Here is a 72,089-nt window from a genome sequence, read left to right on the forward strand (position 1 = left end):
TAGTACAATTAATTACAATCAGTAGATGGTCTTGTATAATTTCAGTCTGTCCTTGAGGAATTTGATTTAAAAATAGTGCTTAAAGGTCTTTAAATTATATTTCAGGTCTAGCCAACATCTATTTTAGGCCAGTGCTAGCATTTTTCAAGAGAACAGATTTAATAAATGTTCTATTTAAATAGTGAAAATTATAACCATGCCTGACATATAAGAAATGCATAGATTGGTGCATTTGTTAATTGTATAAATGGCTCTTTTAAATTTTTAAAAATATTTTCTGTTTTTTTGCAGCTTGGTTTCTACAACATGACATTTAATGAAACTCAGATAAACAGTAAAATGCTATTACAGAATGAACAGTTTGAGTATGACCATAGATATCTGTTCATTTCTACAATTGCTAAGCTGTTTCCAGCAACCCCAATTTAAATCTATAGTGCCTCCAACAAATGTTAAGTAAAGGTGAATTGTTAAGTAAAGATGAATTCCTAGCCCACAGAAGTCAATAAAATTTTTGCAATTGATTTTTAATGGGGCAAGAATTCAGTCTAAGAATTTACTGCAGCTAAATGAAACCTGCATTTGACCTAGAAGAATTATGTAAGTATGCCAAGTGGTGTGGAAAATCCTAGGGAAAGGAATCATCACAGTAGCATTAAAAGGAGGTTGAACTCAGAAAAAAGAGTTCTTTTCACCATCCTTCTTTCAGGATTATGGAACAGCAATAGAGAATCAGGAAAAGATCTCATTTTAAAACAAATTGAGATTGATTTGTGCTTTTAAAATATCCTCCTAAACCTGTGATTTCATCTCCTAATCAGACATATTTTTAGGAATATAAAGATGCAGTGAAGTTTCTGAAATCTAGATGAGCTAGAGTTTATTAGGAGTAGGTCACTGAATCTACAGCTATGCTGAGTGATAACAATTAACTCCATCACATTATTTGTAATATTTCTGCATTCTACATCAATGCCAGCAGTCAAAGCCTATCTATGATGAAGACTAAATATCTATTCAATATGCGTCCTTTCTTCCTTGGCTGTTTTTCCTTGTATATCTACATGATTATTCAAAAATACATGAGTTTACTAATTTTGCTACATAATCCACTGAAAAGAAACATAAACATCCTTGGGAAATGAGAGTGTAAAATTTCTCCTCTTTCCTGGATTTAATAAATCTGGTGGAGTATTACTGACAGGTGCCAAGGAGCTGGTGGTGGTAGCTCTGTTGGAACTCTCACTCTATCATCAGTCTGCCTTTGCAGAAAAATAATAGATAAAAAACAACTGCATGTCTAGTTGCTCCACAGATATAGGACCTCAGCAGGTCCATGGCAGTTAGATCTGTAATTTATGGGACCCTACTATATAAAGCTACTCTTCAAAACTCTCTCTAGCACATAGTGTGGATGCCAGATTCCTATGAATTTTTCTCTAAAAATCATTCCTGTTGGGTTTTATTACTTGTTATTGTGGCTTAACACAAATGTTTTTATCCTTTCTGAGAAAAAAAAAAAAAAAAGAACTTGAAAGCAACTTTGTCTTCTTGCTTATTTACGGGGATGGATTAGTTGTGGAAGTAGAGCCTGTGCTATGTGTCTGCTTCTGGCTTTTACAAGAGGTTAGAATCATAGAGTCATAGAATGGTCTGGGTAGGAAGGGACCTCAAGACTCATCTAATTCCAGCCCCCTACCATGGGCAGGGACACCTTCCACTAGACCAGGCTGCTCAAAGCCCCATCCAGCCTGGCCTTGAATACTGCCAGGGGTGGGCATCCACAACTTGTCAGTGCAGCATGTTCTGATGTCTCACCACCCTCACAGTAAAGAATTTCTTAATATCTAATGTAAATTTACCCTCTTTCAGTTTAAAACCAATACCGCTCATCATACCACTACGTTCCCTGTTAAAAAGTCCCTCCTCATCTTTCCTGTACCCTCCTTCAAGTACTCCCTGTAAGTCTCTTCTCCAGGCTAAACAGTTTCAGCTTGTCTTTGTAGGAGAGGTGCTCCAGTCCTCTGATAATCCTTGTGGCCCTCTGCTGTATGTGCTCTAGCAGGCCCACATCCTTCTAATGTTGGGGCCCCAGAACTGCAGGTGAGATCTCATGAGGGTGGATTAGAGGGGTACAATCACCTCCCACAGCCTGCTGGTCACTCTCCTTTGGATGCAGCCCAGGATACAGTTGGCTTTCTGCAAGCACACACTGCTAGCTCATGTTCAGGTTTTCCTCCACCAATATGCCCAAATCCTTCTCATCAGGGCTGCTTTCAATCCACTCATCTTCCAGCCTGTATTTGTGCTTGGGATTGCTGTGACCCAGGGGCAGGAACTTGCAGTTGTTAAACTTCACAAGGTTCACAGTGGTCCACCTCTAAAACCTGTCAAGGTCTCTGGATAGCATCCTTTCCCTATACAGCAGTGCTCACCTTGATGTCACTCAGAAACTTACTGAAGATACACTCAGTCCTACTGTCATGTCGCCAACAAAGATGTTACATAATACTGGTCCCAACATGGGCTCCTGAGGGACCCTGCTTATCACTGGTCTCCGCCTGGACATCAAGCTGTTGACTGCAGCTTTTTGAGTGCAACCATGCACCTAAATCCTTATCCACCAAGTCATCCAAATTTGTGTCTCCAGTTTAGACACAAGGATGCCATGTACAACAGTGTCAAATGCCTTGCATAAACCCAGGTATATTATGTCAGTTGCTCTTCCCCTATCCACCAATGCCATGCCCTCACCTTAGAAGGCCACCAAATGTATCAGGTACAATTTGCCCTCACTGAAGCCATGTTGGCTGTCACCAATCATCTCCTTATTTTCCATGTGCCTTAGCATAGCTTCCAGGAGGATCTGCTCCATGATCTTACCAGGCACCAAGGTGAGACTGACCAGCCTGCAGTTCTCTGGGTCTTCGCTGTTTCCCTTTCTAAAAATGGGATTATGTTTCCCTTTTGTAGTCACTGCGAGCTTCACCATTCTGCCATGGCCTCTCAAATATGATGGAAAGTGGCTTAGCAACTTCATCCGTTAATTCCCTCAATACCCATGGGTGCACCTTCTAAGATCCCATGAACTGATGCAAATTCAGGTTCTTTAGATGGTCTTGAACCTTATCTTCCTGCACTCTTGGGCCATATCTCTATAATCTTCCCAGGATGTATATCCCTGCCTCCACTGCCTATGCATTTTGTTTTTTGTTTCAGTTTGGATAAGAGGCGCTGGCTTAGCCAGGCTGGCATCATGCCTCCCCTGCCCAGCTTCTTGCAGATAAGGACTGAGAGCTCTTGTGCCCTAAGAAAACCATCTTTAAATATCTCCCTGCTCTCATTCAGTCTTTTGTCTCTGTGGTAGTTACTCAAGGGATCCCATGCACTAGCACCCTAAACAGCTGAAAGTTTGCCTTTATGAAACTTAGGGTCCTAACTCTACTTTTTTACCCATCTTGTAGCCTGCACTGCAGCCCACCCATCTTGACCTCTCTGATAAGGGCTTCTGCACTGGCGAGAAGCAGGTCCAGCAAAGACTCTCCTCTTGTCAGGCTCTCCATCACCTGTACTAGGATGTCATCCTCAATGCACTCCAATATTTTTCTGGATGGCTTGCAATGAGCTATGTCACTTTTCCAGCAGATGCCAAGGTGGCTGAAATACTCTATCAGGCTCAGGGACTGCAAGCATGATGCTTCCTGCAATTGAAGAAGGAACTCTTCCTCAACCTCCTCTTCTTGATGGTGTAGCATCTAGTAGACACCAACCACCAAGCTTCTTTTGTTGGCTTGGTCTGTAATTTTCACCTCTATGCTTTCGACTGCACATTGACGTTGTTCAAAGATAGCCCCATGCAATGAATCCCATTTTTGACATAGAGGTCAACTCCCCCACTTATCCTTCCTGAAGCTGTTTTTCCCGAGGGAGTTTTACTCTTATTTCTTTTGGAGTGTAGAAGCTATTATTGAAGGAGAGCTAAGCTGGTTGTTACCATTTTTGCCACACTTCCTGGCCTTATACTCCCTCTTCCACCACAAGTAACTGATTCTCCTATAGCTGCAGTAACAACTGTTCCTACTCCTTTGAATTTAATCTGATGGGACAGGAATGGATTTTAAATTCCAACTGAGTTTGTTATTGCTTCTGTAACATCAGATTATGGCCTGTACTGACTTTGCCTTGCTATTCTTAATCTTAGAAAACAGGCCAAAATAAATTACTGATGTTTCCAAAACCTCTTCTGTCAATGAGTAGTGTGATATGCTTGCTCCCTATAGCCTTAATGATAAGATAGTCTGTATTTCCCTACTCCTGCTCTTCAAATTTATATGGGGGTAGAGATACAAGTAAGAAAAGAAAAAAGGTAATTTCGCTTTCAATAAACCTTATAAAACAATCATCTATGAGGAAAATTTTTATATGTTACCTTTTCTTCTAAAGAAGAAAGGCTGTTTTCTTTTCTGTTTTACAGCTGTTTTTATGTGATACCTTTCCCTACCTTGAGTTAACTACCTCTAAGTTTAAGAGGGAGTTTATACACAAGCTCACACCGTCATTTGATCTCATACCACTATTGAAGTAGTGGAAGTAGTAGTAGTAGTACAATGGAAACAAGCATTCTCTATTTATTAAACTGAGAATAATGTATTCAAGAATCTATTGGACAGCCTTTATGTTTAACTGCATCAACTGCAACAAAGGAAGGCTGGTTCTGAGGCTAAGTAACCCATTGCAAATACTATGTAAAAACAGATGCTCAGATTTTCTGTAGCAAGTTGCATTCAAAACAACATATTTAAAGAAGAATTATAAGTCTGTGAATACAGGACATTTTCAATTCTTTTATTTTTCATCCTTTAATTTGCATAATCTGTGTGCATCCCCCCCAGAAAATTGTCACTGGCGGTCATGAAGTTTTCAGTTACTTTGGTTTAAACCTTTAGAAGCTGTATTTCTAATAAAGTCACAGGTATCCATTACAAAACAGTCTTAAATATTATCAGACCAATGTTGAAGGTATTTAAAATTTTCTGTCACTGTTGGCAAGGTGATTTTATCATCAGCCAGGTTATTCCTCATTGGAATACTCACTAACCAGAAAAAAAAAAAAAAGTTTACTGTATTTTGTTGATAAAATGCTTTCTATTGGAAAATGCAGTTAATAACAAAGTTATTATGACAACTGGTGCAAAACAGCATTAGTTAACAAGTTTCAAATTGTCCACATGAAGTCACTGGGAAGGTGTGCTTCTGAGAAAGTTGCTTGGCCTTGGCTAATGGTACTTGTTATACAACTTGCTGATTTTTCCCACTTTCTAATAGCGGACTGTCTGAGGTACAGTGGTTTCCCTTATATTGTCCTCTGTACCCTTCCAGGCTTTCGTAATAGCCGATTTTTTTCACAAAACTTTGTCATCATGTTTTGTGGACTGACATGAAAAGCTTGTCCCAGGTGACTTTTGCTTCAGTTCTGCATGTGTGCACGACTGAGTATGTCTGCAGAAGTGGGTGGTCCCTCTCCTCAGAAAACCCGTACAGTGAAGATATTGGTCAGATCAAAATTTCCAAAGGTGAAGTACCAGATATTCAGGTTAAGTTTTCATTCATCTTACTGAACTTTGACTGCAAGAGAAATATATCGGACTAAATGATAAGGGATGTGCAAGTTCAACATAGATATAGAATGGATATAGCTGTACTTTCTTTCACCTGCCTTTTTTTTTCATATGAAGTAATTTGTCTTTGCAGTAGTAAATGAGGTTCTTTCTCGTTCCAAAATTGTATTTCCTTTCTCTCTTTTATTTTTTAAGAAGGGATCTTATCAGTACATATAAATATCTGGAGGGAAGGTGCAAAGAAGATGCAGCCAGGCTCTTGCCAGTGGTGCTCAACAACAGGACCAGAGGCAGTAAGGCAGTTACTGAAACACAGGAGGCTCTGTATGAACATCAAGAAACATTTTTTTCTGGGAGGGTAACTCAGCACAGGCACAGGTGAGCCCAGAGATGTGACAGAGTCTGCAACCTTGGAGACCTTCAACAGCCGCCTGGACATGGTCCTAGGCAGCCTGCCGTAGATGTCCCTGCTTGAAAAGGAGTTGGACCAGTTGATCTCCAGAGGTCACTTCCAACCTCAACTATTTTGTGGTTCTTTCAGATCACTCTAGAGTTAATGAATCATTAGAAAAGTTCACTTGTTGCAACTGCTCAACTCACATGGCTGTCTTCCAGTACTGTGGTAAAGACACTTAACCTTTGGGCTAGCCTATTCTAGTTATCTTTTGACATGTGAAATGTTAAGAACCTGCAAGTGCCTCTGTTGATTCAGATCAGCTTGTCTTGTAAATACTTCTGGAATGCCAGCAGGCAAGATGCTACTGCATATACGTACTATAGTGAACCTTAGTGAACACAAGTACCAAGTATGTGGGTTTTTTCAGCAGTCACAGAGACTCTTTTTGGCTTTGAATGCAAGCTGTAGGGTAGAGTAAAAAATACATCTGTCTGCGTCAGTGTTCCTCAGCGTGTGGGAGGGATGCTTTGAGCCAAAGAGAGAATGGAAAAAGCTGGGCCACGGGTGTCCAGATCACTCTGCTTAACTGAGAGGCTCCTTAGGGTTGCTTACTCCAGAACAATTTAAACCAAACAAGACGTGGTCTTGGAAGCAGGATTGCTTGCTCCAGGCCCAAACTGCAGGGGCCTCAAGTGTCCATAGTAGCTCATGCAGGAAAGAACGAGGGCATTAACCCAGGAAGCTGGAAACTAGTAACAAAAAAAAAAAAAAACAACAGAGAAAGGAGGAAGAACACAAACAAAAGCAAGGGGCTTCCTCCTAAATCTGATGTCCCCACCAAGAAACGCTTTGTAGTTCTGGAGGGGATTAACGAGGAAACACACACGTCACTCACATGAACACCCAGCTGATGCACCGATGAAGAGGATCACTACTGGTGCTCCCAGGGACTCTACTTTAAAAGGAGAGTTTGAAAGGGGAGTCCCTACAAAGTAGGGGAGTCTACTTTGAAAGTCACAGAGGCACCCATCTGTTGGCCCAACCCAGTCACAAGTTGCTAAGCCACTGTCCATCATATTTGAGAAATCGTGGCAGTCAGGTGAAATTCCCCAACAAAGGGGAAATATAACCCCCATTTTCAAGAAGGTGAAAATGGATGTCCCAGGCAACTACAGACCACTCAGTCTCACCTCTGTGCCTGGCAAAATCTTGGAGCAGATTCTCCTAGAAGTCATGCTAAGGCACATGAAAAACAACAAGGTGCTTGGTGACAGCCAGCATGGCTTCACTAAGGGGAAATCCTGCCTGACCAATTTGGTGGCCTTCTATGATGGGGCTACAGAACTGATGGAAAGGGGTAGAGCAGTTGATGTCATCTACCTGGACTTGTGCAAAGCCTTCGACACTGTCCCACACAACACAAAGAGTTGTGGCCAATGGCTCAATGTCCGGCTGGAGACCAGTAACAAGTGGTGTCCCTCAGGGTTTGGTGTTGGAACCGGTCTTGTTCAACATCCTTGTCGCTGACATGGACAGTGGGATTGAGTGCACCCTCAGCAAGTTTGCTGGTGATACGTTTCGGTTGATACGCTGGAGGGAAGGTATACCATCCAGAGGGACCTTGACAGACTTCTGAGGTGGGCTGATGCCAACCTCATGAGGTTTAACCATGACAAGCGCAAGGTCCTACACCTGGGTTGGAGCAATCCCAGGCACAGCTACAGGTTGGGCAGAGAAGAGATTCAGAGCAGCCCTGCAGAGAAGGACTTGGTGGTGTTGGTTTATGAGAAAATGAACATGAGCCGGCTTCAGTGTGTGCTTGCAGCCCAGAAAGCCAACCGTATCCTGGGCTGCATCAAAAGGAGCGTGACCAGCAGGTCAAAGGAGGTGATCCTGCCCCTCTACTCTGCTCTCCTGAGACCTCACTTGGAGCACTGTGTGCAGTTCTGGTGCACATAAACGTAAAAAGGACATGGAGCTGTTGGAACAAGTCCAGAGGAGGGCCACGAGGACGATCAGGGGACTGGAGCACCTCCTGTATGAAGACAGGCTGAGAAAGTTGGGGCTGTTCAGCCTGGAGAAGAGCAGGCTGCGTGGAGACCTCATAGCAGCCTTCCAGCATCTGAAGGGGGTCTATAGGGTTGCTAGGAATGGACTATTCATTAGGGACTGTAGTGATAGAACAAGGGGTAAGGGTTCAGACTTACCCAGGGGAAGTTTATATAGGATATAAGGAAGAAGTTCTTTACCGTAAGGGTGGTGAGACACTGGAATGGGTTGCCCAGGGAGGTTGTGAATGCTCCATCCCTGGTGGTGTTCAAGGCTGGGCTCGACAGAGCCTTGTGTGGCATGGTTTAGAGTGAGATGTCCTTGCCCATGGCAGGAGGGTTGGAACTAGATGATCTTTCCAACCCTAATTATTCTATGATTCTATGATTCTATAATGGTATGAAATATGCAACATCTTCTGTTCATGGCTGCAATTTCATGCAGACTAATAGAGTTTCTGTTCCCCTGTTCAAACAGAACAAATCCACAAAGCAGGTAAAAATTATTTTGGAAAACCTAGGTATCACCCACCGAAGGCAATCTGGGTCCAGGTTTATTTTTCACACATTACAGAAGTTCCCTAACTTAAAGCCTCAGCATCTAGTAGCATTAGTCTCAATATATTTTTTTTCATTAGTCTTTCAGATTAAAGACAAAACTATGGCTACACGAACCTGTTAGAGTATCAGGACATTCCCTTAAACAGAATGGCTGTGAGCATTCAGAAAGAAAATTCTCTAAATAATTCTTTTTGAACAATTTCTGTCATAATCTAACTTCTTCAGCTCAGCAAGTATGTAGAAGACCAATTTCTTCAATTAATTTGCTACACTCAAAAATATTTGAGCTTTGTTTCTACTGTCTGTGATTTGAATAGTAAGCACTGGTGTGCTTATCAAATATTCTATACTGGATATTCAAGATATGAACTTGTTGATCAGAAAAATGACAAAAAAAAAAAAACTATTGCATTGATCTTTATCAGGATGAATTTAGTGCATAAACAGAAACACAGGTAGTGGGGAAAAAAAAAAGTAAATCAGTAAAACTAATAATGTAAGGACCAAAATAATGGGAATTAAAAAAAAAAAAACATTAATGTGGTTACAAAATAACACAATAAAATAGGTTGGAAAGGTCATCTGGACATTGTCTGCTTCAAACACCTCATTCAGACAAGGTTCAGTTAGGTGGGCTGTGGCCAGCCACATTCTGGATATCTCCACAGATGGGGAATCCCTGGGTCCCTCTTCCAGAATTTGATAATATTCATGGGGAAAAGCTTCCCAGTGTTCAAAAAGAATTTTCCTTCTTGCAGTTTGTGTTTATTGCCTCTCCTCTTACCATCAGGCACCTTCAAGTAGAGTCTCATTCCATCTTATCCATATTGGCCCCTTACAGAGCTGAAGACTGCAATGAGATTGTAGGCTGAAAAAACCTAGCTCTTTGTCAGCCTCTTCTCATGTGACAGGTGCCTAAGTCCCTTAATCATCTATGTGGTCCTTTATGGGACTCACTGCAGTTTGTCAATGCTGTGTTCTCTCATACCATGGAGCCCAAAACCGAACACAACACTCCAAGTGTAGATGTAGATCTCACATTTTGTGTTCGCAGGTGATGTTTATGGGCATGTGCTTCTTGTTTTGCATTAGGGCAAATGGAGCTTTGTAATATAAGAATTTCTAAGTTACAAAGCTCACATGATCTGTATTCTCATGCATATTTGCTGCATATTGCCAACCAACAGGTGCTTATATTGCAAGACCAAATCTGATTCACAAAAGTTTCTCCTAATGTTTGCTGTGTGCTGTCATGGTTTAAGCCCAGCCGGTAACCCAGAACAACACAGCCGCTTGCTCACTGCCCGCTTCTTTTCTCCCTGCTCCTGGAGGGATGGGGAGGAGAACCGAAAGAATGTAACTCCCATGGGTTGAGGTAAGAACAGTCCAATAACTAAGGTATAACACAAAACCACTGCTGCTACCACCAATAATAATACTGATAAGGGGAATAACAAGGGAAGAGAATACAACTACTCACCACCCACCAACCAATACCAGCCTGACCTGAGCAGTGATCTAACCCACCCCTCTAGCATGACGTGCTGTGGTATGGAATACCTCTTTCGCTAGTTTGGGTCAGGTGTCCTGTCTCTGCTTCCTCCCAGCTTCCCCCTCCTCCCTGGCAGAGCATGAGCCTCACAAAGTCCTTGGTCAGAGTAAACATTACTGAGCAACAACTAAAAACATTGGTGTTATCAGCATTGTTCCCAGGCTGAAAGTCAAAAACACAGCACTGCACCAGTTATTAAGAAGGAAAAAAATGACTTCTACTGCTGAACCCAGGACATGTGCCTAAATAAACTCTCACTTTCATGTGCTCAGTATTAATTTCTTGCTTTCAAAACAAAAGAAGATTTTTTCCAGACCATATTTTGCTTGAAATGTCAGTGCAAATCACTACTAAAACTTTCCATCTTTTGGAACATTTTGAGTAGATTTCTCTGCAGTAACTTTGTGCTTTTTGTAATCCACTGTTTTGCCATGGAAAATGTTACAGATATGAAAATTAAATTTATGTCTAATCATACATATCCTGCCATATTTTTACTATTAAATTATAACAGGGATTGTGTATCTTTCTTTCCCAGAGTACCTGGAATGAAACATAAATGTTAAGCAGGAAAGCAGAGAAAAGTAATGAGTTGGTTTTGAATTTTTTCATTTTGCCGAGGTGAGCAGCTCCGCAGAGGCACCCTCAGCACCGGAGCGTGGGGAAACGGCAGTGTCCAGGACCCTGGTACCTGACCGGCCGCAGCCACCAAGGTCGCCGCAGGCCCCCGCCAGCCCTTTTCCCTGGCGCCCGCAGCGCCGCCGATGCAGCGGCTGATTTAGAGGGGAGGTGCCAGGAGCGAGGGCACCGCCCCGAGCGGGTGAAGAGCGACCCGGGAGTGGGGAGGAGAGCGTGGGGCCGGCGCAGACCCCGGAGTGCAGGAGGTGCCTGCGTTTGTGGCTGCCGGCAAGGCTGAGCAGGTGATGGGGCTGTATACTGTGAGTCCTGGCGGAGGCCCTCCTGCAGCAGAGGGCTGAGCTGCGGGAGCCTTTTAAAGAGACTGAGAGACGTCAGGGGAGCTGAGAGGAAGCTGGGCTGCTGGCTCCAAGCCCAAGCTGTGCAGGGGCCGCAAGCGCCCACCATAGCACATACAGAAAAGGAGCGCGTTAACCCAGGAGGTTGGGAACTTGGCATCAAAATAACCAACAGGATAAATAACAGCAAGGGGCTTCCTCCAAAACCCGATGTCCGCACCCAGAACCGCTTCACAGCTCTGCAGGGGACTAACGGGACAACACCCACCACAAGGACAAGCAGCCAGTTGCTGCACCACAAACAGGGTATAACTCTCAGTGCACCCAGGAAAAAACAGCAGATACAGTAGGAAGTGACTCTATTCTGAAAGGCACAGAGGCACCCATCTGTCAACCTGACCCCATCTCAGGGGACATGTGTTGCCTACCAGGGGCTCAGATCAGAGATGGTGCTGAGAGGCTGCCTGGTCTACCAAGTTCTACTGACCTACCCACTCCTAGTGATCCATGTGGGTGCCAGTGATACTGACAGCAGTAGCCTGGGAAGAATTAAGGACTACAGAGCCCTATGAAAGGTGGTTAGGGCACTGGGGCTCAGCTTTTTCATCCATCCTCCTAGTCAGAGGTCAATCTGGCAGGTTAACAAATGGTTAGAAGGGTGGTGCATAGTCAGGGGTTTGGTTCTTAGACCATTGGACTTGCTCTGGGAAGCCAGGTCTACTGGAGGCTGATGGGGATGGTCTGACAAAGGGGGAACAGCTGCTTTGGTAGGAAACTTGCCAGGCTGGTCAAGGCAACTTTAAACTAGATGTGCTGTGGGAGAGGGGCACCGATCCATCCCAGCACTCCCAGGCATAAGCCAGCATCTGTAATGAATGCTTGAGTGATGCAGAGCTACTCCAGCCACTCCAGACAATGAGTCGGCTTTATTTGGAACTCAGATAAGATGGCTCTATGCAAAAGTTCATAGTATGGGGAATAAACAAGAGGAATTAGAGATGTGTGCATGTCTACAGGGATATGATATCATTGACATCACAGAAACATGGTGGGATGGCTCCTATGACTGGAGCGTTGGAATGGAAGGTTACAGGCTTTTTAGAAAAGACAGACCAGGTAAGGGGAGAAGGATTTATATCAATAACAGGCTGGAGAATATGGAACTCTGCCTGAGGATGGGTGATGGGCCAACTGAGAGCTTGTGGGTTAGGATCAAAGGGAGAACTGCAATGGGGGACATTACTGTTACAGGCCACCTGATCAGGAGGACAGTGTGGATGAAGCCCTCTATAGGCAGATAGGAGCGGCGTCATGCTCGTAGGCCCTTGTCCTCATGGGGGTCTTCCACCACCCTCATATCTGTTGGAAGGATGGTATAGCCTGACACAAGCAATCCAGGAGGTTCCTCAGTTGTGTAGAAGACAACTTAGTGGTAAATGCTCCATCCCGGGTGGTGTTCAAGGCCAGGTTGGACAGAGCCTTGGGTGACATGGTTTAGTGGGAGTTGTCCCTGCCCATGGCAGGGGTTTGGAACTAGGTGGTCTTAAGTTCCTTCCCAGTCCAAACCATCCTGTGATTCTATGACACTCTGCAGTGAGTACAGAGCTGGAATAAAAAACTGAGTGTTTTTGAGGACCATTTTCTAGCTCTTTGATTCTGGGTATCTCTAACACACAAGAGCTTTCAGGGTCTTACACATGATATTAGGATCGTGCAACTCTGTTATAATTAAAGTATTTCTAAACTCATTTATTTTCCTTTTTGCATAGTTGTAGATAGAGTAGGACCTCTAAAGAAAGAGGGGAGAAAGGGAGAAGGAGGCACCGGGAGAGGGGACAAGAGAGAGATATACTTTTTTTTTTTTTTTTTTTTTTCCCCTGAATAGGAAAGTTCATTCCAGGTGGGTTTGCTGCAGGCTCAGTTCTGGAATATCTCTCCTGCCTGGACTTGAGTGCACCAGGCCTTTTAACTCATCTAAACCAAGGACAAATGTTTTGATGCAGAGGCTGATATTTTAAATCCTTGGGTTGTATATGTATGTGCATTGGTTCATTTCAGGTATGAAACTTCTGTGTCCTTACACCAGTGATCAGGAAATGGCTTTTTTCTTTCTGAGCCAATTAAAGCTTCTGTGTCCCTTGTGGAGTTATTTTGCACCTTCGATTTTTCCACATTTATTTGAACACATACATTTTAGAGAAATTAAGAACAGTAGTTACATAGATAGTTATCTGTATTATTTTAGGATTTTTTTTTAATTGCAAATTGTGAAACAAAAACTAAAAAAGGAACACAGTATTTGTAATAAATGGAATTTGAAAGCAACTTACTATTATTTTAATTTTGTGGTAATTTCTTTTAAAAAAATCTGTGGTGTAGCAGTAACAATAATAACATTTTTTATAAACAGGGAAATAAAACCTATGGGTATTACAACATAAAGCCAAATTAAAGAGTATTTAAGAATATTTACGTACCTACAGATACACCTAAGTCTCTATCTGACTTTTTGATAGTGTCTGCATGGATAGTTTTGGGAATAAATGGAGATTATTATTTTAGAAACTTCTGTAAGCATTGACCTACATGATTAGGCAACCAGGAATTTTTGTGAAACTACTTTTTTTTAAAAATCCATTAATTAATGTTAGCTGGAATATCAACTCCAATGGCAAGGACCTCAAACAGTGATACAGTTCAGCTAGATAAGATCAATTGCATTTCAGTAAAGCCAGGATAAGATTTCCAAAACCTCCACCTTTTTACTTTCAATCTGTGGACTTGGAAATTCAAATCCCATTGAAATATAGAACTCGGGAGCCTTTGAAAGTTTGCTTAATAAGCTTCCAAAGCCTTAATCTTCAGAGATACCCAAGTGCCAAAGTCTCACAGTTTCAGTGGGAGATTGCTAGGCACTCCAATACTTTTAGGCAGTGCGGTACATATTTCTATGTTGAAAGTGGGATTGAGACTGCTTTGTAACTGTACATAGGTCTCAACAAGAAAGTTCCCCAAAGCACTATGAAAAGAAAGAGTAGGAGAAACAAAACAGTCTTCTGAGAACAAGTAACTTAGCATTGGCTACCACATGGAGAGATACTTACTTGATGTCTTTGCTGTAATACAAAGTTTTCTGTCCTAGCTGAGGTGTGTCAGGATAACTGCACTGAATTTAGTTCTACCTTCTACAAACAACAGCACGAAAGAAATAACATAATTTACATTCCTGATTGAAATAGTTAAAAACCCTCTAGTTGAGGAAAAAGTTGCAACTGGCTCTGGAGTCAGTTTTCTTCATATCATGTCCAGTGGTGCTATGTTCTGCATTTGTGACCACTGTGACCAGTGTTGGTACCACACCTCCATTTTAGCTACTGCTGAGCAGTGCCTGAAGAGTGCCAAGTCCTTCTCTGTTTCTCACTCTTCCTCCCCCCACACAAATAGGCTGAAGGTGGCCATAGAATGGGAGGGGTCACAGCTGGGACAGCTGACTCCAACTGACCTAGGGGATATCCTATACATTATATATAACAACATGCTCAGCAATAAACTTACATGGCAGTTTTCCAGTGTTGCCCTTGCTTAAAGACTGCCTGTGTATCAGTCTGTAGTGAGTGATTTCTCTTGCATTACTTTTTTTTTTGTTTTGTTTCTTTTTCCCTCCTCTACCTATTATTCTGCCTTTATCTCAGTCTGCAAGTTTTCTTTTCCCTTATGATCCTTTCCCCCTTCCCACTGCATGGAGCTGCCTACAGGGGTTAACCCACAACAAATCAGCTCACATTTTTAGGTTCAAAAATTTAACCTTACAAACAGTGTTTCAGCATGGCTGCCACAGCTCACATCATGACTTATTACAACTTACAGCTGACAGGCCATGTGTGGGCACCAGTCTTCACTTTCAAAAAGCTTGAGGGCTAGGGAACCTCTCTAATTTGATTGCTGTATTTCTTTTTACAAAAACCTAATCCATTCTGTTCCAGAGAGCAGGGGAGAGACTGCCATTCTCAAATTATTCAGTTCAGCAGTAATTCACAGGAAATTATTCCCTATAATTACCAAAATTATAGGAAATAAATGAAAGGGACAAAACAGATGCGCTAGTAAAGAGTGTGGTTTATTTTGGTTTTAAAGGATATGCCCTTTCTTTGTGCAATTTCCCTGTTTTCTCTTATTATTTACCACATCCTCTGTTCTATCAAGTTCTTGTTGCTGGAGTTTCAAACAAATGCAAATGGCTTTGGAACAGCTCACAGGGCTATTAAACAGAAAAAGAGAAGGTCACATCACTAAAAACAGCGTATGAATTACTTTAACATACAAAACAATGTTATTTTAGCAACTGTAGTAATATCACTCAAGACGCTACTTGCACAATCAACCACAGATTTATCAGTTGAGTGTGTGTGGGATGTTACATCTTTTATCTTTCTTGTTAAAAAAAGAAATAAATATATTAAGGAACTTTAAGGGCGGAATTCAGAATTTGCCTCTTTGATCCTCTTAGATGCCTACACAGTTGATCTTCATCCCCATATTCATCACTCACATCTGTGTAAACAGAGGGGTGAGAGGGAGCCAAAGCACAGGACATGGGCTGTACTGCAGAGATCTGAAAGCGAGATGATGCTTCAAAAGGAGGTGGAGGAGATATCAATGCAGCTGCATATTACTGTGTCATGTTGTTGAACTCAACTAGTCAACCCACTAGAGATCCTGGCTCTTTCCTGCTATGTAGTTATGGCTTTGAAGTGGTTTTTGATTAACGTATTTTTTCCTCTTCCAATTTAAAGTGGAATAGGAAGCATTAAAAAGACTGAAAAAACCCTCTTGTGATAATTTCTGTGGAAGAGAGTTTCTCGAATTTCACAGCAGATAATGCTCATGTGAGATGTAAGCTTGATTTTAGAAAGTCATTGAGTCAGTATAGCTCTTTTTAGGGAAGAGCTGTTAGCATTCATCTAAGGCTTTTTTGGCTCAGGACTGGTAATATGTTTATTTCTGCAAGTTGCCTGTTTTCTGGACATGAGTGATTAAACTGAACTAGACTAGGTAAGCAAGACTTGTCACCTAAAACCTAAGCAATAAAGTCTCTATCTAGCTCTTCTCAGTTTGATAGCTCTTAGGGAACGGTATGAGCAAAATTATCCATCACAGAAAAATTCCATAAAAGCATCCATTTGATCTTTCAGGAGGGTGTCATTTAGTTGATTCTTGCTAAGGGGCAGAAAAGAAGTCCTGAAGAACATTTTTGCACCAAAACGTGGTACTCAGCTAATGGGTTTGCTTCAGGAGCCTCTTGCATAGCCTCTGCTTAACAAGTAGTTCCTTACCTGAAATGATTTTCTCTAACAGAGCTGTAAAATCTTTTTCCTTACTAGATCATCATTAAATAAATATATGTTAAAATGCCTGCGAGCCTCCACTCAGCAGCAGCAATACAAGGAAACTGAGCACTTTCCAAAGCAGGTAAGATCACTATTGATACATAGGAATATAAAAGTGTTACATGGTTCATGCAAAACAGTCCTGCTCTAAAACACAAATCTTACTGTGTGCCACTACTAGATATATCAGCCATTTAAGCAAATGCTGTCAAGTTATTTTTTACTACGAATGTATACAACAAATGACTTACAATTTCAGCGAAGAGCTGATCATTAGAGTTATTCTTTCTGTCCCCCAGAACTCATCAGTTTACATGGGGAGAGATTTCACTTGATAAAACTCACTTTTTTTTTTTCCCCACATTGTTTATTGTTCTTCAATGCTCTGTTTATTTAAGTGCAACGATAAAAGCACTGTTTATTCCTCCTGAAGCTACTTCAGTTGCTCTGGACATGAAAGGTCACAGGAACCCATACTCCTGTCATCACAAACAAGTGTTATTTCAAGTAGAGTTGCTCAGAGTCATCTCTGCACCTCGTTCATCTTGGTCCACAGCACTAACCAGCCTGCAGTTTGCTTTGCTGGGCATCACTACAGCAGCGCACCAGGGGTCAGGGTACCTAGGAGCTACCCCTCTCCTTTCCTTAGCTGTGGGCAGCATCCTCCTTGCCTAGCACTGCTGAGGCAACAGAAACTTTCAGAAGCACAGTTTGGAATCACTGAGACTCATTCATATCAAAACCATCAAAGAGCCTGACTCATGTTGGTATCCCTCATGCTCTTGCACCCATGCCCATACAGGGGCAGTCAAACTGTCTTCACAAACAGGAGAGATTTCTCCTATCAGGAAGACAGGTTTCAAACACAAAAGTGGAAAATTGGAACAGCAACAACAAAAAAAATATCACTAAAAGCTTACATCCTGCCACAAGAACATCTCCGCTTTCTGTTATAATATACTGCAGTCAGGACAGCCTACATCAACCTGTGTGCCGTGGAGACCTATCCTCAAGCCATAATAGGCATGCTGATGCCCCTTGCAGCTGACTCCAGAACCTTAAACTTATAACTCCTTCTGAAGAAAAGCAGATTTCACAGAGTGCTCAACTTGCCCTTGCTTCAGCAGAAGGCCTTCCTGCAAACCCAGAGATTTAAACTGCACAGTGAATCAGAGCTCACACATTCCTTATTTAGAGAACCAATTAAAACTTAAGTGAGGCATAATCAGTGAGCACAGTCCTGTCCCTCTGCCCCCAGCTAGAGTTTTACCATCTGTTTGACCACAACCAGTATAAGTAAATGATTTCTTCAGCTATTCAGCAGCAGTGGGACCAAGAAGCAAACCACGAATTATCCTGGTTTAAATCCTTAATTTCCAGTCACCTTCCCAAGAGCCAGACTTCAGCAATTCTTGAATGCAATGTATGCACAAAGCAGACACAATCTGGTTTCTTTAGCTGCTAATAATACAGAGAGATTTTACAAAAGAAGCAATTTTAGCAGTTTCTAAGACAGCAGTTTTCTTTACTGTTCCCACAATACTATTTCTCTTAATTATTTTTTGCCTAATGTGAAACAGCAATTTCCCTAAGTTTTTTCCTGCCTCTTGAAAGCAGCCACATGCAATGAGCCTAGTGGATACTCCCAGCAGGAGCAGACACAACAGGACAATTGCTTTTCTACTTTGTTTCTGTTCCTATATAGAATGTTTTAGGATGCTAACTAATGCCAAAAGACAGGAGCATTTCTGACACAAAGGCTCCTGTTCCATCATTCTTTCATCCCATTGTGCCAGTATTATAATTTATAAGCCTAACTACTACATATGCAACTACATACAGTGGGAAGGAGAAAAAGCAAGAGGGTTAACTCTTAATTCAAATGACTCTGAAAGTTATTTTACCACTGGGGGATTATGTGGACATGATCTGGCAGCTATGAAAAGCCAACCATATGCTGGGCTGCATCCTGATTCGTAGAACTTGCTAAGAACTTGACAACAAAGTTTAAGTTGACAAGCAGGTATTCTTTATTGCAGCTCTGGGTGGGACAGGGGATATCCTCTCCTAATGTGTCTCGTCCAAGCATCAAACAGACTGTGATTAAATTGTTGCTTAACATATATATTCATTACATTTCCACTAAATGTCATACCCATTCATAACATTTCCAAGAACTGCTTTACATAATTCCATGCCCATTGCCACATGCACACTAGAATGTGGTAGTGGTCCTTGGGACCTTTGGTGGGTGTTTCTTCATCATCATCGTCCTCTTCATCACTTTGTCCTTTGACTGAAATTTAGGTTAGGAAAGTCCCATTGTCATGCCAGCAAACACTAGTTCGGTTCTAGCTGCTTATTATAAAACATTTACCCAAGGTGCTTCTTCGCTGTCACCTACCACAAAGCTCTTACCCATTGCTATTGTTGCAAAGCTACCAAGCTCAACGTTACTTAACCACAAAGCAGAATCGATTTTACTTATTTACAAAAGATTATACTTCATTTTGTATTTCTTTGTTTCAATCCAAAGGAGCATGACCAGCAGATCAAGGGAGGTGATTGTGCCCCTCAACTCCACTTCTGTGAGGCCCTACCTGAAGTACTGTATCCAGCTCTGGAGTCCTCAGCACAGGAAAGACATGGACCTTTTGGAGAGGGTCCGGAGGAGGGTCACAAAAACCATCAGAGGGCTGGAGCACCTTTGCTATGAGGAAAAGCTGAGAGAGTCTGAGTTGTTCAGCCTGGGTAAAAGAAGGCTCTGGGGAGACCTTATTATGGCCTTTCAGTTCTTTAAAGGGGCATATAAGGACGATGGGGAGAGATTTTGTAGCAGAGCTTGTTGCAATAGGATGAGGGGTACTGGATTTATACTAAAAGAGGGAGATTTGGGCTGGATGGGGGGAAGAAATTTTTGACAATGAGGATGGCAAAATACTGGCACAGGTTTCTCAGAGAGGCAGGGATGCACCACCCCTGGAGACGTTCAAGGCCAGACTGGATATGTTTCTGGGTAACCTGGTCTAGTTGAAGATATCCCTGTTCATTGCAGGGGGGTTGGGCTAGATGACCCTTTAAGGTCACTTCCAACCCAAAATATTCTATGATTCTATGTATACATCGTTCCTTTGGCTCTGAAGTACTATTTTTCAGAGGGTGGAGGGAAGAGAGAGAAGTGAAAGACAAGTCAGTAAGAGCTGACACTGCATTTTATTTAACCACATAGTTTGTGGCACATATTTTATTGTATTAAGCTTTGCAGGCTCCATTTCATCACCGAACTCCTGCACATTCAAAATTTTGAGAAAAACAGGTAGAAATTTGAAGAAATTAATCTACATTTCAAAGATTAATTGGGCACCAAATGTGAGATAGGAGGCCACATCACACAAATCACTGTAATAAATGTCATTCTCTACTGAATGCGTTGTAGCAGCTATGATATACTGGGGACTGTGCATCACTTGTTCCCCCATTGTGAGAGCTTTCTCTTAATAGGATGTTCGGTACAACAAGCAGGAAGCAGGTGAGGTAGGACAGTTCCAAAACTGTTTAGAGCTGAGCCTGTTCACAGACACAGCTGCAAAACCCTGTTCTGCAAAAAGCTGCTTAGAGACAAAATGGAAGCTTTCTTTTCCAGTTGATGTAAATAGGCCAAATCCTAAAGCACATAGTTAGCACTCAAAAATGCTAATATGATAAGGTGAGTGAAACTGCCTGTGTAAGAGGTCTCTGCGTAGAATCATAGAATCACAGAATGTTTTTGGTTAGAAGTGACCTTAAAGTTCATCTAGTTCCAAACCCCTGCCATGGGCAGGGACACTTCCAGTAGACCAGGTTGCTCAAACCCCATCCAACGTGGCCTTGAACACTGCTAGGGATGGGGCACCCACAACTTCTCTGGGCAGCCTGTTCCAGTGTCTCACCACCCTCACCACCCTCACCTTCCTAATATGAAATGAAATGAAATCCATCAACCCATTACATGAAATCTGCGTTTTCACAGCTAGGTAAGCCTTTCTTCTTCTCCCCACCCCCCACCCACTGCCTCCATTTACTTTGCTTCCATTAGATGACAGAATCCCTAAATTTACAATGCTGGTACTGACTAGGGAAGAAGAAACAAAATGGTAAATGAGCCTACCACAGTGTAGTTTCACTGAGTGATGCTTGGGTGGGAATCTAAACTTGGTTTTGTACTGTGGAGAATTCCCAGGGAAATCAATATAATATGGGAACCATGGCAAGACTGTGAATTTTGTCTTGAATATAAAGAGCACAGCCCATACAAATAGCCGGTATCATCTGCTATGAATTACAGCTACTTTTGCATGGATTGAGTCCCAAGCAACAGTGTACATACTACTATATCCTGGAAAAAATTAAGCCTTTTTTATTTTCCAGCCACTTCGTTGATCTAAACAGAATTTTCATAGTATTAAGAGTCAGATTAAATCAATATGTTACATAACTCTTCACTGAGCATCTAGAAAAGCCCCACGTAAGATTCTGTTTCTGAAGAAGTGAATTTGGCTGACTCAGGCAGCTCCAATTTCACAATACTGTGATAGCTTCTTCCTTTCTACAGCCAGACACACACTAAGGAGGAAGGAGAGTTTGAGAGACACTCAAAGAATTTCTGTCTTTATTTGGAATTTCACACAGGTGAGGCAGCACTTCATAGTCCTAATTGAGTTACCATAATCCATACAGCAGACCTTTTTAGTACTGCCTCTTGTGCCTAATGAAAGTGAGCTTTTCATCTTTGCCATGGTAGATGAAAGATCCATGGAGAATCATAATGTGAAATCTACATAATTTTGCCTAGCACCAGTGCATGGTTCATCCTATCAACAGTTTTGGTTCCTAAGAAATAGGAGCCTGAAATGGATTTAGGGGCTATTTCTGAGAAATAACCTGCAACAAAGATACAACCTGCTTTCTCTCCAGTGCTGTCCCACTCCCTGAGGAGTTCCCATCTGCACTTACAGATGCATCAAGAGCTTTTGCAGAGATCTACCCAAGGTAAGAGCATCATCACCTGCAGTGTGCAATTTTTACCAGTAGCTTGAACAGGAAAACTGGTTATAAAGTTTCAGGTTAACTTCAGGTTCAGAACCGCTTTACTGCAGTAAACAACAACACTCATGTCCTTTAAATTCTATTTTCACAAAACAACTCTGTATATCGAGGAAAACCTTTTGAAGAGGAGGGAAAATGAGAAAAATAAACAACAGATACCTATGGATATTCACATTGCCTAATGTGGTATTAGAAGATCAGATAGCACTACAATAAATAGTAGGTAAGTATGCATATGCATCAGAGTCAATCAAGTCCACGCAGTACTAGGCATTCAATACTGTGCCTTTTAGCTCAACATAAAGGACTGAAAGGGATTTGAATCACAACCTCTCTCAGTTCAGCCTAGAGCACTCCTTAGGTGAGACCTCTGGAAAAAGGAAGACAGATGGGTTGTCCAGTCTATTTCTGCCTTACGTCTTCTCCTTCCCAGCAGGTACAGGGCACTGGGGTGCAGGGACAATGGAGAAGATAGCTTGTGCTCCTGTGGTTCTGTGCTCCTCCTGGCAACTACTGAAATAAGGTCAAAGTATGACCACTCATAGTGATAGTCTAGTGTCGTGGTTTAAACCCTAGCCAGACAGCTTGTTCACTCACTCCCAGTGAGTGATGCCGGGATGAGAGCAATCGAGGCCGCCCCCCCCCCACCGCAGGGCTCTCCCCTTTCCCGGAGGAACGGGGAGGAGGATCGAAAGAGTGCAACTCCCACAGGTTAAGACCAGAACAGCCCAGCAACCAATGTACAACACAAATCACCACCGCTACCACCAACTACAACAATGATAAGAGAAAATAACAAGGGAAGAGAATACAATACCACCGGCCAAGAAACGAGTCCCACCCGGAAGCCCGTGTCCTTCCGGGTAACTCCCAGTTACCCCCCACCCCAGGCATGATGTGCTGTGGTATGGAATACCTCCTTGGCTAGCCTGGGTCAGGCGCCCCGTCTCTGCTTCCTCACAGCTTCCCCTCCTCCCTGGCAGAGCATGAGCCTCACAAAGTCCTTGGTCAGGGTAAACATCACTTAGCAGCAACCGAAAACATCGGCTTCACCAACACTGTTCACAGGCTGGAAGTCAAAACACAGCACTGCACCAGCTAACACAAAGGAAAAACATGACTGCTACTGCTGAAACCAGGACATATAGCAAAAGGCAATGGTCAGACTGGCCTGAAATAGCCTGCAACTTGCATGAAAATAAAGTGCTCGTACATGCCGTTTTTTCCTTTTAGATAGTCCTAATTTAAGTATATCGATAAATGGTAAACGTGGGGGTCAAAAACTTGTGGTATTAACTCATGCAAATACTTCCCTGTAGTCTTCATTTAAAAGAGAGAACAGTCTTGTCACAGAATAACTGTTTCCTGCTTAAGGATGAAGGCCAAGCAAAGGATGTAGTTTAAGTAGAAAACACAAAGTGTCAGGTGCAACAGCACCAGTAGAAAATCCTCTAAGGACTTCCCTAAAACTTTTCCAAAATCAAGGCTTCTCTTACAAAAGCATTCATAGGGCTGGAAAAATGTGTCTGTCCAACTTGTGAACTCACACAGCCTGCACTAAATGTCCCCAAACAGCTTCACCATTACAGCAGTCTCATGGAATATACATTTGAGCTTTCGTATAAATTATTATTTGAACACAATGAAGCATTTCTCCTGGGAATTTTTCTTTTTTCTTTTTTTTTTTTTTTTTTTTTTTTTGGTAGGGGAAATACCATAGGGTTTCCTTGTTTCAGTGTATTAACCTACTGCCAAGTGTCTCCTACCAGGCTAGAATGGCTCACCAGGACAGATAAAAGATTAACCATCTCTTTCAGTTTGATCTCAGGCCACCTACTTACAAGCAAATGCTAATACAGGCACTTACCCACTATGGTTGAATTTTCCCTTCTGCAGATAAACTGACTGTAAAAGCCTTTCATGATCGTTCAAGCTTGTCAGGAAACAAATAAAAAAAAAAAAACAAAAAACCAAAATATCAAAAAACAGCAATAAAACCCAACAAAAAGAAACCAAGAAATAAAACCCCAAACAACAACAAAACCTAAAAAAAAACATGAAAAAAACTTTGCCAATAGTCATCATCTAAGGCTTTTTGTAGCCATCAGTCTTTGCCAAATTTGAATTAGCAAAAATCTTAACTCTAGTAATTAGTCCTCAGATTAAATTCACCATCCCAAAGAACATAAATTAGATTTCTAACTGAGGGAAATTTCACTTTTATGAAATCAGCAAATAAATGTCAAACATTACAGGTATGAGTAATTTAGATTTTATTTGATGAAATCTGGAGCTAAAATGCTTGTTATTAATACCTGTAAGACTAGTTTATCCCATGCACATTCTTTTGAGAAATGTATTCCTAATTTGCAAAATAAGTCAACTCAGGAGGCATTAAGAATTTTGTGCATTGGAAAAAAGAGCAGTTGAACCAACTAGCAATACTCATAATTATCTATTTTTGAAACTTAATAGCATTATTTAACTTTTTATAGGGCATACCAATTAAAATTTAATAAGCAAATAAAGTTAGATATATTTCAATCCATTGAAGATTTTCACATCTCTACATTTCTGTTGGTTCTAAAATCTTCCAAATTGCTATACTACTATAAAATTTAAAATTAAAGTAATTTGCGATAGAAAGCAGTAAAGAGGTAGGTAAATTCAATTAATAATTGGTGTCTACTGCATGTGAAAATACAGTAATTTATGAGTAATGTTGTGTTTTCTTCCTTCTATCTTTGAATATCCTGGATGTTGTTCTCCTGAGATATGTAAATTATTGTTTCCATCTGGTTTATTGCCATAAGGGACTGCTTGAGCATTTACTATACTAAACCAGGTATGAATAAAAATATATCAGTTTACTGGAAACCCTCTCTGTACAGAGATGAAAAAGCCAAATGCAGGAGTTAGCAATGTGGAATATTCAAGATCCTGCCTTGAAAGAGCCAGTGCAGGAAATAAGTCTGAGTCCACATTACCCCAGATGTGTGGATCCTTCTCAAAACAGCTGTCAGCAATCAAGGTGTTGGAGCAAATGTCACCTCAGATGGAGGCAGCATTTTGAAGGTTTTGTGCTGAACATAATTTTCTCTAACTACTTTTAAGGAGGATAGGATCTTCCAAAGACCTTTCATCTTTTTGCTGACTCATTTTTGGCCTTGAATAAAGTATTTCAACCCTTCTGTCTCTTTTCCTCCAGCTGCAAAGTCATGTTATCAATCCCTCCTGGCTTCTGATGCCTGCAGCGGGAATTAGGTTTGTCCAGCATAGAAAGCTACCCAGGATAACCAAGCCAAGCTTCAGCCTTTTTATAGCTGCAGCGTTGAGCGTAGCCACAGCAGAAGAGGTTGAGGTTATGTTACAGGCAGAAAGGTAAGAGGAGGGAAGCAGCAGAGAAAGCATTTTGTTTATCTCAGGGTGAGCCCTAGTTGGAAGGAGATTCTGCTGATACAAATCCTTCATGGAGATTTTTTAATCTGACTGGTGCCTCCTGCTAGGGAGGATCAGTGTGGATCAACTGGCAAGCCTTCCTTCTCTCTTGCCAAATGGACTGTTGACCACTGCAGCACCAGTTCTCAGTACTGGTCACTGTAGTCACTTTTCTGCCTTGTGAAGGTACAGTGTCAATACAAACAACCAATCACTAATATATGCTGTATTAATTACAGAATAAGCAGATGCTGACTTAAAAAATTCATGGCTAGCTTAGAATCTGTGTGATAAATGCCAACACAACCGCCAAAAAACTCCAGCTTCCATTAAAACCTATTACCCCTATTCCTCCCTAATTGTTTTCAAGCATTTCATAAGTGACTCAGTCATGTTTTTTAATGACCCTGTTAAGTATACGACAACATAGCAAAGTTATCAAGTAGATTAAATGAAAGGTTCTTAAAAGTAATACACAGGTCCTAAACATTGGTAAATGTATTTTTCATGGCATCTGAGTCTTTGAAGTACATATCATTGCCAAGCATTGTAGAAAACTGAGAACTGGCTATAATCTGGTATTGCAAAACTCCTCACACTTTTTCGCTGCACATACAATGACCATTAACACTTAAACTTCAGGCTGATAGAAATTAATAATTAACTAAATGTCTTGTCTTGCAATTTTTTTTTTTTTTTTTTCAGCTAGAGACTCCACTGCAGTTTAAAAATACCATAAAGCTGGGATAGCCATCAGGAGAAAGAGTGGTGTCTGCCTCATCTCTGCCATCTGCCTCTTACAGATGAGCTCCTGCAAGTTGTACTTGTCCTTTGTGGGCAAATAAATGGTCTAAAAGTATCAGAACTCACATCTCATTGAGACAAATGTTCCTGTTGCAATAAAATTAACTATCAGAATATGATGAAGCAAACACATCAGGTGTTTGCTCAAGAAAGTAATTGCTCTCCAATACAAAACAATATGAAACATGTAAGAGCTGCAAAAAAACAAAACCAAAAACAAAACAGTAAAACAAAAAAGAATTGAAATGCATTTAACCTGGAAGATAAATCTGTATGTAAAACAATTCTAACTGGCAGACCAGCAAAACTAAGTTGCACTGTTTGTACATGTGTCCATAATGGGCCTTCAGGCTTTTCAAGTGTGACTGCTAACTTATTACCCACTAAGGCACCTTATTAAGCATCAGTAAGGTTGGTACGTGTCCAGGACTCACTGTTGCAAGCTGGGTTTGTACATCTTGAGAAGGTAGATTTACAAATTTAGGTCCTGTAAAAACAGCCAAATGTGGCAATATGTTGACTATGACAGATACAACTCTCTTATTACTGGTTTGCTAACACCAACAGAATTGAAGCCCCATTACCTCATTGAAAGGAAGTAGTTCACAGGCTGCTCTATGAACACCTGAACTGAAAAAAATGGCAAGGTCTCAGGCATTTGCATCGCTAGTCACCCCTCATAAACAGGACAAAGTGGAAGGGTGACCCTCATCAAAGATAAAATGTAACACTGGTACTAAGTGAGGGGGCCCATACTTTTTCAGGTTTATAAGTCGGTAGAAAGAACTACACCTGTAAGTTAATATTTTGGAAATACAGAACTTTAGTTAAGCCAACCTAGAAGGGGTTACCCCCAAATCTCTCTGCACAGCCTTCTTGTCATGGTTTGCAGAGTGATCTGCAATATCAAAGCTTAAGCAGTGGGGAAAGAAATGCAATTATCTGATACACTGCAAGAATTAAAAGCCTTGATTCAGACTTCTTGTCATCTTATTTGTGCTGAATCACACCTTAGCCCAAGCAGCGTCACTGACAAGTACTATAAATAAATCAGATTTAATATAAAAAGAATGAACTATTATATTTCAAGATGTGTATTCTAATAAAACACAAGATAATGCAGGAAAGCTAAGAGTCTCTAAATGACAAATACTAAAAATCAGAAGTCTGAGTTACAAGATTAACAAAATTTAGAAATTATGTAAGTGTTATAATAGTAGATTAGATGCTAATTCATTGAGCAGACTGAACAATAGGTTAATCCCAATACAGGAATAGAACAGCTATGGCAGGTTATGTGGGTCTGTCATGAAAATTTCTTCAACTTTTCCTTTATCCTTTCAGAGGGTATTTTAAATTAATCTAAACCATTAACTGCACAGCACTAGTTCTAGCTGCAAAACGGGAAGAAGAAGAAGAAACAAATTTGTACCTGTTTAAGAGGCATGGGTGCAAGCTAGATGTCCCATCCCTGGTACTTCCTCCTTCAAAAAGAAAATGAGCAGGTAAATAAACTAGTCAAATATCAGTAGCAAAGTACAGATAGATAACCCAAAGTGAAGAATAAAACTTAAATCTAAGATCTGTGTATAAGTCTGAGATTAGCCTGAATGCTTAGTGAAGGACTCTGGAGAAAGAGTCTGTTCTCTATATGTCAATATATTCAAATATATTTATAAAACATCAATATGCTCATATCAAATTAACATAACTTTGCAAAGATGTTTCCCCTCTAGAAAAATTGCATCCATTGCTGCGACTCAGGTGTCTACTATAAATATAGACCTTATTCTACTAGTAAAATGCTAGCACATTGATGACTGAAATATTTGCATGTGTGCAGAGCATGGTTCTGTCAGTACTTCTCCAGTTAGATACCCACATGGATAATGGGTACTGCACCCATATCTCCAGGTATCCAACTACATAAGCATCATTGTCCACACAGGGACAGAAACAGAGAGGACTGGAAGTAGTATTCTGCTGATGGCAGAATGATCACTTTTGACATCCATCTTCACTGTCAAATCTGAGCTGTGGCCTAGTAGAACATATTCAGTTAGAGATTCATCACACTGAAGAGTCTTCCTCAACTATAATAACTTGCCTAGAGGAAGATCTGAGCCTTCACAGTTCTTTACTGTACAAAAACTTTCCAGTGATGTATAACTTTTGACTTCCAGGTCCAGACAGGTACAGATTTCAAACATATGAGGAAGAATGCTGAAAAAAAAAAGAAAAATGGCCCATGCTAAAACAGCCCTGAAGAAAAAGGTAAACATGTGAACGTATTCTTACAAGAGATGCTTTTCTCCATAAAAAAAAAAAAAAGTGCATTTATTTCTTTTTAGGATAAATTACAAGGTATGCCAAGACCCTCTGTAGAATACCATGGTCTACTGATCTCAGATCTACTCCACAGATCAGGTCTGTTAGTCATTTTAGATGATTAAGTGCTAAGAAACCATAAAATTGCTCCAGCGGATAAATAGCTCAAGTGCTGTGCATATTGCTCCATCAACAGCTTTCCAATTCATCTGCTGTTCTTGTGCTAATCTGTGTTCTCCCTAGGCAAATACCTTTCTGTCTCAGTTTGGTGAATACCGAAGATTTCCTTTCACTGTCAGTTTGATCCTGCTCCACCATAGCAACATGTCACATTGCTCTCAGTGGGAATTTGCATATATTTTTCCCCTTTAGTGTTCTGATTTTGCTGTAAGAAAATTTCATCTGCAACCACGGCTATATGACAGGCAACAAGTCTGCATGGCAGGCAACAAATCCACATTTCCCAGGGTATGCAAAAGAACCCATCACCCTCAACACAAAAATTTGTCCACTGTGAATAAAAATAAAGGTGGTTGTTAGACTTTCACCATCACTTCCAGGACTCCAGCAAAAGCCAGCTGCTGATATGCCAATTTAGAAACACTCACATCCCGTCTAAATGTAGAAACAGAAGTGATCAGCTAAGATGTAGATCAAACTGGAAATAAATAACTGGCTTATAATATTTATGTAAAGGATGTTACAAAGCTAAAGAAACACTCATGCAAAATTTCTTGCAAAAGAACTATGCACAAGAATTCACAGAAAGTGTTCCGTAGCTTCAGAGGCTTAAATTGTATAACTTATCTCCCATTTTTAGGCAAAATGTAGCATATACTAAGTCCATCAAAGATCCACTAACAGCAAAACTTGCAAGCTGGATTACTAGTGTGTTAATTTCAATTACCTGCTTCCACATGTGACCTTTGTGACATAAAGAAAAATCGTTAATTTTTAAAGGCTGGGTAGATAATTTGACGGGAAGAACAGCACATAAAGAAACAGCATCTTTTTGTTGGAATGGCATTTAACTGAGCAGGAGGTTATAGAACAGTAACAGCTTAGTTGTTTTGAAAGGACAAGAACTGGAAAGTGTGACCTTTCATTGGCACTTTGCTGCAGAGGTACATTAATTACAGCTGAATTTCAGTGGGCTTCCTATGGGAACACGTAACATTCACATAAATACCAGGCAAGTTTACTGTAATCATAGCTTTTATAATAAATGCGTAATGCTAAATTAAAGTACCATTTGGCTCTTGGTCTGATACATCCAGAAATATTAATAGTATTTTTCCCTGCTAAGTATTTGTTGCGCTTAAAAATTAGTATTTCTCACAGGCCAAGGAGCTGGCAACATGTAATTAAGGAAGCATACTGAAAAAGACAAACTGGAGAACTTAGGTGGACTGGAAGAGCCTTCTTTTAGGTGACAGTTATTTTTTGTTTAAATTTTTTCACAACAGTAGATACCAGCTTTTGCGAAGTTCAGTGCTTTAGTCCAGCAAACCTAAGGAATGCGTCTAGGACTCTTGGATAAAAAAGATTCTGATGGCAATCACACTGCATTAATTCATCCTAAATGTAATGCTGCTGAGGAGTACAATGGGACAATGTGAGGTACAAGTTGATGATATGATACAGAAGGTGTTTCCATTCATGCAGTTGATTCATCTGGTTTTGGCTGGGTTTATCCTCCAAATTTTGCCCTGCTCTTTCTGCTCTAAATCAGCTATATCACGCTCACCAGGCTGCCAGGATGAAGAGGTGGTCTATCAGGAAGCTGGGAAAGCAAGGCATCTGCACACAACTCAGAGCCTCCTTTAGAAAAATCTTTCAAAAAGAAGAAAATAAGTCTGGGAAAAAACTGTCATGAACATAGGGATATTCTGACTGCTCCATTTTTTAAGCTTGTGAGTGATCCTGAGAGAGGATAGTCCTGAGACTATCATGCAATTGTCCAGGGTCCTGTCCTGCTGTCGTAGTTTAAATCCAGTCAGCCACGCAGTCTTGCTCACTCCCCCCTCTTCCTCCCTCCCGATCGCGGAGGGATGGGGAGGAGAATCGAAAGAACGTAACTCCCACAGGTTAAGATAAGAACAGTCCAGTAACTAAGGCATAACACAAACCACTGCTGCTACCACCAATAATAATAATGATAAGGGAAATAACTGAAGAGAATGCAACCGCTCAACACCCGCCGACTGATACCCAGCCCGACCGAGCCGTGATCTCACCTTTCTGGGTAACTGCCCCCAGTTCTACATCCTGGGCATGACGTGCTGTGGTATGGAATACCTCTTTGGCTAGTTTGGGTCAGATGTTCTGTCTCTGCTTCCTCTTGACTTCCCCTCCTCCCTGGCAGAGCATAAGACTCAGAAAATCCTTGGTCAGACTAAACATGACTTAGCAACAACTAAAAACATTGGTGTTACCAGTGCTGTTCCCAGGCCGAAAGTCAAAATCACAGCACTGCACCAGCTACTAAGAAGGAGAAAACTGCTACTGCTGAACCCAGGACACATGCTTATTCCTATGTGTTCTCTGCTGACATGAGACCTGACTTTTTCTTCCTAATGTAGTATAAGAACAATATCTCCCTATAAAGAAGACCCATCTGGATGGAAAATGAGACTTTGGGGTGTATTGATAAAGCACAAAGGACCCAGGACTCACTCCTCAATGTGGTATCAATGCTTTGGTCTGGCTGCTCCCAAATGTCACCCGCAATGGAGCAGGAAGACTTCAGAAGAGCTAGGACCAGCAAAGACTGCAGTGCCAATTCAGCAGCTGTCTTCATGGAATTCAATCAGGGGTTTGCTTCACAAGCAGATGTTCAGTAGGATAACTTTGGACAACCTGTTCTAGAGAGTTAGCTAAAAGCAAGACAAAGCTGTGAGGGTAATCAGGATATGTTCTGAACTCCTGAACCAATTATAAACTTGGAGTTTAAATCTCCTGAATCTTAGAAATCTCTTCAGATGATATGTGTTCCACCCATACCTTTTACCTCGAAAAGCTCTCAGGTGCTTTACTTACGGCACAACATATTTTTTTCAACCACTACTGCCATGCTGCAAAGCCTTGTCAAAGTGGACATCTCCATAGAGAGCAGACCCTCCCCACTGCAACACTGGCAAGGATTTTAATAGCTGCTTTTAAAACCTCCTTTTGGGTCATACAGAGTTTTTCTGTTTGGTAGACACTTGTTTTTCTTTCCCAAGGCATGGTGAGTAATTATGGCCATGTTCTTTCAAGCCTGATTCACAAGCCAGGATGAGTAGCCCACCTAAACAGTGTTTAAGTGTTAATGTGTTACACATCTTGACAAACTAATGAAGAAGCATTCAGGCTGAGATTCCTCCTTGTCATAACCTGAAGAACTGCAGAGGGTAACACAGGATCTGTGCAAGCAGCTAAGTCCTTGCTGAGGCTCCTTTCTGCTGCAGAGCAGCTGTGCACACGAAGAGGTTGGCAGAAGTTGCCAGGACATAGTAATGAGGCCCTGCAGTGACTAGGCTGTATTGCTTCTGCTGTGGCAGTCAGCCCACATGCATCCAGCCAGCTGACTTCTCTCTCTTCTGCAAAATCTTCACAAATTCTCTGTTTCCATAAGCAAAGAACCAATTCTAAAATTACTGTTTAAGGAGCTAACTTAGAAGTGACAAAACCTGATTTCCAATTCAAGTGGGAATTGATCAGTTTTCCTAAATTTACTACTTGTATGGAAATGGCCCACAAGTATAAGGGCAGATTATTTCTAACTCTTGCCAGAATGAAACTGACCCTGATCTGTGCCTCTTCCCTGACTTTTCTCCTTTTCTTCTATATGAAGACCTGCCTTTCTGCTATGTCAGTTTAATATCGGGGACCTGCCTTTCTTGTATTTCCAGAGAAGAGAAATATAGCTCCATAGGTTTTTGCACAAATCATTTCCATAACTGAGATATCTCTACCAGTCATTGACATGCCAACGTACCAGAGCTTTGTTAAAACTGACGTCACCAATTCCTTGGGTGTAATCAACATAATGCGTCAAGGTTATACAGTTGGTGCCAAAACTATAACCCATAAGGGTTCAAAGTAATCCCTAGATACTTAATGCCATTGCTTCCCCCTCATTGATACTCCCTTGTTCTTTGTCTGCTACTTCTTTCATTTTCCTTAATGCTTTCTTCTAAGTGTCTGCTGCAAACCCAAGAGCTGCTTCCACTGCAGTAAAAGGCCCTTCCTGTTGCTCGTGTAAAAGCTTAGGAAACTATGTAAACTTATTATTTCCATTCCTGTATTATGCATGTAGCATAACTGTAACTGTCAGTGCCAATTAGAATGTCTTTCTGTAGGAGAAAATTTTGAAATGGACCATCAAAAATACTGACTTAAAGTTTATTTCAGCTTCCTAAATATAGGAGTCCAGCTTCTTTTGAGATGGCCCCAACATATACAAAGAATATCTTATCAGACTTTTAAAAGCCATAGATATTGATCTGTATATAATGCATTTATAGCCCTATAGTATTAAACTGGAAAAATCCCAGCAGAAGAACAGAAAGGGTAGGAAAGCTGAATCTGGCTAGTCACAGTCATCTTAAATTGGGAGAGCAAGCCTGCCCCTAAAAAAGGACACAGGTGCAACAGAACAGCACAGCTGATATATGGTGGCACAGAACTTCCCTCTTCCAAGTCCGGTCACTGTTTTGGCAATATAAATAATGAGGACTTGAGCAGCAGTTATCCCCTAGCATGTACTATTCTACCTAAATACATGATTTGTTAGTCACCTACAAGTAACATATGTACATTTTATCAATTTTCTTTTAGCTGTATATACCACGTGGTCCCCAAATAATTAAATAATTACAATTGAAGTAAGACATCTATACATATCCAAAGAAGAGAGATAGAGAGGCTGAAAAGGCTTAGAAGATCTCAGTGTTGGCTTTGAGGATGACTAAGCCATGAAATCCTTCTCTCAGGAAGGATGAATTGCAAGATTGGACATTGGTGTGTACTTTAGGAGATCCATTACTGGAAGTACTGACTGGATTTAGGCTAAAGATTAGATTGGATTACAAAGAGAAGAGACATCATCCCCCAGGTACTCAACAAGGACTGCAGTTACTAGTGTATTAGCAAGTTTCACAAAAGTGTAATCTTCTTCCTTTTAACCATGTAGATGCATCCATTATGATTCATATTTTTATCACAGAGTACCTTGCCCTTGTACTGTGCCTATCCACAGTGTTTTCTAGTGTTAATAACCTGTATCAACACAAAAGATTGTTTTTCTTTGTTGGCTGAGGAAGAAGGGGTGACAGAATCCTAAACACCAAAGCTCCTAGAACTTCATTTTATTTATTTTTTTTTTAATTTCCAACTTTCAAATAGGAAAGTTAAACACCATGAGCAGACTGTTTCTGGCTGACTGGCAGCCTGAAACTGTACTGTTCTCATCTTCCCCATGAAATGACACGTGTCTGTCATGGTCCATTCAGATAGCTCAGATTTACAGGATATATTTGCTGTGATTTAACCTTTATTTCATGAGTTTATTAAGAAATACAATAAGCAAATGTAACAAACAGGGGCTCAATCTCCTTTTGGCCAGACTAATCTATCATATTAATCCACCATTCATGTCATAGGTTTTCCTAATTTGTAACCTGTAACTCTTAATATTGTGCACCTATGAGAGAAAGAAAAGAATTGGTTACCTAGCAGATGGTGAGAGTCCTCACCCTTCCTCCCTCATGGTGCAGGCATCCCCTGTATCACACCAGTAAGCCTCCGAGAGCCTCAGCAGTCCAGATACTGTTGGATGCACTTCAAAAACTTTTGAATAAGCTGATGGTTTATACCCTGCAGCTTGGAGGTTTGGTCTATACCATTTCCACAAGTTAGTCAACTCTGAGGAAACTGCCAGATAAAAGACAATGGCTGCAGAGAAAGCAGTTTACAGGTGATTGTGACTAAACAATGGCCCTTCAGCTCTTCCTGGCCACCTGGTGCTCTTACTTTGATCTCATGGCTGCTCACAGTATACATCAGGCCTTAGCATGAGCTAGGTTAGCCAAAATCTAAGCAGGAATTGAGGAGAGACAGTCACACATGTCTAACATGGGATTGCTGTTTATTTATTGCTTAACTTCAGACAAAATATACTTCTTAGCAGTCAGCACATGAATGCATTAAAGTGGTCATCATTAAAATACAGAAGCATTATTATTTCCCAAATGAAATGCACATTGTGCGTACTATGCAGTAGATTTCTTTGTAAGACTGACACACTTCTGCCATGGCTAAGAGACATCTAAACAAACTTCAAGTATTTCTGGCCATAATATGACTAGACAGAGCCTCAGACTCTGCAATCACAAGCTTTTCTTTCTAGTGATGTCACAAGAAAAATCTTTCTCCTGCTGCTCAAACTGATAATGCTATTCTAAAGTATTAGGTCCCTTTATTCTTTGTTTATTATTATTATATGCAGTGTCCAGAGGAGGGCCATGACGATGGTCAGGGGACCGGACCACATCCCATATGAAGACAGGCTGAGAAAGTTGAGGCTGTTCAGCCTGGAGAAAAGAAGGCTGCGTGGAGACTTCATAGCAGCCCTCCAGTATCTGAAGGGGGCCTACAGGGATCATAGAATCATAGAATCGTTAGGGTTGGAAAGGACCTTAAGATCATCTAGTTCCAACCCCCCTGCCGTGGACAGGCTTACCTCACACTAAATCATATCACCCAAGGCCTCGTCCAACCTGGTCTTGAACACTGCCAGGCATGGAGCATTCACAACCTCCCTGGGCAACCCATTCCAGTGCCTCATCACCCTAACAGGAAAGAATTTCCTCCTTTTATCCAATCTAAACTTCCCCTGTTTAAGTTTTAACCCGTTACCCCTTGTCCTGTCACTACAGCCTCTAATGAAGAGTCCCTCTCCAGCATCCCTATAGGCCCCCTTCAGATACTGGAAAGTTGCTATGAGGTCCCCACGCAGCCTTCTCCAGGCTGAACAGCCCCAACTTCCTCAGCCTGTCTTCATACAGGAGGTGCTCCAGTCCCCTGATCATCCTCATGGCCCTTCTCTGGACTTGTTACAACAGTTCCATGTCCTTTTTATGTTGAGGACACCAGAACTGCACACAATACTCCAGGTGAGGCCTCCCAAGAGCAGAGTAGAGGACCAGGATCACCTCCTTTGACCTGCTGGTCACGCTCCTTTTAATGCAGCCCAGGATACAGTTGGCTTTCTGTGGTGCAAGCACACACTGCCGGCCCATGTTCATTTTCTCATCAACCAGCACCCCCAAGTCCTTCTCTGCAGGGCTGCTCTGAATCTCTTCTCTGCCCAACCTGTAGCTGTGCCTGGGATTGCTCCTACCCAGGTGTAGGACCTTGCACTTGCCATGGTTAAACTTCATGAGGTTGGCATCAGCCCACCTCAGAAGCCTGTCAAGGTCCCTCTGGATGGCATTCCTTCCCTCCAGCGTATCAACCGAACCACACAGCTTGGTGTCATCGGCGAACTTGCTGAGAGTGCACTCAATCCCACTGTCCATGTCAGCGATGAAGATGTTGAACAAGACCGGTCCCAACACCGATCCCTGAGGGACTCCACTCGTTACTGGTCTCCAGCCAGACACTGAGCCATTGACCACAACTCTTTGTGTGCGGCCATCCAGCCAGTTCTTTATCCACCGAGTGGTCCATCCATCAAATTGATGTCTCTCCAATTTAGAGACAAGAATGTAGTGTGGGACAGTGTCGAACGCTTTGCACAAGTCCAGGTAGATGACATCAACTGCTCTACCCCTGTCCATCAGTTCTGTAGCCCCATCACAGAAGGCCACCAAATTGGTCAGGCAGGATTTCCCCTTAGTGAAGCCATGCTGGCTGTCACCAAGCACCTTGTTGATTTTCATGTGCCTTAGCATGCCTTCCAGGAGAATCTGCTCCAAGATTTTGCCAGGCACAGAGGTGAGACTGACTGGTCTGTAATTCCCCGGGTCATCCATTTTCCCCTTCTTGAAAATGGGGGTTATATTTCCCTTTTTCCAGTCATCGGGAACTTCACTTGACTGGCAGGATTTCTCAAATATGATGGCCAGTGGCTTCGCAACTTCATTTGCCAGCACCTTCAGGACCTGCAGATGGATATCATCAGGACCCATGGACTTGTGCACGTTCAGATTTTTAAGATGGTCTTGAACCAGCTCCTCTCCTACAGTGGGCTGAAGGTCTTCATTCTCAGAGTCCCTGTGTCTGCCTTCCAAGACTTGTGTGGTGTGGTCAGAGCCTTTGCCAGTGAAGACCGAGGCAAAGAAGTCATTCAGAACCTCAGCCTTCTCCAAATCCTGTGTAGCCAGTTCTCCTGAGAGCTTCCTGAGGGGGCCTACGTTCTCCCTAGTCTGTTTTTTATTTGCTATGTACCTAAAGAATCCCTTCCTGTTATCTTTAATACCTCTAGCTAAGTTTAATTCTAACTGGGCCTTAGCTTTCCTCACCTGGTCCCTAGCTTCTCAGACAACATCCCTGTACTCTTCCCATGCCACCTGTCCTTGCCTGCACCTTTTATAAGCCTCTTTTTTCCCTTGAAGTTTCCTCAGCAGCTCCTTATCCATCCAAGGAGGTCTCCTGGCCCTCCTGCTGCACTTCTTTCTAGTTGGGATGCAACACTCCTGAGCTTGCAGCAGGTGATCCTTGAATATCAACCAACAGTCTTGGGCCCCCCTGCCCTCTAGGGCTGTATCCCATGGAACCTTCCAAAGCAGGTTCCTGAAGAGGCCGAAGTCTGCTCTTTTGAAGTCCAGGGCAGTGAGCTTGCTGCACGCTCTTCTCACTGTCCTGAGGATCTCAATTTCGACCATCTCATGATCGCTGCATCCAAGGCTGCCCTGGAGAGTCACATTTCCAACCAGCCCTTCCCTGTTGGTGAGCACGAGGTCATGCACGGCACCTCTCCCTGTCGCCTCCTCTATTACTTGCAGAAGGAAGTTGTCTTCTACACAATCGAGGAACCTCCTGGATTGCTTGTTCCGGCCCGTACCGTCCTTCCAACAGATGTCAGGGTGGTTGAAGTTACCCATGAGAACAAGGGCCTGTGAGCGTGAGGCTTTTCCTATCTGTCTATGGAGTGCTTCATCCACAGGTTCTCCTTGATCAGGCGGTCTGTAACAGATCCCCACAGTAATGTCTCCCATAGCTATATTCCCTTTAACCCTGACCCACAAACTCTCTGTGGACTGCTCACCTGTCCCCAGACAGAGTTCCATACTCTCCAGCCTATCCCTAACATAAAGAGCAACTCCCCCTCCCCGCTTGCCAGGCCTGTCTTTTCTAAAAAGCCTGTAACCTTCCATTCCAACACTCCAGTCATAGGAGCCATCCCACCATACCCCCGTAGACGTGCACACATCTCTAATTCCTCTTGTTTGTTCCCCATGCTACGGGCATTTGTGTAGAGGCATCTGAGCCGAGCTCCAACTGAAGCCGGCTCATTGGCTGGAGCGGCTGGGATATGTCTACATCGCTCCAGGCATTTATTATAGGTGCTGGCAACTGACTGGGAGTGTTGGGATGGAATGATGCTCCCCTCCCCCAACACATCTAGTTTAAAGCCTCCTTGACCAGTCTGGCAAGATGGATGCTGGAGAGGGACTATTCACTTGGGAGTGTAGTGATAGGACAAGGAGTAACAGGTTAAAACTTAAACAGGGGAAGTTTAGATTGGATATAAGGAAGAAGTTCTTTACTGTAAGGGTGGTGAGGCACTGGAATGGGCTGCCCAGGGAGGTTGTGAATGCTCCATCCCTAGCGGTGTTCAAGTCCAGGTTGGACAGAGCCTTGTGTGGCATGGTTTAGTGTGAGGTGTCCCTGCCCATGGCGGGGGGGGGGGGGGGTTGGAACTAGATGATCTTAAGGTCCTTTCCAACCCTAACTATTCTGATTCTATGTCATCTTGCTTGTCATGATAAACAGCAGAAAGTGGCATAGAGAATCCCTGTCTCAATCAGGATCCAGATGTGAATTTCCTACTGAAGTGATCCAGAGTGAATTTTTAAACTGTCCCAGTAACCAAGTTGCTGCTCTGCTAGCTTTAATGTTAGTCAAATTGACAAAGCCTGAGGAGAGTATCCTGCTGTTTCAGATTCTGCAAAAAACTACTTCCAAGACTTTGCTTTCTTCTTCCCTGAATAAACCCAGTAAATTCCCAGATATAAGAGCTCCTGAAGGAAGGCAAAATTGAGAAAAAGCTACTAAATAATGCTGTCTATCAAGCTTGGGTTTTGCATCTCTTCTACTGTAGAACTATGATATGCGTCCTTACATGGACAGAAAAAATTGGCTTTTGCCACCAATCAGAGAAAGTCTAGCCCTAGGCAGTTCTAGCATTTCTCATAGTCCTGGCATCAGTGAGCTATGAATCTAAATCTTAAAATACTTTTTTTATTAACCAGATGTGCAAGAGACAGAGACAAATTCGATTTTTAAGGCTGGCTACATGATAGCATTCAATTTATTATTTTAGGCACTAAAGGCTAAAACCAAACGAATACCGCAGAGCAAGCTGGAGCTCAAGTCTGGCCCAAAAGCCAAATGAGACAGAGGCTAATGGGGAGAAGAAAAATGAGACTGGCCTTGCTTCAAAACCTTTCTTTCTTGAAAAACCCTAAAGTCTCAGATTGGCTCAGTAATTAATACATTATTTGTCTGACTGCTGTCTGCAGAAACTGTGAGAGGGAGGAGTCCTGTTACCAGACAGGAGTCCTGCAAGTCTGCCTGTGAGTCACTGGACATAGAATTGCTTTAAGGGAGAAAAAAGAGAACAAACAGGCTGGTTTGAATTCTGAATCCTCTCTCAGTACTTATGAATGACTGGCAGACCTCTTGGCAAAGCCGATTTTGAGGACTGTTCACCTCTTTGAGGCTGGCCAGGGCTCAAGATACTGACAGATGGTCTGTGCTGACCTGTGAGCAAGCACAGAAAAATTTCTAAGCAACTTCATGAGATCTGAGTTTTTTTATAATTTTTCCCAAGTGAAAAAACAGCATCTTTCTTTGGACTTAGTTTTAGGCTTATGATTCCAGCAATAAAAAACTTTTGTGTTATAAATTTAATCTCTACAGAAACTTTTAAAAACTTTAATCCATCAAATTCACCAAACCTTTTCTCCTTCCTCTCTGCCAGTCAGCACACTGCGAATATGGTTCAATTCCCACCAAAATTAATGGGAAGACTTTACAGCTTGCTTGCATACTATTTAAAAACAATAGTTGTGTAGTTTCAGGAGCAGATTCCTAGCATTTCATATTTAAACAACAGCAGTACCCTGCTAAGAGAAAAACTGTTAACCCTTCTTGTTGTGAAAGCTACATCATAAGTTGCTAAAAACAGCCTTGCAAAGTGGCTAAACCATACCTGCTTGGACTTAAATTTTTCAGGATATTTTGGCCAAGTGAAGAAATACTGCACTGTCCCTTTGCTTAAGAGATCTTGCTCCCATACATGAGAGAACCTGAACATTTGTCCAGAGGCAGATACTGGAAGCCTTAAACACTAATTTTGGGGAACTAATTCAGTCAAAAAATAGTAAGAAATGTAGCAATTAGATGTTTGCAAAATAGAAAGGGGTGAGATCCCTTTAACATATGGGGGTGTAATTACATAAAAGACAGGCTTTTTGCAGGCTAATTTAGTTTCGCTCAGATATCAGCATTAGCCACAAAAATCTTGAGGAAATACCATACTGAAGACAAAAATGTAGTTACATACTGCTGCACTTCAGAAACCACCAAGGGCGCTTACAAGAAGGAGAAAACTGTTCTCTGTGTGTGCCAAGATCTTTTAAAAAATAAAAATAAATTAATTGAAAAATCTTGTGCAGTGAGCTTGAAAAACTGAGTTTCCCCAAGTTCATCACATAACCAGGTAATATCACTGTATGTTACAACCTGAGATTGAATCTTGCAGAATCTTGCACATGCCTTGCTAATTACCCTCTCCACAGGCAGAGTAAAGCTATATTTTCCTGGGTAAATCCAGCAAATCCCCTGATATATGCTTTTTACCACTATTTTAATATGGTTTCTTTAAAGTGACAGATGCAACTTAAAGCTTCTTTCATGTTGGTGTTTTAGTTTCACCTTCTACCATCTACTAGGGTCTGATGAAATAAGCTGAGAAGCCCAAACTGAATCTTTGAACCTACACTGATGAACTGTTTCAAAGCTCCTTCAAAGCACACATCTGGGTTACAAGATTAAAAGATCTTCTTTTGTAGTTCATTCCTACTTCCATACATTAATTCCTCTCAGTCATGGAGTGTGTACATGCAGGATAACTTGCCAAGTCCTGTTAAAGTAGATATCAGTATCATGAAGAGTCTCCTAAAGGGAGTGGCACACTATTGCCCAAAAGATACCATGAAAAATGCATGTAGTACATTGCAGGTACACTTAGAAATTAAATCAGCAAGTGATCAAGCAGTACAAGTATTCATTATTGTCTTTTTAACTTATCACAAGGGGGAAAAAAAGATTCATTCATTTGCACAAATATTTGAAAGAATACTCAAAACAAGGCTCTTCATTGACAGAGTACAGACACAGCAGGCACACTCCTACATGTATTCAAGCATGAAAAGTCTGACTCTAAAAATAGACCTGCATAAATCGTTCCTGCCACTTGACAAAAATTTATTCCTGTCCTGGAAACTGGTGCTAACATCCAAATAGTTTTCTTTCAGTGAGAAGGAAAGATGAGTTTTCATTGTCAGCATGCAAAACAAAACTAGATGCAAAGCATCAGCTTGTATCGGAATAGTTTGCTAACTTCAGCAAAGAGGCTGATGGGGGATTCAGTAGGAAATAAGCAATATAAACAGTAAGGACCTTTCAGATAGTAATTTTCTTAAAGCAGATCTAGTGTCTTCAATGCACTGATGTTTGTTATATTCCTCTATGACTAGAAAAGAACACTAGCTTTTTTGTAAAAATTAGAAATATTTTCTAAATGAAATAAGTAAAAATTGTTCTTCTGAGCAGGTGAAGAGAGGCATAACCTGAAAACAAGTATTTCTGGCAATATGAGAATTTTGTATAGCCTCAAGTACACATACACGACAAAGCTCAAAATAGTGATGTTAGAAAAGGGTGAGGTTTTTACGATAAAATAATCATACAGAATAGTAAAATGATTATATTTGAGAAATTTATAAGGCACCTGAGGCTTTGTATATTAGAGGAGGTTGCAACTTTGCCATTTTGTATCATAGTTACTCCTATAACTAAATGTTATAATGGTAGTCTTGGTAGCAAGAGCTAACATAACCATATATGGTGAAGGGAGTATGGGTGGATTTAGGGAAGTAAGTATTGTGAAAATCTACCCAAGCAGAAACCTATGCTTAAGGTAGCCAAAAAGATGTACCAGAGGCAGTCAAGGGAAGATAAGAAAATGCTAGCGTCCATACAATGGTTGGGACATATCCAAAGAACGAAAAGGTGAAAAGGACAAGCCGAGGAAGACTTCTTCCTTCATCCAAGGAAGACTCCTTACTTCATCAGGACAACCACCGCAGGGGGCTGTGCAAGTGCAAAAGAGGCTGATGTCGTAATAGACTGACGTGGCAATCCTTGATGCATATGTATTAGTCAATGATGTAATCTGTGTTGAATATGTATTAGTTACAAAATTTTTAGTGTATAAAATGCGAACACGATGTGACAAGGGTGAAACCAGATTTGGGGGCGTGCCTCTGGTTTCCCAGCGCTGCAATAAAGAACCTCATATAACCATTCCGGTGGTTATGTGTCAGTTCTTAGGCTAACAGTGATACCCGATTCCCAGAATCAAGGAAAGTAGGAGACAAACAGGTTCAAGGCTGAAATGCTAGTGGTGACAAACTTGGAGATGAGCAAGAATCGTAAGTTGTAAAAGATCTTTCAGGTCATCAAATCCAGCCGCTACCCCAGGACTGCCAAGTCCATCACTAAACCATGTCACTGAGGCCCTCATCTACAGAGTTTTTGAAACTTCCAGGGACGGTGATTCCAGCAATTCTCTGGGCAGCCTGTTCCAATGCCTGACAATCCTCTCTATGAAGAAATGTTTCCTAACATGAAAGTCTAAGCCTCCTCTGGTGCAGCTTGAGGATTTTACCTCTTGTCTTATCACTGTTACATGGAAGAGACTGACCCCAACCTCGCTACAACCTCCTTTCAGGTAGCTGAGAGAGCAATAAGGCCCCCCACCCCGAGCCTTCTCCAGCCTAAACAACCCCCTTTCCCTCAGCTGTTCCTCACCAGACTTGTGCTCCAGAGCCTTCACCTGCTTTGTTGCCATTCTCTGGCCCCACTCCAGCACCTCAATGTCTTGTAGTGAGGGGCCCAGAACTGAGCACAGAACTTGAGGTGCAGCCTCATCAGTGCCCAGTACAGGGGGATGATCACCGCCCTGGCCCTGCTGGCTGCGCTGTTTCTGATGCAGGCCAGGATGCTGTTGGCCTTGTTGGCTGCCTGGGCACAAGCCAGATGATTTTCAGCTCCATCAATCAGCACCTCAGGTCCTTTTCCACCAAACAGCTTTCCAGTCACTATTCCCCAAGCCTGTAGCATTGCCATGGGTTGTTGTGGCCCAAGTGGAGGACCCTGCACTTTGCCTTGTGGAACCACATACCACTTGTCACTGCCCGCTGATGCAGCTTGTACAGATCCCTCTGTACAGAGGGCAGAGCCTTCCTGTCCTTCAACAGATCAACACTCCCACCCAACTTGGTGTTGTCCACAAACTTAATGAAGGTGCACTCAATCTCCTCATCCAGATCATCAATGAAGATATTAAACAACACTGTTCCTATCACTGAGCCCTGAAGGACACCACTTGTGACCGGTCACGAAGATGGGGCACCACTTACTGCCACTCTTTGGCTCAGCCATCCAAACAGTTTCCAATACAGTGAAGAATCCACCTATCCGGGCCATCAGCAGCCTATTTCACCAGCAGAACACTGTGGGAGACAGCGTTAAATACTTTGCTTAAGTTCAAACAGATGACATTCACAGCCCTCCCCTCATCAACCAGGTGGGTCAACTTATTGCAGAAGGACATCAGGCTGGTCAAGCAGGACCTGCCCTTATGAGCCCATGCTAACTGGGCCTGATCCCTCCATTTTCCCACACGTGCTGTGTGATCTCACTTGGGATCATCTGATCCATGACCTTCATAGAATCATAGAATAGTTAGGGTTGGAAAGGACCTTAATCACAGGATCACAGAATCCTAAGGGTTGGAAGGGACCTCAAAAGATCATCTAGTCCAACCCTCCTGCAAGAGCAGGGTAACCTAGAGTACATCACACAGGAACTTGTCCAGGCGGGCCTTGAATATCTCCAACGTAGGAGACTCCACAACCTCCCTGGGCAACCTGTTCCAGTGATCTGTCACTTTCACAGTAAAGAAATTTTTCCTGATGTTCACATGGAACCTCCTATGCTCCAATTGCCCCTTGTCCTATCACTGGACATCACGGAAAAAAACCTAGCTCCATCATCCTGACACTCACCCTTTACATATCTGTAAACATTGATGAGGTCACCCCTCAGTCTCCTCTTCTCCAAGCTAAAGAGTCCCAGCTCCCTCAGGCTCTCCTCATAAGGGAGATGTTCCACTCCCTTAATCATCTTTGTAGCTCTGCGCTGAACTCTCTCCAGCAGGTCCCTGTCCTTCTTGAACTGGGGGGCCCAGAACTGGACACAATATTCCAGGTGTGGCCTCACCAAGGCAGAGTAGAGGGGGAGGAGAACCTCCCTTGACCTACTAACCACACTCTTTCTAATGCACCCTAGGATGCCGTTGGCCTTCTTGGCCGCAAGGGCACATTGCTGGCTCATGGTCATCCTCCTATCCACCAGGACCCCCAGGTTCCTTTCCCCTTCACTACTGTCCAGCAGGTCAGCCCCCAACCTGTGCTGGTACATGGGGTTCTTCCCCAGATGCAAGACTCTACACTTGCCCTTGTTGAATTTCATCAAGTTCCTCTCCGCCCAACTCTCCAACCTGTCCAGGTCTCGCTGAATGGCAACACAGCCCTCTGGTGTGTCAGCCACTCCTCCCAGTTTAGTGTCATCAGCAAACTTGCTGAGGGTGCATTCAGTTCCCTCATCCAGGTCGTTGATGAAAATATTAAACAGCACTGGTCCCAGCACCGACCCCTGAGGGACTCCACTAGTCACAGACCTCCAGCTAGATTCTGCCCCATTGACCACAACTCTCTGCCTTCTTCCTTCCAACCAGTTCTTGATCCACATCACTACCTGATCATCAAGCCCACACTTCCTTAGCTTGTCTATGAGGATGCTGTGAGAGACAGTGTCAAATGCCTTACTGAAATCAAGAAAAAACACATCTACCTCTCTACCGTCATCCATCCACCTAGTTACTTGCTCATAGAAGGCTATAAGGTTGGTCAAACATGACTTCCCCTTGGTAAAGCCATGTTGGCTGCTCTTAATGACCCCCTCATCCTTAATATGCCTAGAGATGGTGTCAAGAATAAGTTGTTCCGTCACCTTTCCAGGGATGGAGGTAAGGCTGACCGGTCCATAATTACCCGGGTAAGATCATCTAGTTCCAACCCCCTAGCCATGGGCAGGGACACCTCACACTAAACCATCTCACTGAAGGCTTCGTCCAGCCTGGCCTTGAACACCACCAAGGATGGAGCATTCACAACCCCTCTGGGCAAACCATTCCAGCACCTCACCACCCTTACAGTAAAGAACTTCTTCCTTATATCGTGTCTAAACTTCCCGTTTAAGTTTTAACCCATTACCCCTTGTCCTATCACTACAGTCCCGAGTGAATAGTCCCTCTCCAGCATCCCTATAGGCCCCCTTCAGATACTGGAAGGCTGCTATGAGGTCTCCACGCAGCCTTCTCTTCTCCAGGCTGAACAGCCCCAACTTTCTCAGCCTGTCTTCATATGGGAGGTGCTCCAGGCGCCTGATCATCCTCGTGGCCCTCCTCTGGACTTGTTCCAACAGTTCCATGTCCTTTTTATGTGGAGGACACCAGAACTGCACACAATACTCCAAAGGAGGTCTCCCAAGAGCAGAGTAGAGGGGCAGGATCACCTCCTTTGACCTGCTGGACATGCTGCTTTTGATGCAGCCTAGGATACGATTGGCTTTCTGGGCTGTGAGTGCACACCGAAGCCAGCTCATGTTCATTTTCTCATCAACCAATACCCCCAAGTCCTTCTCTGCAGGGCTGCTCTGAATCTTTTCTTTGCCCAATCTGTGGCTGTGCCTGGGATTGCTCCAACTCAGGTGTAGGACCTTGCACTTGGACATTGAGCCATTGACCATAACTCTTTGCGTGCTGCCATCCAGCCAGTTCTTTATCCACCAAGTGGTCCATCTATCAAATTGATGTCTCTCCAGTTTAGAGACAAGGGTGTCTTGTGAGACAGTGTCAAACCCTGCACACCTTCCACCTACACCCCCATTCTCACCACATCAGCAAAGCTACGTCCACATTGTTGACAGTAGCTTTGCATATCTGACTTTTCAGGATACAGTACTTTTCTGATCTAAAAAGGAATATACAGCTATTTTTAGGCAACAAAATTGCATTTATATATTTCCTTAATTCCATTGTAATATAACTTGTAAGTCTGAAACATGGAGATTAACTTTGGGAAAAATATGTTGCCATAACAACACTTTTTCCAGAAAAAATAATTTAAATATAGGGAAGAACAAGGGTGAACAAAGAACAACCTGTAGATAATTCCTTTAATTCCAAACCAAACCAACCTATTCCAGAATTATCCTGTCTACACAGTCTCAAATTTAGTAGCAGTTAATTCACTGCAGTTGAGTTGCACAAGCTTTCATTTCTATCTTTGATTACATCCTTCTTTAGCAACATACTGATTTGTTAGCCCAAGCTCATCACCACAGTATAGCTTGGCCTGTCTGTGGACTTTCCATACTTTATTTTCCCATCTGGCATAATCTGTATTTGCTATAGCACACTAATTGAAGCCTCTGTGGGAAACAGCTTCTAGGTACAAACCATTTCACCTTTATTTGAATTGAACGATAACATCTAGAGTGAATACATCCTGGAAATATGCCCTGCTGATAACTTAATGGGTTTGTCAAGTAATCATTGTGGACTATACAGACTGTATATAATAGATACAGAAATGATGAGTAGCTGTATTTTTTTATGTGTTCAATTTAAATGACACTAGATAGCTGATATGTAAATAGAAGAAGTTTTATTGTACAAAATACTTAGCAGCTTTCTGCAGCTTTGGAAGCCTAGCTGATTAATACAAAATGCACTGCTGCAAAAAATGATGGCATGCATGTTCTAGCCAGATTCAGGGTTGTTAAATTCACACCACTTTCTTTACAGTATATGCACAAGTCAAACACTTCAGATTTCCTCTTTTCTAGGCCAGTTGAAGTGTATGAGCTGCCTACTTTCCAGAGCAATTACCCCTTTCATGACACAATCATGCCAAGAACTTTCAAATTTTATCTTACTGTGGTTTTCATCCATCTTGTAATTTATTTATTCTCCCTCCTATATCCCCTTCCTGGTTTTCCTGAGCATGGGATTCCCAAAATACCAGGCAAGAACCAGAAGCCATAGAGGACAGAGAAAAGAAAAATGAAAAATTTTGGAACAAACTGTGAAATACAATAACGAGAACATTAAAATTCTCATCACATACAGTGGAGACCACAGCAACAGCATTAGCTGAGCAGCATTCAGTGTTTCTTGTTTTATAGGTGCACATCCTCAAACCCTGAGGGCTTTAGCAATTTCTTCACTCTACTCTTCACAAGTTCTAATTCTGAACAGGTGCAATGAAACAGTTTCCAGGAGACTGTTGTATTCCATCATGACACTAATTTTCATTTGTATGAACAAAGAACTGCCAGAGGCCAACAGATTCCTGCCTACAAATATTCTTGTCCAATATCTGCACAAGCTGGAAGTGCCATTAACCAACAAGATTGGTCTCCTGTGTTTCAAAATATTTAGAATATATATAGCACACAATACATTTTTTCCTCAGGTGGCCAGTGCCATGCAGGCATAGCATGCACTGGTCATGCACTTCTGTTGCTTGTTGCTGCCATTTACATGTATACTGAAGCAGTATACTGAATGTGCGTCATCTGCCTTTGCTGTATTTTCAGGATTTACTACAAAAAAACTTTGGTCAAAGTCTGAGCTATGCATTCAGGCTACAGAATTAAAATTGAAACTGTAAACATGTCATCTTTTACAAAGCTGAAAAAAATAGCGAGTGCAATACCCTCTCTGACAGGGTCTTTACATGTTTAATTATCCTGCTAGAGATTTGGATCTTATTTTAATATTTAAATTGTTAAATTTCAGCTTCTAGCTACTAAATCTTACCCATTTGTCTTATAAGTTCCCTAATATCTCTTTTTTCCCCTAACACAAGTCGCTTCTCAGCTTCCTCTGATAATAGGAATTAACATAGCTTCTCAGGCCTGTTTTCCAGACCCAGAATTATTTCTGTAGCCTTTCTCTTAAGTTTTAAAATGCAGCAATGTGATTTCACCCCACTCTTTTCTGGCCAAGGACTTAATTTTCTTAGACCTATAGTAGTTTACTAAAAGCTTACATTGTAATTCTTCTCTTTGGTCATCCTAACCTTGTGTTTGCATCTGTACTCTCTAGAGTAATTCTTCACTTTCAAGGGTGTCAAAGACAGATGGTGTAAGGATGGGGAAGATCACCAAGTATAATGAAGACAACCTTTTGCTAATTCTCCGGGTAAAGTAAGGAAGGACCACAAAGTGAAGGAACTTCTTTCTTTCACTAAATCCCAGCCAAGGTGTCCAATATTGTTTTGCATTTTTTTTCATCAAATAATGCTTGTATTTTGTGATTACTTAAACAGGCAATTCAGATTTCTAACAGTAATATCTCATCATCTCCCATTGTGTATCTTCTATAAAATCACTACAAATAACTTTGAGAACTGTATACTCACAGGTTAAGATGGAAAAGATAATCAGAACAAAACTAATCCATGAGACCCCATCAGTAAAATTCCTACTCATTAATATAACATAAGGACCTGTGAGTGTATTAATTTTAACTATATAGATATATATATGTGTATGTGTAGGCTTTCATAGTACTAAATTATTGCAACAAATGACACACATCCACAGAAAGCTGAATATATCACTAGTTTCTCCTTTCACTTTAGGTGAAGTTGGTTTTTGTGAATATGAGAACGCAAAAAGAAAAATACTGCCTGACTTTATACGGCCATTCTTTATGCTGGAAGAAACACAAGAATTCTGTCAATATAAATATATAACCTCAGAACATAAACCAGGGAAGTGTCTCTGAGAAGGAAAAGGTGGAAGAGGAGAAAGGGGCAGAGCAAGTGCATCTCACACACACAGACTGAAATCCAAGGAGAAAGCTGTTAAATTGTGTATAAAAAGTAGCGCTTGGAAATATAGGTAACAGTACGCAGGGAGAAAAGGCCATTCCACTTCCATACACTAGATAAACTCAAGAAGTATTTGTACATGTAGAAGTTTCATATTCAGAGATAATGAAGGAGGTTAACTTCCTTACTAATTAGCATTCATAGTACAATAGCAAAAGCAAAGTGTAGGATGTAAGAAATAACCACAGCAGGTACTGAGAGCTCTAAACTCATCTTTTCAAGGTAAGCAATTATTGAGGTAGATCTTAATTTAGGGAAACTTGAGGAGTATTAGTACCAGAGATAATGCATAATAACTTAATTAGCTACAAAAAATAGTCAAGAAAAGACGGATCACAATGATAACATATAGAAAACAGTAGCTCTTACATAATATGTTTTTTTGGCTCAGATTTAGTCACCTGACAGTAAGAACTCTTACAGCTTTGGGTTACAAAGATCCAACAGCTTTTGCAGAAATAACTATCCAGTTTTATGGAATGATCAGAAAGAGGATAGGTCGTCAGTTAAAGCCAAGTTTCACACAGAAATAAAACTTGCTGAATGAATGACAGAACAAGTTAGTTTGTCTGGATCTATTCGCCACTCAGCAGTTTAAGTAAATCTTTCTCCACTGTCAATGATAGGCTTTTTGCACCAAATGAACAGTGCTTTTATATAGATGTGCTCCCATTAACCTCTTTATTACATACTCGTTTCTGAAGTCTGGAGAGTTCAACCTGTCTGAAAATTTGCTAGCCAAACAGAATTGTAGGTGCAGCTCATTTCATCTCAAATCCTGTGGCATTTCTTGCACAAGATTCTAACTTGCCGTAGTCCAAATGTAGAGATGGTACAGATACTGCTCTAATCATTGAACCGGAACAGATACTGGTAAAAGATATACATATTTAGGCAACAATAAAATAAACAAACAAAAAAGCAGAAACAAAAGTCCAGCATATAGTAGTAGAGGAAGTACACCAGAAGATATACTGGCTGACTAGCAAGGAGGCACAGAAGAGGCAGACTTATAAAGTCTAGAGGCATTTTTTTTTGTGGAGAACCAAGACATTGATTTCTTCATCAAAGAATATTAAAGACATTTTCCAGTGAAAAAATGCTGTAGTCAAATGGAGAGAAATCCCACAGGAGCACTCTTGAGGGCAGAAATCAGGTCTTGGACATTTTCATATAGAGTTTGGCTTCTATTACCTCAGTAACTAAGACAGTACTTACTATGCGGTTCAGTTTCTGAGGCAGTCACTAGAAATTTTAGGCATTTTTGACACAAACTATTCAATTACAGCCATTTAGTACAGTCTTGTACCAGACAATTGAACCTCTGGGAGGTCACCACTTGCAGGAAGCCAGCCAACATATTTCCAATTTACAAGAAAGGCCCAAGGGAAGACTCAGAAAACTTCAGACCTCCTAGTCTAGCTTCAGCACCTGTAAAACAGCCTAGATAGGTTATGTGTCCAAATATACTGAAGAGATATTGCATTGAATTTCAATGGGATTTGTGTTATGCACTGAAAGCCAGGATATTAATGGTCTGCATAACAATAAGAAAATACCAAAACAAAGTACTTTAGCTGAAAAGATGATAACATACAATGAGGGCTACCGTAGCAGAACACACTGTTCCTTTGTCTGGGCCTTGTTCCCATTAAAGATTTAGAAATACTGGAGGGAGTTTAAAGGAGAGCAAAAATGAAATAATAAACTCACGATCCATGACTTAAAAGTAGACACTAAGCTAGAAGTCCACACCATACACATCAGTAGCCAATATATATGCACAAAGTACTTAGTACCAATTCTGTTTTTAAAAGGCTGTTTGGTTAAAATGTGAAAAAACAAATATCAAAATATTTATGCAAGCATAAACATACCCAAGCTGACTGGGCATGATGATGATATTATCCTTGAAATAAAGGATATCATATGCTATAAAGGCTTCCCTTTCCAGACAGGCAGCTGTGTCTGGGGGCTTGTGCAGTACAGGCAGTGGGCAAGGACCAGAGTGCACTGGGGCAAGAGAAGGGGCTCTGGCAGCAGCCTGCAGGCAGGGGCTAGGGAGGGATAGCGCTCAAGCTGGAGGTCACTGCCCAAGGGGACCCTGTGCCAAGGCCAGACCTTGAAGATGTTCTGCAGCTGCAGGGTGTCAGAAACTTTCAGTAGAGCCAAGCCTCAGGGCCCTGCCTGTCCTGCGGAGGCAGGTGGAAGATGCTGCACAGAAGCAGGCTTCCAGGAGGCTGTTCTCCTGCAGAAGCAGCCCCTCTCTGCTGCAGGGACATGGAAGAGCTCTTTGGAGGAGGCAAGGAGGAGGCAGATCCAGGGGCTGGAGACCTGGGCTGATCCCCACATTACGGGGGCCATCTGAACCCCTCCTGACCCTGACATTGGCCTGTGTGGGGAAATCCCTATGCCACCCCCTGCCCTGCTGTCTGCCCCCCTCTCAGCCCTGCCTCTTGCCACAAAGCAGATGAAGGGGACCTCAGAGAAAAGGGAGGTTGGAAACAGGTTACTCCTCATAGTACACACAGATTTTGCCCCAGCTCAGGTCACCTTCCCAAGTACCCTTCAAGAAGTGATTTGAGGCCGTGGAAGCTGGGGGTCAGGAAACTGAGGAAGGTGATGCAGTAGATAAGGGATCATGCGGGTTAGAAGCTTTTGGCAGATGGATGGGACCTAGGAGACAGGGGAGGGATAACCCCAGGCTCGCTAGAAATGAGCCAGGGGGTAGCGTGCTACTGTTGGAGTCCAGATCCACAGAGCAACTTCAGTGCATCTGTGCCAGTGTCCGCAGCATGGGCAACAACCAGGAGGAAGCCATTGTGCAGCAGGGAAATCATGACATCATCACCATCACAGGAACATGGTGGGATGATTTGCACAATTGGGGTGCTGCGGTGGATAGCTGCAGGCTCTTCAGAAGGGATAGGCAAGGAAGAAGAGGTGGTGGGGTTGCGTTGTATGTCAGGGACTGCCTCGACTGCCTCCACCTCAGTGTTGTGAGTGAGAAGGCTGAATGTTTGTGGGTGACGATGAGAGGAAAAGCCAACCAAGCTGGCCATTTCCATAAAAGATAATAAAAAGTACTTCTACAAATACATTAGCAATAAAAGGAGGGCCCAGGGGAACCTCCATCCTCTACTGGATACCAGGGGAAGCCTAGTGACTGAGGATGAGAGAAAGGCTGAGGTACTTTGTGCTGCCTTTGCCTCAGTCTTTAATAGCGCCACCAGTCATTAACAGTCACAACAGGATACTCAGTTCCCTGAGTTGGATGGCACAGATAGAAAGCTGATTGAAGTCCCTGTAATTCAAGAAGGAATGATTTGTGACCTCCTGCTCCACTTAGACGTACACAGGTCTATGGGGCCAGAGGGATTGCACCCAAGAGTGCTGAAGGAGCTGGCAGAGGAGCTTGCTAAGCCACTCTCCATCATCTATCAGCAGTCCTGGCCTGGTGGGCAGGACCCAGAGGACTGGAACCTCCAGGCCTGTGAGCCTGAGCTCAGTGCTGGTGAAGGTCATGGAGCAGATGATCCTAAATGAGCTCACACAGCACAAGCTGGAAAACGGGAGGATCAGGCAGTCAGCATGGGCTGACGAAGGGCAGGTCCTGCTTGACCAACCTGATCTTCTACGACAAGGTGACCCACCGGATTGATGAGGCAAAGGCTGCAGACATTATCCCTTTGGAGTTTAATAAAGCATTTGACAGTGTCTTGTCCCACAGCGTTCTCCTGGGGGCACTGGGTGCTCATGGCCTGGATAGGTGTGCTCTTCGCTGGGTTGGAAACTGGCTGGATGGCCGAGCCCAAAGACTGGTGGCAAATGGTGTTGCATCCAGCTGGTGAGCAGTCACTAGTGGTGTCCCTCAGGGCTCAGTGTTAGGGCCAGTGTTGTTTAATATCTTCGCTGATGATCTGGATGAGGGGATCGAGGGCACCTCTCAGTCACTTTGCTGACGTCACCAAGTTGGGTGGGAGTGTTGATCTGCTGGAGGAGAGGAAGGCTCTGCAGAGAGAGCTGGCCAGCTGGATCGATGGGTTGTGGCCAGTGGTATGAGGTTCAACAAGGCAAAGTACCGGGTCCTGCATTTGGGTCACAACAACCCCATGGAACGCTCCAGGCCTGGGGAAGAGTGGCTGAAAAGCTGTTCATGGAAAAGGACCTGGGGGTGCTAACTGATGGAGCTGAACATGAGCCAGCGTGTGCCCAGGCAGACAAGAAGGCCAATGACATCCTGGCTTCTGTCAGCAATAGTGTGGGTAGCAGGGCCAGGGCAGTGACTGTCCCCCTAACCAGGAACTGGTGAGGCTGCACCTCGAATCCTGCATTCAGTTCTGGGCCCCTCACTACTGTACCTCCAGCACACTGAGACGCTGGACTGGGCCCAGAGAAGGGCAGCAAAGCTGGTGAAGGGCCTAGAGCAAAGTGTGATGAGGAACAGCTGAGGGAGCTTGGCAGGGCTTTAGTCTGGAGAAGAGAAAGGTCAGTGGGGACCTTCTCTCTCTCTACGACTACCTGAAAGGAAGCTGGAGAGAGGTGGGGGTGGGTCTCTTCCACTGTTTAAGTTTAAACCCATTGCCCCTTGTCCTATCGCTACAGTCCCTGATGAAGAGTCAGGGACTTGGATGCCCTTGTAGGCCCCCTCAGATATTAGAAGGCTGCTGTGAGGTCTCCATGCAGCCTTCTCTTCTCCACCTCCAGTTGTCTGAGCCTGTCTTTGTATGGGGGGTGCTCCAGCCAACCTGTGGCTGTGCCTGGGATTGCTGTGACCCAGGTGATCTCCCATGGTTCCGCAGTTAGGACCAGCTCTGTCAGTTGCAGTCACTTCAAGAAGAAGCCAAAGAAGTAGAGGGCTTCCTGGACGGCCTGGGAAGAGGAAGAGATGCCACCACCAGCCCTGGAGGCACAGCACCCTGTGTCCTCCCTCTCAGCAGGGCTCGGAGCCTGTCCTGGTCCCTGCAGGGAAGATGCACCAGCTGGGCACTAGTGCTGCTGAGCACAGGCTCAGCTCCACAGGAGAAGATAAGGCCAGCCACCCTCTCTGCCTGGAAGCCCCTTGGGGCTGCGACCTTTTGGCTTTGGTGGCCCCATTCTGCCATGGAGCAATAGCCTTGTCTCTGGGGCTGCAAGGCCACATGCCCTGTGGCAGGGGCTGTGAGGCAGCTGGGTGAGAAAGGGACCCACCACCCTCTTCACCTCATGCTGACACATGTTTGAAGGCTCCAGTGTCACCAGCTCCCTGTCCAAAGGACCGATCTGGTTGGGAATCCCACCTTGGCTACATTCTCTTTCTGGTCATGCAGGTGAAAGACCACCAGCAGCAGGCTCTTCCATACATCCTTCTTTGTCTTCTCCTTTTCAGCACCAGTCACAAGCTCCATCACATATTGGAAGATGTACATGGAGAGCTCCCTCACAGTGTCTGACTCCTGTGGGAGAAGGACCTCAGCCCCAAGCCCATGGCGAGCAGGGGGCTGACGTGGAGGTGGATGCTCCCGGAACAGCCGCAGGCAGCTCTGCTCTAAAAGGGAGCGAGCTGCAAATAACATTCATAAGCATCCAGTAGGATCTTCTCCATCATTTTTCCACATACTGAGGTTCAACTGTGAACTCTGTAGTTTTGTGTGTCTTCCTCATGCCCTTCCTATAACTTGGAATAATGATGGCTGGCTTCCAGTCAGTGGGGACCTCCACATACTCCAGTCCTTTGGTAGATAATTTAGAGGGGCCCTGCCCTAACATCTACTACCTCTTTCAATGCTCTGGGTCATCCATTTTCCCCTTCTTGAAAGTGAGGGTTATATTTCCCTTTTTCCAGTCATCGGGAACTTCACCTGACTGCCATGATTTTTCAAATATGATGGCCAATGGCTTAGCAACTTCGTCTGCCAGCTCCTTCAGGACCCACAGGTGGATTTCACCAGGTCCCAGGAGTTGTGTACATTCAGGTTTCTAAGATGATTTTTAACCTGATCCTCTTGTACAGTGGGCCTAAGGTCTTCATTCTTACAGTCCCTGTATTTGTCCCGCACAACTTGAGCAGCACGGCTAGAGCACTTGCCAGTGAAGGCTGAAGTCATTGAGAACCTCAGCCTTCTTCAAATCCAAGGAGGTCAGTGCTCCTGTTTCCTTCCAGAGAGGGCCCACATTATCCCTAGTCTCCCTAATCATAGTTTGTGATACACCTATAGAAGTCCTTCCTGTTATCCTTGACATCCCTGGCCAGACTCAATTCTATCTTCCTGACCTGATCCTTAGCTTTCCAGACAACATCCCTGCATTCTTCCCAGGCTGCCTGGCCCCACTTTCATTCTCTGTAGGCTTCTTTTTTCCTTATGAGTTTTCTCAACAATTCCTCATCCATCCATGCCTCCTGGGCTTTCTGCCTCATTTCCTTCTGGTCAGGATGCATCGCTCCTGAGCTTGGAGCAGGTGATTCTTCAATATCAGCCAGCATCCTTGAGCTTCCCTCCCCTCTAGGGTTTCATCCTATGGAACCTTACTTAGCAGGTTCCTGAAAAGGCCAAAGTCTGCTCTGTTGAAGTCCAGGGCAGTGAGCTTACTATGTGCCCTCTCACTGCCCTGAGAATTATGAACTCCACCATCTCATGATCACTGCAGCCAAGGCTGAGTCAAATATGGGTCTCAATATGCCGTCATTGCCATCTTCGTCAAGCATGGGTCCAGTGTTTTCCTTGGACCTCCTCTTGCTATTGACATGGATAATAAAATCTTTTCTTGCTTTCTGGTACAACAAGAGCCACTTTTAACTCTAGGTGAGCTTTGGTCTTAGGTGTCATCTCCCTGCATACATGAACCAAAGCTCTGTAATCTTTCTGGGAAGCCTGACCTTGCTTCTAGATCATCCAATCTCTTTTTCCTCCTGAGTTTCAAAACAAATTCTGTGTTGAGTCAAGCTGGTCTTCTGCCTCGCTTGATTGACTTGAGACACAATGGGATGGGCTTCTCCTGGGCTTTGAAACAGTGGTTTTTCAAGACTGACCAGCACTCACAGACCCCTAAGCCCTCAAAGGCAGATTCTCAGGGGACATTGCTACAGAGTCCTGGGCAGCCCTGCCCTGGTGCTCTGGAGTGGGAGCCCAATGGACCCATCACCTGCTGCAGCACTCAAGTGAAATGAAATCATGATGCACTCCAAGAAATCCCCATTTCGGCTTTCCTGCATTGCAAAGGCACTGCTGGGAAGTGTTCTGTATGGTGGGTTGCTCTTTGGTGAAAAGACACCTGCTGGAAAGCATCAAGATAATTATTGAATGTGGAATACTGTATGTAATGTATTGTACGTTATGTACTGTATCCTGTGTATTGTGTTGTAGGTATGGTAGGGTAGGGTATTGTATTGTATGTTATTGTTTCATATGTATTGTCTGCAGTCCATGGTCTCTGTTATGTTGTATTATATGGTATGGTATTTACTGTATGTATCACATTTATTGTATTTTATCTTACAGTATGTCATTGATTTTATTGTATGTATCCTAGCATATGTATCCTAGTGTATGTATCATATCTGTGTAAATATGCTGCATTGAATGTTTTGTTGTTTTCTATTGTAATATAGATATTATAAGAATTTTTATTATCTTGCATTATACGTATTCTATTGTATTTTGTACTGAATTTTATGTATTTTATGATCATATTCCTTTTTTGACTATAGGTATTGTATGTGTAGTATTCTAAGTATTGTATTGTCTGTAATATATAATTGGTGGTTTAGTATATTTTGCTTTACATTTTTATTGCATTGTATGTATTCTATGTATTGCATACATTGCATTTTTATTGTATTTTGTATTGCATAATATTGTAGGTATTGTATATGTTATATTTTATGGTATGAAATTTATTGTACTTTAGGTATTGCATTGTAAGGTATGCTATGTATCACATGTATCATATCCTGTTGTGTGTGATATATATTGTATCATGTATTGTATTATATGGTTTTGTGTGTAATGTATGTAGTGTATGTTAAGGCATTGATTGAATGTCTTAGTGTATAATTGTATATATTATGTTGTATGTATTATATTCTATATACTGTTTTGCATGTATTGTATTTTGTATTTAACTGTTTTACAATACATGTTCTGTTTTAGTGTATGGTATGGTATTTATTGTGTTCTATGTGTTATATTATAGGATATGGTATTTGCTGTATGGACAGTATGGTATAATTTTTTTTTTCTGTTATTGCATGATATGTAGCATATTTGTATCATATGTATCTTGTAAGTTATGTATTATATGGTAGAGACTCTGTGATATGGTATATATTAAACTGTATGGTATTTATTAAACTGTATGGTATTTGTTATACTGTATTGTGTGTCTTCCATGGTAGGGGTCCTTCTACATGTTCAAGATACTATTTCATTGTTCCCCTAGAAGGCAAGTTCATTGTTCCCCTAGAAGGCAAGTTCCCCAGCTCAAACCCTGCCTATCTCCAGCTCGTCCTGGGACAGATGTTTCCAGCCAGGGTCTCTCCAGGACCAGCTCATGCCCTGCTGCTCATCAGCCCAGTCCTGCCCTTCTCCTCAACGCACCCTCTACTCCCTGTCCCTAGGCTCTGCTCTCCTGCTCTTCTACCAGCCCGCCCTGCAACATGCAGCCTCACGATGGTGGCACCTAAATCCCTCTTCCTATATGGAGTTATGACTTGGTGTTGCACTCTACGTCATCCCAAGACAATGCACACCATCTCTGCATACACTGCCAGGGCAGGAGCCCCAAGAACTTCAACAAGGGGAAGCTCAGAAACCTGCAGCTGGGGAGGGACAATCCCAGGCACTAGTGAACATGGGGGGCTGCCCTGCAGGAAAACAGCCAGTGAAAGGTGACCATGCTGCTGCTGTCAAGCATAGGCTTTCTTCCCACTCCTCCATATCCAGCCTTGGCACTGGCATTTCTTCCCCTCTGCTTGAAAAGGATTCTTCTTTGGCATCTGCTTAGCAGATGGGTGCCAAGCAGCTAAGGACTCTGGGTTTGCCCAGTTTGAAAAGAAGGAGGCTGAGGGGCAACCTCATTGTGCTGTGCAGCTTCCTGAGGAGGGGAAGTGGAGAGGGAGCTGCTGATGTCCCTGGGATCCGGTGACAGGATGCAGTGGAACAGTTTAGAGCTCAATCTGGGGAGGTTTAGATTGAACATTAGGAAGCTTTTCTTTACCAAGAGGGCATCCAGACCGTGGAACAGTAGTCTTAGAGAGGTGGATGATGCCCTGTGCCTGCCAGTGCTTTTAAAAGAGACGTTTGGTCAATGCCTCTAATAATGGGCTTTAACTGTTGCCCTAGAGTGGTCAGGCAATTGGACTAGGCGATCATTGCAGGTCCCTTTCGACTGCAGCTGTAGCACTTACAGGTATGAAAACAGTTTAGGGTATTTGCGCCCTCTAATGTTAGACGCATGCTTTAGGGACTCTGAAATGCTCTGCAGAGACACTTTTCTTAGACGCTATTGTGAAAGAATGCTTTAAACTAATGTCCTCTGAAGCTAGACTTCTGAAATAGGCTGTGACTATTTCCCATTTAAGTCAATAGGTCTATTCATATAGGTTAAATGTCATAGTATTCCTGTAACTAGGGATCAAAATGTCTGGTGTAAAATGCAAGGAACATGAGCATGGAGAAAAATTAATCATGGGAGCTTGCAATTATTCACTTCTGATGTATTCTTTCAGATTATCTCATAAAATGTCAGTTTTTTGTAGAAGGCAATATCAAAGAGCTGATATACTAAACATTATTAAAAGTAAGTAGGATTAAAATACTCAGTAAAAATTACTAGTAAGAATTATTATTTTTTAAAAAAGTAAAATCCTATTAAAGTATTCAGTTCCATAATGGATGTTGGCTAGATAAGTGCAAGCTCACAATTTATCCTGTTCTCACATAGGAAGCAATGTCATCATAGTGTCCCCAGGCATCTAGTAAAAATAGGTTCATAAAACACTCCAGTGGTGCTCGTCACAGATTTTGTCAGTTTCCTCCCGAGATTACAAACAAGTCAACATAGGCGCTGAATTTGCAAGAGGCAGCAGACTACAAATGTATGGGGCTTTTTCTGGGTTAATTCCAGTTTCCAGTCATGCATCTCCATAAATATCCTCAAATCCCCTTTTTGGAAGCAAATTAGCACACAGAAGGAAGCTCCCTTCCTTCTTCTTACTGCCTCTCATCACTGATTTGCTGATAGCCATCAGGTCAGAAACAAGGTCCAATGCCTAAGGACTGAAGAAGGTATATCACTTTCAGGTAAATTTCTGACTAGTCATTACTAAAGCTGAGTCCTGTTTCAAAATTAAGACAAATGAGGAGTATTTTATTGACTGTATAGTTTAACTTTCAGTCAAACAGAGCTTTTCACTTGGTATTCCAAGGTAGTACCCATTTTTTTTACAGCCCACCAGATAGCTGGCCAGCACATTTGATAGACATCAAAAGCAAAGTACCGCACTCATTCCTGCAACTTAATCAGAAAGCATAAGGAGACCAAGGGTGCATGGCTTCAAGAAGTGCTCTGACACTGTCAGTGCTTGTTACCCAGCCTGTCCTAGGCTCAAGTAAGGAACCTTACCAGAAAGTTTTTGCATAAATGAATAATGATAGGCCCATTTGCAGATCAATTACTAGAATACCAGCACAGCATGGCTTAACATTAAGTGTGTCAAAAACCCAAACATATGAATTGCCACCTAACTGAATGCTGCAAAAGAAGATCAGAAATCAGTTGACTCCTTTTGTCCATTCTTCAGTAGAACTAGTAATTAAAAGAGATTTGCTTTAATACCAGCCATCTGTGTCAGATGTACTCTAACCTGATTAATGTAATTGCCTTGGGTTCTGATTTGATTATTTCATCTCCAGAGTTATATACGTGACTGAAGTAAATTTCATATCTTATTCAAAGTTCATAAAAGATGTACAACTACATTTTAACATTTCGCAAATTAAAATTCTTAATCTTGATAATTTGTAGCACTTTAATATCTTTAAATACTCCAGTATTCGTTATTGTATTACATTGAATGACAGCATTTAATGTGTCACTAGTTGTTTTATTTTTCTTCTGTAAACAAAAACATTCTGGAATATTTAAAATACTAAGAATAATTTTATTTTGAGTGCTTTTATTACAGAAGTCTTTTACTCATCTTTTCTGAGACAGCCCCTTCTGCAAAACAGAACCACACAGATCTCATAACTCTGAAGTGGTCAGTACAATGAGCAACTCTGGCACCAGTTTACTTACCTTGCATTCTCTGCAAACATCAGTAGTATTTACAGGTGTCAGCAGTACAAGAAATACGGTGTGATGTTTAACAACATATAAGGTGTAAACAGACACCTCAGTTCACCAGACTTCAGCACTGAAGTTTGACACATAAATCCATAGCTGCTGTGCCTACCAAAATACAGAGCTTTGACTCTTGGAAAATTAGGTTATTGAAAACCCTATTTTATTTTTTTGAAGTAGATGTGCAGTTTACAGAGCTTAAAAAAAAAAAATTTACTGCAAGAATAAAGTAACCTGGCTGTCACCATTTTGATAGTGGTATTCACATGTCTGAGGCCACCCCAGTGCTTGCTGTCTATATAGTGTTTTTGAGAGAGGTGTTACACACTGATCAGTCTTTGAGTAGATGTGGACACATAACACTAGAAGCCACAGCCTGTGAAAATTCAGTCTTCTAGCTTTAGGTCTCATGCCATCTCTAATAAGACCCCAAATCAGGTTTTTAGGAAGAGCATTAGCTATGTTCCTACTGCATGCCCCACTGAAGAATTTGAACTTGGTGCACTGGCAGAGCTCATCTTGTGGATGTACTAAAACAGCTTGTGAATATACTCAGTCAGACTAGTTTTTAATTGTGAGCCAGTTTTAAATGCTAAAGCCTGACCCAGACATAATTGCTGTCAGCTAACACCTAAGCATAAGCTCCTCGACACACATGAGCAGGTCCCACTGATTCTGTACCTGGTATCAATAGTGCAAATTCAAGAACTTTAGTGGAAACTTAAATGGGTGCATTTTAACAATCAGATTATATTTTAATTTCATTATACCTTTTCTTAGCAAGATCTGGGAGTTTGTGGCAGAGAGCAAACAATGGGAACAGGAAACGGCTGCCCCAGGAGGGATTCAGCCCCCTTCTTTTCAGCACCAAGGGCTATTCCTGAGCATCACTTGTGGCTAAAAGGGTGACAGCAGCAAGTGCAGCATAATTGCTCCTAGGCCAAGGAATTTGCTTAGCCAGATGACACTTGTCAGCTTCTCCCTCACTCCTATACTAACAGTCAAAAAGTCAAGCACCAATTTTTCTGTTTTATGTCTCAGTTTAGAGGCTGAGCTCATCAAGGAGGACTTGACAACAGCTTCTAGCCAGCCATGAACAACAGGAAGTCTGGGCCTGTTTCTCCACTATACTGAAAGCGGTAGAGGTGCAACACTAAAATAAAACACCTCTTGTTCAGAAATGAATGAAAGCAAAAACCTGGCACAAAATTCTCATTACCAATGACAAGGTCCTTTGGCTCACCGATTCCTCTCTGCCTTTCTGAAATAAACAAGACTAAAAAGGTGCTACAGCACCACAGTACAGTGGTGGTGTGGCATTTAACCAGAGGACTCTGATTTTGAGTCCTGTTAGAGAGGCCATGAGAAAAGATTAGATTCTCTCATTCTTTCGTGCCAGTCATTTGTGCAGAGCCAGAGAAGACACTTCCACCCTTCATTCTTGTGCCCAGCTGCCTGCTTCACATGTAGACCTATGCAGGCTGTATATGTTTCCACAGCCAAATATCCTCCCATAATAGTGTCATTTCAATTTTTAATAGAAAACCCATCTCAGCATCAGCTGTCTATTTGAAGTTTTATCATTAGATCAGGATGTCTAAAGAAATACATTTCATGATATTAAAAGAGAGCTATATTGAGCAAAACAGAGATTAGAATCAGAACTGAAGCTCATTAATATCATACAAGGTAACAGGGTAGTTCTGCTGTGCAATAAACAAGGGGCAACTTCCCCTTCCTGCAACTGAGAGAGAAGAATCACCTGACAAATTTGTGTGCTGGCTACTGCAGTAGGAGATGCTGATGTTACCACAGAAGCATGTAAGAATAGCAGACTTCATAAACTCACTTGACTAAAGCATGTATCACATGCCCATTCTGCCCAGTCTCCCTGTTCTGAGGATCCTGCTAACAACTAAATCCCTGAAGCTCTGTTGGAGAGAGGACAAGGTGAATGATCTGCTCCTTAGCTGTCATACAACCGAAACATGTAAGAACACAGCCTCCCTCTGGAGACAGAGAGGCTGTAGCATGCAGGAGGGAAAAGGCTGATTGGTTTGTAACTGCTCCTCAGTGCAAGCAAAATGCATCTCATATTATAGAAGACATTGTCAAGAGATCCAGGACAGGCTAAGGAATGAAATTACTGCACTTCTATGGGGAAAGTCTCAAGGTCCCATTATCCAGAGGAAGAAGCTTTTAATAAAGCCCATGTACTCTGATAATGTTCCAGACAGCGAGCTCAAAAATATTTACTTCTGTTCCAACTTTTTGGGACACAATGGCATAAGCTATTAGCCAAAATGAACATACAACCCAAGAGAAAAGAGCTGCATAAATGTGAAAGCCACGCAAATGACTTAAGGGTAGGGAAGATGACTAGGCTACAAGCTAACTGAAAGAACACAGCGCTTATGAAATTTCACATGAAATTCCACCCTTAAGACCTGGCTTTCTCTTGTGAATTAATTTCAGCAAAGAACAACCACACACACACAAAATAATAACCAAAGAACAGCAAAATACCAGTAACCAGGTGTTGTATATTCAAGACAGTGGGAATGTCTTTAATGATCCAGGCCTCCTGTTATTTCAAATGCCTTGAAGCTTTGGCAGCTTTCAGCAGCTTTCTATTTCCATCAAATTGCAAGCAAAAATGCAGTGCCCAAACTTTTTCCAGCTGAGCTTCCATAGGAGTCTGGTGCTTTCTCCATCTGCAGGGGAGTGGTGCTTCCTTGCCGTGTGTGGGCAATGGAGAGGGGATGAGTGAAGTGGTGAGTGCCAGGAGGAAGAGGAACTATTGTCAGGCACCCATGTCAGCCAGAGCATAGAAGAGCAGCTTGTCACTGCAGAGAGTGAAAGCATACAGCCCTGGAACTGAAGAATTTGAGCCTTTGCCTCTGCCGGCAGATCTCCTCTGTCCCAAGACAAGTGTACCATGGGAGCCAGACTACACCCCATCTTCTGTCATGCTCCTTCTCCTAAACAAACGGGCCGTAACAGCACTTAGAGGTGTTCACACCAAGGTGTCACGACTGTGCATCAAAAATGGATGCAAAGACACCCATGAGAGGGTGTGGGTTTTCACCCCACCATATTGCTGCTCTCACAGACTCTCTTGGCTTGTCTTCTTTGCTTTGTTACTGTGGACTGGGCCCAGTCCACAGCACAGATTCCAGCCCACTCCCAATGGGAAGGCACAGAGGAAGTCAGGAGAGCTTTCTCAGGCACTTATTCCTTTCTAACTATAGGGGCCCGTTTTCCTAGGGAAATGAAAGGCAAACAAAACAAAAAGAGCAGGAAACAAGAGCAAGTCTCTTCCTTGACTTGCTATGCAGCTCATATTTTCACGTGCTCCTACACATGTGTGCTTTGGGAGGCAATTACCAAGCAGGGAAATAGAAACCCAAGACAAGGGCTGAATCAGACCTGGCAGTTTAAGCTTTTATAAGTTAGCAGATGTCTCTGTGAAAAGTTTAGCATGTTCATTTCCATTATCAGAGGAAGTCTGTCACAGGAGGATTCATAATGTGCTTATAGCAAAGCCTGGATTCTGCTTTCTATTTATTGTATTCAACTATTACTGTGGACCCAAATCCTGAAGTCATAACTCAGGGTCACACTACCTTTCAGATTTACTTTAGGGCACTGAACTATATCAATAGATTAGAGCAACCAGCCTTCTGCTTTAAAGAATATTTCCATTTCTCTGCACAGCTCCTTTGACAACTAACATTATCACACGTAGAGCTAGGTGACATGTCTACAGCACAGGGAGGAAGCACGTACTCAGTATTCCCACAGTGACGTGAGCATCCACAGCCAATAAGTTAGTTTTGTTCACGTACATCTTTGACTGGGAGAGAGAGTTGAAGAGGAAGTACTCTACAAATTTCACATCAGGAAGTGATTTTAAAGTCAGGAATTTCTTAAGAAGATCTCATCAGTCTCCAATACATGACTTTTTGCTATTTGCAGTGAACTGTATCATGACGTACTTGAAGCAGCTAGCTGGGAAAGGGGAAAAGAAAGGAAAGAAGGAAAGGAAGAACAGGAAGGACAGTAAGGAGAGATGGACAGAAGGAGGAAAGGAAGGAAGAAGGACTGGTGGTGTTCTGCTGTTGTAATATAGGATTCTTTTTTAACAATGTCCATTAAAACAAAACAAAACCTTCTGGCAGAGCTCCAGAACATTGGAGCTCGGTGTTAGAGCCCACAAAAATACATGCATATCACAGGGGGCTACACGTGCTCTGGCAAACTGCATGGCCTAAGGCAGTGCCTAGCTTTTGGAAAGCAATCCAACTGTACTGGATTACTGGGCTTCGTGAGAGTATGCAACACCACCCCGTGGACAAAGGCGATGGCAACAGCTCTCACCGTGAGGTCAAGGATCTTCTCTATCCGCCTGCAAGCAAATAAGGTTCATGCATTCCATTTGACTGCAAGAAAGTACACAGGTGTGGTGCCAGAAATACTGATATTAGTGCTAAAGAAGAGCTACAGAAATAGCAGTGAGAGCCAGAGTCAACCATCTTGAAATTAAGTATATGTGTTAAAAAAAAATTATAACCAGGTAAAATGCAATCTGTCCCACTTCTCTCTGTACACACACCAGTAGTTAGTAAGATGTTCATATGTTTTTCAAACTGTGCATAACATTATTGTTCATTACTGTTACTAGTTTGCTGGGAAAGGAGTAGGCAGGCGCTGACCCTTTCAGAAGGTACCACACTAAGCAGGTGGCACCAGGCTGAGGCGGGGCTGTGTTACACAGAGCCATCCAGTTGAAATGCCTAGAAATAAGGGCAGATTTCCCAGGTAAGGGAGGAGACAGAGGATATATTCATAGGGATGGACCTAGATTTCCTTAGGTCCATCTCTGTAGACCCTCCCAGTTCTCACAAAAGCATTTATATTGCAGCTCTGGTTGTCTGCACAAACAGAGGATACCTCTAGTGTAGCAAACTCAGGGCACAACTCAGATGTGCTGTCAAAGTATTCCTTCATTTACAGACTAGGAGCAGGAGTATGACAAAGCAGAATCTCTTTTACCCAGCAGAGAGGGCCTGCAGACAAGACAGACTTGGTGAAATATGACCAAGTGAATCATAGCATAAAACTGAAAATCTTATAGACCGTCCTGCTTTGAGCATTAATAATTTGAAGAGTTTCCAAGTCCACTGCTTTAAAAAAAAAACATTAAGAAAGCCATCAGTGAGATAAAACCACCCAGCTGGTATTGTCTCCTGTTCAAACAAATAATAATTAGGCAGGAATAACATTTCTTTCTTTCCTTAATGAGCTGCTTATTTTCTAGAGACACTTTATGCATTACTGCTTATAATTGTCCCTGGCTTTGTTGTCGTCAAACAGCCATTTTAGGTCACAGAAGAATATTCAATCCCCCTTTTCCCCTCCTCTCCATCATAGGAAGTTTCCATTTTCCATTAAAATATTTTTAAACTAGCAGCCACAAAAGAAACGAGAGCTAGAGGCTTTTAAACTTCAATTTTCAGCTAACAGTGTATTCTCTTGAGTGCTTCTTTTCTGTGGTTTTGAATGCCTTTGGCATGGCAGAGATTAATTACTGGACAGTGACTCATGGGGCACTTGGTTGTAGTGTGTTGGATTTTTTAATGGGAAGGGAGTTGAAGACACAACATGAAATCTTTTGCTTTTTTTCAGTATGGAGTAGCCTTCACTCTGAAAAGCTTCATCCATAGGTGTTGTCTTTAAATGGGAGAACTACACCTTACTACTGAATGCAGAGATATAATCCCAGCCGATTGTCAAATCCTTGTGCGACAGGGCTAAAAATTAACAATTTGTTCAAAAATAAATTGTGCAAGGAACACCAATTTTATACCTGAAGAGGTAATGTCTCTCTACGTCCATAGATGTGCATACACACACACATAGAGATACAGATAAAATGTTTACCCCTTTACTTACTAGGGGAAAAGAGAAGTTTATTCCTTAGTTGCTATATATTTGATGTTCCTATATATAGTAGACTGAAGCAACCCTCAAGAGATTTTTCACTTTCTACTGTACCTCTCTGAAAAATTCTATAAATGCCACTGCAAAACCAGCATTTTTCCAGAGAAGGAATGAACTGCTCACATAGTTACTGCTTGTGCTAATAGAAATTTTCAGAAACCAGACCAAGTAAGCAGGACTTCGTCTTTAATTCAATCAGGCAATTTAAGGAAAAAAGATCTGAAGAGCCTGACTCACACCACTAATATCCACTGAGTGTGCATATTTGTGTATATCTGTATTATTCAGGGCTTTCTGAGTTTTGTGTCTTTTCATTGGTCTGAAGGCCAATTTTTCTTTCAGCATATAACATTGATCAGTAGAGCTGTTACAGAACCACAGAATGATTTGGGTTGGAAAGGACATTAAGATCATCTAGTTCCAACACCCCTGCTATGGGCAGAGATGCTTCACATTAGACCATGTTGCCCAAGGCTCTGTCCAACCTGGCCTTGAACAATGCCAGGGATGGACATTTACCATTTCCTTGGGCAAACCATTCCAGTGCATCACCACCCTCACAGTAAAGAACTTCTTCCTTATATCCAATCTAAACTCCGCCTGTTTAAGTTTAAACCCATTACTCCTTGTCCTGCTGCTACCGTCCCTGATGAAGAGCCCCTCCCCAGCATCCTTCAGATACTGGAAGGCTGCTATGAGGTCTCCACGCAGCCTTCTTTTCCCCAGGCTGAACAGCCCCAACTTTCTCAGCCTGTCTTCATACAGGAGGTGCTCCAGACCCCTGATCATCCTCATGGACCTCCTCTGGACTTGCCCCAGCAGACACCAGAACTGTACACAGTGCTTCAAGTGGGGTCTCATGAGAGCAGAGTAGAGGGGCAGGATCACCTTCTTTGGCCAGCTGGTCACTCTCCTTTTGGCACAGCCCAGGATACGGTTGGCTTTCTGGGCTGTGAACGCACGCTGCCGGCTCATGTTCAGTTTTTTGTTGACCCCCAAGTCCTTCTTCACATGGGTTAAGTTCTGTGGCCTCTGCAAAAATTCAAAAAGTTTACAATCCACTTACACTCAAAGATTCCCAGCAGAGTTTTTCCCTGGCAGAGGCAAATATCTGAGCAACACCACAGGCATACACTGGTGTTTGCTTCCATCCTGTTATACGGGACATCAAAGAACTTGAGAAACAAGGAACAAGCTCTCATGATTCTCTGATAATGCAGGACCCTTTAAGGACTGTTTGTTTCTTGCTTTAAGGAGCCCTGAGGCTGAGCATTAGGGAGCTAGGTTTGCTCTCTGATACTACTAGTCAAGAATTTTCCAATAAAACTGAGGTTTGGGAGGCTTTTTGAAACAAACAAAAAAACCCTAATTCAATACTCCATAGTGCCTAACAGAAGAGTTATTTAACAGAGTTGATACCAAACAACATCAATCCATATGTGCCTGTCCAAACCACTTATTTTTGCTATGATACACAGTTCCAAGCTGCTGTACTTGGAAATAGGTTTTTACTGCTGCTTGTCAGCCTATGCATCCCCTTGCAGACACAGGGTAGCAAATAAGTTCTGGCAAGCAAACCAAGCAGCAGGCTGCATGAACAAAGTCAAAAGCTACCCTTCATATAAAGTAAGAATTTGATCCAAAATTCCCTCTTACTTTAGCATCAAGGCAAGATCAAGCCTAAAACGCCCCTCAGTCTTGGGAGGGAGGAGAAGGCTGGTAAACAGTACTACTCTTTAAAGTATTATACTCCATGTGCCAATGACCCTGACTTGGGACAGATGGCACTGCCAAAAGTCACAGTGGTCTGAGGACTGCCAAAACTGTAGAGAGCCTCCTATTTGAATAGTCTCAGGGAAATGGTAGTGCCTGAAGCTCCAGGACTTCTCAAGATTACTGTGGGATCACGCATCACTAAATGCACTAAATGACTGTGCCTTCACAACCGCAAGCTGCTGAGAAAACATGAACAAATTCATTACGCCTTTGTAAGACAATGGCTGTGTAAACAGCTCTTGCAGAGGCATAAGCTCAAGTGTTTTACCGTGCAACATGTCTGCAACATGTCTGGTGGGTGAACTACACAGGGAAAGATGCCATCATCTTCAACTCCCAGCACCTCTGCTAGGCTGCTCTGCCAGGTACAACAAAAGACATAAGGCATTGCTGACACAAAAGGCCTCAAAACAAGAGAGATTTTGCTTATTCAACAGGCTTACCCCCAGGAGATATTAGGTTCTACCTTGAACAGTTAACTGGGTCTTAAAGAAGTATCCTCAATGAATAGGTTTAAGACATAGGTTTAAGGCTTATTGTTAGTTAATAAAAAATTACAGACGCACCTCTTTTTTTGGTCTACTCTAGCAAAAAATCTGGCTAGTGAGAAAACGCCACCACCACACATACACACAGTGCTGAGCAGCTTGGAAAAGCAGTCATGAGGCAAATATTTTAAGAGACTGTGTCCAGAGCACATACAGTACTGCAAAATGCACCAGTGCAGTACAGTCTTAGTGAAGAAATAGCTGAAACCATCTTCATGAGAAAAAGAGACTCATAGTACAATTTATGGTTTGGAACTCTTTGCTTATGGCATAATTGATAAGACATTATGAGATATATCCACCCAGAGCTTTCCGAAGGATCTGGACAGAGTCCAGAATTTTTCAGACTTTCAACTATAGAGGACAGACACTATTTCCTTACACTTTATTACAGTTTCTTCAACAAAGACCATTCTGAAGAGTCAGATTTTTAAACAAACCCTAATATTTTCTACAGCATGCCCACTCAGTTCTCTGGGATCCCAATGTTCTGCTGTACATGCTTCTGATCGTCTGTTATATCTGAATTTACATGAAGCCTCAGACTTCAGCAAGTACATTAGATAAGCACTTGGTACTAACTGAGCATGTGATGAACTTCAAATGATCTAGAAGCTTGTCAGGGTGTTCTTACTCTTAAAATGTCTATGTTGGTGCTACCATGTACCATTTTCTTTTAATGATACATGTAAGAAAGATCCAACTCTTCCCTTTTAGGAACCTTATGCTGAAAAATTCGTTTGACGCTGCCCAGAAAGAGTTGTTTTGGCAAATTAAGTAAAATATAATATGAATTATATTACTTCATCACAAATCAAGATATCTGAGATGCCAAATCTATGTGCTCCGGTAAGGCAAGCAGTTTACCTTAGAGGAGCTAAGGTAAACCTTACTACCTACTTTACTACCAAGAGGTGGAGAAGATTGGCTAGTCCTGTGATAGGGAGGATGTTTCTGTCTCCTAAGAAGAGCAGACTCATTTTGCAGAACTGTTCCTTTGCTTGTCTATCCCATCACATCTGCTGCAGTGCCCCTTGTGCATTGTTCTCAGCTATTTCCGCATCCCAAGGAAGCTGTGAGCTGGCTGAGGGTAGGACACACTGTGTAGCTGCACTCTCTGGGATAGACACACTTCTACTAGAAAATACATCCTAAAAGAACAACAAAAAAACAGGGCATAATTTTCTATGCTGTAACCATTCCTCAGTGCTAGCAATCACAGAGTGAAGTGGAAAAGAGGTTGAAAGTTGTTAGACTCACCATAGTACTCTAAGCAAAACTAAGTGCCTCCTAAGGCTAGCTGCTTAGCACCTAGGACTGAGTGAGAATGGCAGATATGTTTATTTACAGAGTTCTCTGTACAATGCATGCATGATCTTACTCTCACTGCTTTCAGTGGGTATTTTTCCGTTAAATTTCGGAGGGCGCAAAAGAGAGTCACTGAAGAGGAAACTGCTTGAGATATGCAATGCTGCTTTAGAATAGTAGTAAATAACTCATTTAGTGTGAAAGACTTACTGTTTAACTGAATTTGGCTGTTATCTGGATTTCTGCACAGGCATATACTTTTAATATGCACTTCTTTTATCTCAGAGAATCTTACTGGGGAAAAACAAAACAAACCAAAAAACAAACAAACCAACCAAACAAAAAAAACCCCAAAACACCAGCAAATTTCATTAGTCAAATGAAAGACTGAAAAAAGTTTCATTCCAAACCTGACAGCTCTGCAGATTTCTAACTACATTCCTGATTACCGAAGTAGGAAACGATAAATGACTAGCCATGCCTGTGCTAGATATACCTTTGCCTTTGACCTTGCAAAGAACTTTTCCAGCGATAGCAGTAAAGCAAGAATCTCTTGTAAGCAGCACAAAGTATTGCACTACACAGAGAAGGGGCTGGCCTGCCTACTCAAGTAAGATAATGTGGCTCATGTACAAGTCCAATTATTTTTCCATACCAACAGTTACTAAATTAATCTTGCAGTTATAAAAACAGATTCCTCCAAGGAGTGTAAATATTAACCACCCCAAAAATAAAAGCTTACAATGTCAGATTTAAGCACAAGAAAAGTTGACCTCCTGAATAGCGCCCAAGACATCCCAGATCACAAGTGGTAAATGCTCCATCCCTGGCAGCCTTCAAGGCCAGGTTGGACAGAACCTTGGGTGACATGGTTTAGTGTGAGGTGTCCCTGCCCATGGCAGGGGGGTTGGAACTAGATGATCTTAAGGTCCTTTCCAACCCAAACCATTCTGTGATTCTACGATTCTATCTCACTCCTTTTTTTGTAGCTGCTCAGTGTAGCATTTTCCTTTCCCCATCTCAGAAAGACTGGGAAAAAAGGAACAGAAGAAATGTTACTGCCTGTGTGGCATCTCTGCCCCAAAGACAGAAAACACATGGAAGGGAGGAGCTGCACTCTCCAGCCTGGCAGCCAGGGCTTCAGGGGGTGCTGGGGTTTTTCAACATCTTCTGAAACTTGCAGCTGGAGTAGCTTATGGAGACTGACAGTATCAGCAGGATCACAAACGGATCAGGCATAGCCCTGTACAACAGGCCCATAAAGAGGTGCTACAGAAAACAGACAGGGATGTAACCTTTTCACATCCTTAATTAAACAACAGTGGATACCAGGGGAAAGCAAAGAGAATGAAGCATGGAAAGAGGTGAGGCTCCCACATTTCAAGGAGGCACAGACAGCATCCCCTGTCTCAGGCTGGGCTAATCCCTCGGTGCTGATTTCTAGGGTAATGCATTGAAAGGTGCAAACAACAGCACCTGTGATGGTGGCAGTGCTGCTACCCTAGGACTGGGGGCAATAAGTGCACATTAGAGACATACACTGCTCCTGCCCCAGAAACACACTGCCCCATACCTCCGCTCTCAGGGTGGCTCCTTGCCAAAGAGGATCATATAGATAACCCATGTAAGTGTCTTCTCTGGTACAGAGACAGCATAGGCAAAGTCTGAGGTACCCATTTCCTCTCACCAAGAAGAAGCCAGGATTTTTGTCTTCAGTGCTATCCCTTTAGTAAGTCTTTTCAGCAGCAGACATTCCAGGACAGGGGGGATTGAGGGCTCCATCAGCAAGTTTGCAGGTGACACCAGGCTGAGTGGTGCAGTTGACATGCCTGAGGGTCGGCATGCCATCCAGAGAGACCTGGACAGGCTTGAGAAGTGGGCTTATGTGAACCTCATGAATTTCAACAAGGCCAGTGCAAGATCCTGCACCTGGGTTGGGGTAACCTCCAGTATCAGTATAGGCTGGGGGATGAAGGGGTTGAGAATATACCAGAGGAGAAAGATTTGGGGGTACTGGTGGATGCAAGATTGTACATGAGGCAGCAATGTGCACTTGCAACCCAGAAGACCAGTCATATTTTGTGCTGCATCTAAAGGAATGTGGCCAGCAGGTCAAGGGAGGTGATTCTCCCCTCTACTCTGCTGTGATGAGACTAACGTATATTACTGCGTCTAGCTCTTGAATCCTCAGCACAGAAAAGATATGGACATGCTGGAGAGGGTCCAGAGGAGGCCACAAAAATGATCAGAGAGCTGGAGGACCTCTCTTATGGGGTAAGGCTGAGAGAGCTGGGGTTGTTCAGCCTGGAGAACACTTCAGGCAGACCTTATTGAGACCTTTCGGTTCTTAAAAGAGGCCTATAAAGAAGATAGGGAGAGACTTTTTATCAGGGCTTTTTGCAATAGGATGAAGGG

The sequence above is a fragment of the Pezoporus occidentalis genome, unplaced genomic scaffold (assembly GCF_034315485.1).
Source record: "Pezoporus occidentalis ecotype Australia unplaced genomic scaffold, CSIRO_AGI_Poc_V1 ctg141, whole genome shotgun sequence".
NCBI lineage: Eukaryota > Metazoa > Chordata > Aves > Psittaciformes > Psittacidae > Pezoporus > Pezoporus occidentalis.